This window comes from Hyla sarda, chromosome 8 (assembly GCF_029499605.1).
Source record: "Hyla sarda isolate aHylSar1 chromosome 8, aHylSar1.hap1, whole genome shotgun sequence".
NCBI classification, from domain to species: domain Eukaryota; kingdom Metazoa; phylum Chordata; class Amphibia; order Anura; family Hylidae; genus Hyla; species Hyla sarda.
The window spans coordinates 76,763,637-76,835,725 of record NC_079196.1 but is presented as its reverse complement, the minus strand read 5'-3'; positions in this window follow the sequence as shown (position 1 = coordinate 76,835,725).

The window sequence follows — 72,089 nt, the reverse complement described above, 5'->3', positions numbered from 1 at the left end:
CGCGGCACAAAGCTCTTTGAAATGTGTTCAATACTTTTTGCGCCAAAATTTTGGCGCAAAATTGATTTTTTTGTGCCGCAAAATTCTTTGAGAATCTACCCTCTGTGTACTTTATAAATATTTATAATTTTACTATTGTGCAGAGTTTTGTTCGGCGCACACTGCTGCTCCAGCACTTCTAGCTATGTGAGCAGTGCCGTGGAGGTAGAGAAGGCGTGCACGGTAGAGCCAGGGGGGGAGGGGTTATATATTTGCGCAAAATTTATCAAACGACGTGCACAACTTTTGTAAATTGTGTAAAGGGGCAGATCTGTGTCTACAACAGACCCTAATGAGAAATCTCCCCCAATGATTCTATAAACTGGCGGTCGATAATGAGTATATAGTTTATATACATTTTTTGTGTAGAGGTTTTTTGTAATATAATTTTTAATAGGAAAGAAATAAAAGACATTTTTGAAAAGGTTTCCAATCTCAGTTTTCGTTACTCAATAAAAAAGATTTACACCATTTTCTGAACAATATAATTTCAGTAGTATGTACCGTATATAAAGTATACAAAAAATAAGGTTGCAGCAGCAGCAGCTCTCTTTATCAAAAAATTAGAGGCTCTTAGCGCACTTTTTGATCAAAACGTGTCCCCATCCACCACACGGAGGTGGCCTCTTGTCGGATGAGACCCTAACATGCCTAATCCACTCACCTCTGCTGGGCATATGGCCTCTGACATGCAGGATCCTTTTATATTATGCATGTTTTGTGTATATCTATGTATCTATCTATCTATATATATATATGCATTGTACTATATGCACTATATCTCTGCACTTTTTATATCTTTTGTATATGTATGTATTGTATTGCATGCTCTATATATTCCTGCACTCTTCAGGCACTGCTCCTATCCATTTGGATTTAGTATACATCATTCCTGCACACTAATCAAGATTCATTTACCGTATTTTTCGCCGTATAAGACGCACTTTTTATTCTCCAAAACTGGGGGGGGGGGGGGGGGAAAGTTGGTGCGTCTTACACGGCGAATACACACACCTATCGCGGCGGTACCGGTGGCCATCAACGGCCGGGACCCACGGCTAATACAGGACATCACCGATCGCGTGATGATGACGGCGACGGAGAGCGTGGATCCCAGGGAAGAAGACGTCCGGAGCGTCGGGGATACCACGGGGACGCGGCGACAGCGAAGGAGCGACATCCAGGGCAGCGGTGACGGGTCCGGAGCGGCAGGGACACGTGAGTATTACCTCCTATCCAGTGGTCTTCAACCTGCGGACCTCCAGTTGTTGCAAAACTACAACTCCCAGCATGCCCGGACAGCCAACGGCTGTCCGGGCATGCTGGGAGTTGTTGTTTTGCAACATCTGGAGGTCCGCAGGTTGAAGATAACTGTTGGGTTCAGAATTTTTTTTTTCTAGATTTTGCGCCTTTAAAATTGGGTGCGTCTTATATACCGGTGCGTACTATAGGGCGAAAAATACGGTATACACTTCTACAAATATATTTTTTTACAAAAATATTTTTCTCATTTTTGTATATGTTGCATGCGCTATTTACGGTATTTGTTTTACCATTATGCATGTTATCACATCCTTGTAATTTTTTTTATGCTTTCATATGCCCCTGGATTATTATAATAATCATTATTGCTATTATCTCAAATGTATATGCATTATTTATAGCCATGTTATTGCCTTCACAGTCAGTTCTCCCACTATATATTTTCATTCTTTGTATTATTTAGCCCTGGGTCCGATGTTCAACTTATTTTGTATATCCCTCCATTAGCAGCGATCTGTCTTTCCCCCTAGAATTTTTTTGTGCACGCATGCGCAGTATGAGTGACTGTGGCCATGTTTTCGTTGCCGAACCCACTCTATAATGTGAATGCGCGTTGCGTGCTCCATCACACGAGTGCCGCGGTGTCCAACGTCACTTCCGACCCAGCGGCTTACTATTTGGACAGGTGTGTTATTCCTTTTCTATTGGGTCACTATTATATAAATTCCGAACCTGTAGCCATTATTTGCAGCCAAATGTTTTAACATATATTGATATATATTTATTTTATTTAGTCTATTATGTACATTTTTAGAATCATGTTCTTTTATTAATAAAAAAAATATACATTTTCATACATCGATTTGTACTTTATTTGGTGTCGGGGTTACGCTTTTGGCGTTTGTAGGTATATATGCAGAAGGAATAAGTTGCAATATATAGGGGAAAAAAAGAAACATGGTGGTTGGGGTGCTGGTGACTACTCCCAATGAAGCAGAGCTGTAGTGTTCTGATCAATTCGGGAGCTGTGTATTCTTCCCCCACCATCACTTTCCTCCTCCTCCTATTCTCAAAAATGAGGAATCCTCCTGCCAGACTACCCAAATCTGTAGATAACGTTGGACTTTTTGTCAGAATTTTATTAATATTTATATTTGTATATTATATTATATTTGTTTTGTCTATGTTATAAAGTGATGTTCGTTCCCACCCAAATACCCAGTCCTCCGTATAAAGTCACCGCCCCCCCCCCCCCAAAAAAAAACACCCTATACCCCGAGTTTTCTATACCTTTATTTAATAATAAAAAGCTTATTTCACCCTATAAAACAAATGGATGTAAATGTCCATGTTTACACCTGTCCTCAGAGCAGTGACATTCCGTATGACATCACACATGTGACTTCACAAATGGTGATAGCTGGAAAAAGAGGTGCAGAGCCCCAGAGGCCTTACTCTGAGGACTGCAATCTAGCGAGCACTAGTGTTTCTATATTGTTTCCTTGCGCTTTTTATTTTATTTTATCATGATTCGAGGGGACCACATCAGCAGGGATGAGGTCAATTTGGCCTGTAGCATGTGCTGGACAGTTACCATCCTCCTGGGTTCCCTCTTCACCACCGGCCCGAGTTTCTGGTTTGAAATCACCAGCAACCAACCGAGCCGGAATATCACCTCCAGCCACCTGCAAGGGCAGAACGATACCATCAGAGATCTGCCCAGCTTGAATACTACCAGCAGCGACATGAAGTGTCCCATCTGGACGAGGACCAGGATCAGAAAGATCACCCCTGTCCTGGTGAGTAATCAAACCTCTGCCAGCAGCGACATGAAGTGTCCCATCTGGACCAGGACCAGGATCAGAAAGATCACCCCTGTCCTGGGGAGTAATGACACCACTGCCAGCAACGACGCGATCAACTGGGATTCCATTACCAACAACCTGCAGAGCGGGGCGGCCATCATCAAAAACTATCTTGGCTGGATCAGCACTTATGGTGACATGATCATCTGCCTGCTATGCTATATTCCCATCGATAACAACCTGCTGGACCGGTTCATAGATGCTGTTGACGACCTGATCTCGTTTGCTACTATCATCAGTGACCTGCTGTCCTGGATAGACACCACCACTGATTTGATCTTCTGGATCCCCACCATCACCAGCAGCTCCCTGCTTGCCTGGATGAACCCAGTCAATGAGTTTGTGACCTGGATTACCACCAACAGCACTATAGAGCTTCTTTACGTGATCTGTAACCCCACCGCCATCAGCTGGATCGGCTTCTTCAGTGACAGGCTCACCTGGATCGCCATCACACTCCAGCTTCTGACGTGGGTTATGCCAAGGGGGATAGTGACCAGCATCACCGGACCGATGGACTATATTAACTCGGTCAGACAGTTCCTGGGACGGGTCACCGTTGCCATCCTAATTGTCAATATCCCTGAGATTAAAGGTGTCATTACCATCATCGCCAGTATACTATGGGTATTCACCACCAACCTGTATGTATGAACACTGGAAAAGATGAATAAACATTTTTATTAGACAAATATTCCAATAGTTGTAATTATTGTTATAATAGACAAAGTAGGGAATTTATTATAAATCAGTGTTTTATATGTCAGTGAGAAACAAAAATATCTCGGAGTAAGGTGCCCCAAATGTATGAAGAGCCGCAGTTGAATATGATTTCACATAACTACAACTCCCAGCATGCCCAGACAGCCAATAGCACTGCTCAGCCTCTGATTGGTGGAGCACTTTGTCGTACGGTAATAACTCAACTAACCCCTTCCCACAGAATGCCTTATATAAACGGCCGATTGGGCAGGTCCTTCGCGCATTCCGCCGTTTATAAAAGGCATTCAGTTAACCCGGCGATGCGCGGCATCGCATGGGTTAGCTGGCAGAAGTCCCGCTGTTACCAGCAGGAGACAACTTCTGCAAGCCTCCCCCAGGACCATCTGTGGATGGTCCTAGTCAGCAATCCCTGTGATTGGTCCCTGTGGACCAATCACAGTGTGTCAGCTGACTGGGGGGGGGGTGTTTTAGCTGACTGGGGGGGGGTTTAAAGTTCATTTCCCTCAGTCTGCCCGTTCCTAGAAGTCGGGCAGAGCGGGGGATGATGAGTGCTGTGGGGGGGGGGGGGGGGGGGGTGATGGGGTGGCCCACGGCACATACCTGGGACCGGCGGCAGGCACAAGTGGAGGAGGCAGCTGTGGCATCAGATGCAGCAGTGAAGATCGCTGTAATGTGATCTTCACTGTTGCTTCTAGGAGTTTTAAAACTACAACTCACAGCATGCCAAGCCTTTGGCTGTCTGGGCATGCTGGGAGTTGTAGTTTTGCAACATCTGGAGGGCCACAGTTTGGAGACCACTGTGCACTGGTCTCCAATCTGTGCTCTTCCAGATGTTACAGAACTACAACTTTCAGCATGCCTAGACTGTCTGGGCATGCTTGGAGTTGTAGTTTTGCAACAACTGGAGGCACACTAGTTGGGAAGCATTGTCTGTTTCCTAACTCAGTGTTTCCCAACCTGTTTGCCTCCAGCTGTTGCAAAACTATAACTCCCAGCATGCACTGACAGACCATGCATGCTGGGAGTTGTAGTTTAGCAACAGCTGGAGACACATGGGTTGCGAAACACTGAGTTAAGTAACAAACTGTGTTTTGCAACCAGTGTGCCTCCAGCTGTTGCATAACTACAACCCCCAGCATGATCGGACAGCCAAAGGGCATGCTGGGAGTTGTAGTTTTGCCCGTCCCCCATGTGAATGTACATTCACATGGGCAGGTGTTTACAGCAAGTTTCCTTGCTGTAAACCCCTGCCCTTGTTACATAAACCCCTGCCCTTATTATGTACCTTGAGGGGTGTAGTTTCCAAAATAGTATGCCATGTGGGGGCTTTTCAGCTGTTCTGGCACCATAGGGGCTTCCTAAATGTGACATGCCCCCCAAAAATCCTTTCAGAAAAACTCACTCTGCAAAAACCCATTGTCGCTCCTTCCCTTCTGAGCCCTCTACTGCGCCCTCCGAACACTTGACATACACATATGAGGTATTTCCTTACTCGAGAGAAATTGGGTTACACATTTGGGGGGATTTATCTCCTTTTACCCCTTGTTAAAATTCAAACACTGGGTCTACAAGAACAGGTTAGTGTAAAAAATTGAGATTTTGAATTTTCTCCTTCACTTTGCTGCTATTCCTGTGAAACACCTAAAGGGTAAACAAACATTCTGAATGTCATTTTGAATACTTAGAGGGGTGCAGTTTTTATAATGGGGTCATTTGTGGGGTATTTCTAATATGAAGACCCTTCATATCCACTTCAAAACTGACATGGTCTGTGAAAAATTCCGATTTAGAAAATTTTGTGAAAAACTGGAAAATTGATGCTGAACTCTGAAGCCCTCTCATGTCTTCCAAAGTAAAAACATGTCAACTTTATGATGAAAACATAATATATTGTATATAATATAATAATATAAAGATATCTCCCGTATGATGCAAACATAAAGTAGACATATTGTATATGTGAATCAATATATAATTTATTTGAGATGCCTATTTTCCTTACATGCAGAGAGCTTCAAAGTTAGAAAAATGCAAACTTTTCTAATTTTTCATAAAATTTTTGAATTTTTCACAAAGAAATGATGCAAGAATCGACAAAAATTTACAACTAGGATAAAGTTGAATTTGTCACGAAAAAACAATCTCTGAATCAAATTCATAAGTACAAGCATCCCAGAGTTATTAATGCTTAACCTCTTAAGGACTCAGGGCGTAGCCCGGTGTGAAAAACAGGGTCACACCGTGTCGGTCCCGGCTGCTAATCATAGCCGGGACCCTGGGCTAACAGCGCGCAGCATCGATCGTTGTGCCACGCGCTGTTAACCCTTCAGACGCGGCGATCAAAATTGAAGCCGCGTCTGAAAACGAAAGTAAACGCTTCCCGGCAGCACACTAGGGCTGATCGGGACATCGCGATAAAATTGCTATGTTCCGATCAGCTGGGACGCAGGCGGAGGTCTCCTTACCTCTCTCCGCGGCGTCCGATCGTCGATTGATTGCTCCAAGCCTGAGCTACAGGCTTGAGCAATCGAGCCCCTATCTGACTGATCCGTGCAAAGCTATGGCTTTGCAGGGATCTGCATAGGAGATCAGTGTGTGCAGTGTTATAGGTCCCTATGGGAGCTATAACACTGTAAAAAAAAAGTGAAAAAAAGAAGTTAACAAAGGTCATTTAAAAGGGGTACTCTGGTGAAAACCTTTTTTCTTTTAAATCAACTGGTGGCAGAAAGTTAAACATATTTGTAAATTACTTCTATTAAAAAAATCTTAATCCTTCCAGTACTTATTAGCTGCTGAATGCTACAGAGGAAATTCCTTTTTTTTGGAACACTGATGACATCATGAAGACAGTGCTCTCTGCTGACATCTGTGTCCGTTTTAGCAACCATGCTGCCTTGCAGTGCTGGAGACTTGGATTCAAATCCCACTAAGGACAACAATAAATAAAGTGTTATTATTATTATAATAACGTCAGCAGAGAGAACTGTGCTCGTGATGTCATCAGGAAGTACAGGAAGGATTAAAAAAAATTTAAAAGTAGTAATTTACAAATATGTTTAACTTTCTGCCACCAGTTGATTTAAAAGAAAAAAGGTTTTCACCAGAGAACCCCTTTAACTCCTTCCCTAATAAAAGTTTGACCCCTTTTCCCATAAAAAAAAACGAAATAAACATATGTGGTATCGCTGCGTGCGAAAATGTCCGAACTATAAAAATATATTGTTAATTAAATCGCTCGGTCAATGGCTTACACGCAAAAAATATTCCAAAGTCCAAAATAGTGTATTTTTGGTCACTTCTTATATCATGAAAAAATGAATAAAAAGCGATCAAAAAGTCCGATCAATACAAACATGGTGCCGATAAAAACTTCAGAACACGGCGCAAAAAATGAGTCCTCATACCGGCCTGTATGCAGAAAACTAAAAAAGTTATAGGGGTTAGAAGATGAGAATTTTTAACATATAAATTTTCCTGCATGATGTAGTTATGATTTTTTTCCGAAGTAATACAATATCCAACCTATATAAGTAGGGTATCATTTTAACCGTATGGACCTACAGAATAAAAATGATGTGTTCTTTTTACCAAAAAATGCACTGCGTAGAAACGGAAGCCCCCAAAATTTACAAAAGGAAATTTTTTCTTCAATTTTGTCGCACAATGATTTCGCCGTTTCGCCGTGGATTTTTTGGTAACATAACTAATGTCACTGCATAGTAGAATTGGTTGCGCAAAAAATAAGCCATCATATGGATTCTTAGGTGCAAAATTGAAAGCGTTATGATTTTTTAGAAGGTGATGAGGAAAAAATGAAAATGCAAAAACGGAAAAATGCTGAGTCCTTAAGGGGTTAAAGTGACAGTGGTCAGATCTGCAAAAAATGCTCTGGTCCTTAAGGCCAAAATCACCTCGGTCCTTAAGGGGTTAAAATTATGAAATATGGTCATAAAAATATTAATTATGAAAAATTATGAAAATGTATCATTAGGCAGGTAGTACCCCCAAATTAGACCCCCCCATTAGACAGGTAGTACCCCCAAATTACACCCCCCCCCCAGTAGACAGGTAGTACCCCCAAATTAGACCCCTCCCCCAGTAGACAGGTAGTACCCTCAGATTAGACCCCCCCCAGTAGACAGGTAGTACCCCCAGATTAACCCCCCCCCCCCCCTCTCCCGCAGTAGGCAGTGATTCCCAAATGGGGTGCCGCGGGATTTTGACGGCAAATATTTTATTTTTTTATTCACCGGCCTGGCCTGCGCGTCTGAAATTTATGGCGCCGCAGGGGGGAAGGGAAGTATGTGTGCGCTTTGCTGTGCGTGCACACATCGCAACCCCCTGCATTCCTCTCACCCTGCGGCTCAGTGAGTGAGTGCACTGGCGGTGCTCTGCCGGATTACCGTGCCGGTGTAGTGACCCGTGCCCCAGCATCCCCCTCCCCCCCCAGCGGCCCAGTGAGTGAGTTCACTGGCGGTGCTCTGCCGGATTACCGTGCCGGTGTAATGACCCGTGCCCCAGCGTCCCCCTCCCCCCAGCGTCCCAGTGAGTGAGTGCCCTGTCGGAGCCCTGAGTCGCTGCCCTGCCGGAGAGGGGAGGAAGGTGGAAGCTGCGCCTGATTACTGTGCCAGTGTAGTGAAGAAAAATGGCAAAAAGGTACTGTACCCTTTCCTACCCTCTGTTACCCCTTCTTAACCCCGTCCACCCCCCCTCACCCCTGTCATTCATGTCCACCCCCTGTCTATCCCTGTCACCCATGTCCACCCCTCCCTATCCACCCCCCTGTAACACATGTCTACCCCCCTATTCACCCCTCTATCCCTTTGTCACCCCTCTTTTATCCCCCTTGTCATCCTTGTCCACCCCCGTTATCCCTGTTCACCCCCATATCTCCCGTGTCCACCATCCTGTCATCCATGTCCACCTTGGCCACCTCTGTCCATTCCTCTGCAACACATGTTTCCCCCCCCATCCACCTCTCTGACCACCCCCCAGTCTACATCTGTCACCATTGTCCCTCCACCCTAATCACCCCTCTGTCCCTCCTGTCATCCATGTCCACCTTGGCCATCCCCCCTCTGTCACCCATGTACACTCCTCTACCCCCCATTCCATAGACTTGCATACGGGGGGCGGGGGGGTGACATCACACGGAGGCGGCGGGGGGTGGTCATGATACTCTGGCCCCGTGGTCGCCACCCGGCTGTTTGTGAGCTGGCACCGCTGTGTGCAGCTCAAACAGGTGGGTGGCGAATACAAGATTGCGGGGGTCCCCAGCGGCGGGACCCCCATGGGGAGACATCATATGCCCTATCCTTTGGATAGGGTATAAGATGTCTCAGGGCCGGAGTACCCCTTTAAGATGTTAGCCGAGCTTTCTTACAATCTTACTGAGGAACCTTCTGACAATATTTTACCATTTCTTCTCACACTGTATGGTCACTGCAATTCTCTGTAAAGACGAGGTTACTCATTCCATTAACCCCTTAAGGACCCGGGCTTTTTCCGTTTTTTCATTTTCAATTTTTCCTCCTTAACTTTAAAAAATCATAACTGTAAACTTTTCACCTAAAATTCTATATGATGGCTTATTTTTTGCGTCACCAATTCTTCTTTGTAATGACATTAGTCATTTTACCCAAACATCTACGGTGAAACGGGAAAAAAAATCAATGTGCGACAAAATTGATGAAAAAACTCTATTTTGTACGTTTTGGGAGCTTCCGTTTTTACGCAGTACATTTTTTGGCAAAAATTACACCTCATCTTTATTCTGTAGTTCCATATGGTTAAAATGATACCCTACTTGTATAGGTTTGATTTTGTATCACTTCAGAAAAAAATCATGAATACATGCAGGAACATTTATACGTTTAAAATGGTCATCTTCTGACCCCTATAACTTTTTAATTTTTCTGTGTTCCGGGCGCTATGAGAGCTCATTTTTTGCGCCATGATCTGAAGTTTTTAGGTGTATCATTTTTGTTCTGATCAGACTTATTGATCACTTTTTATTCACTTTTTTGTGGTATAAAAAGTGATCAAAAATGCGCTATTTTGGACTTTGGATTTTTTTTGCGCATACGCCATTGAACGTGTGGTTTAAAAAGCAGTATATTTTTATAATTCGGACATTTCTGCACGCGATGATACCACATATGTTTATTTTTATTTACACTGTGTTTTTTTTATTCTTGGAAATGCCGGGTGATTCAAACTTTTATTAGGGGAAGGGATAATTGAAAGGGTTAATGATTTTTTTTTTTTTTTTACATTTCTCTTATGCAATATTATAGCTCCTATAGGGGGCTATAACATTGCATTAACTGATCTTTACCACTGATTGATCCATCTCCATAGGAATGGATCAATCAGTGTTTTCGGCGATTGGATGCTCAAGTCTGGATCTCAGGCTTGAAGCATTCATTCGGCCATTGGACAGTGCAGGAGAAGGTAAGAAGACCTCCTCCTGTGCTACAGTTGTTCGGGATGCCGACATTATACCGCAATGATCCCGAACAGCTCCCTGAGCTAGTCGGGCACTTTTACTTTCGTTTTTAGCTGCGCGGCTCAGCTTTGAGCGCGCGGCTAAAGGGTTAATAGCGCGCGGCACTGCGATCAGTGCCGCGCGCTGTTAGATGCGGGTCCCGGCTTCACTATGATGCCGGGCCCGCCGCAATATGATGCGGGGTCCTTAAGAGGTTAAAGTGGTACTCCAGTGGAAAACTAGATTTATTTTTTAAATCAACTGGTACCAGAAAGTTTAACAGATTTTTAAATTACTTCTATTAAAAAATCTTAATCCTTCCAGTACTTATTAGTGGCTATATATTACAGAGAAAATTCTTTTCTTTTAGGATTTCATTTCTTTCATGACCACAGTGCTCTCTCCTGACACCTCTGTCCATTTTAGGAACTGTCCAGAGCAGCATATGTTTGCTATGGGGATTTTCTCCTGCTCTGGACAGTTCCTGACATGGACAGAGGTGTCAGCAGTGGGCACTGTGGTCATGACAGAAAAGAAATCCAAAAAGAAAAGAACCTCTGGAGAATACAGCCACTAATAAGTACTGGAAGGATTAAGATTTTTTTTCAATTGAATTAATTTACAAATCTTGGCACCAGTTGACTTAAAAAAAAAAAAAGGTTTTCCACCAGAATACCCCTTTAAAGTACTGTGCACAACGTATATGTGGTTTATTGCTGGGGTATGCGTGCTGTTTAACAAAACATGGTGGCCGGGAGCGACACATGGAGCGACATCAGCCACCATAGAGCCACATGGAGCGACATCAGCCACCATAGAGCCACATAGAGCGACATCAGCCACCATAGAGCCACATGGAGCGACATCAGCCACCATAGAGCCACATGGAGCGACATCAGCCACCATAGAGCGACATCAGCCACCATACAGCCACATGGAGCGACATCAGCCACCATAGAGCCACATGGAGCGACATCAGCCACCATAGAGCCACATAGAGCGACATCAGCCACCATAGAGCCACATAGAGCGACATCAGCCACCATAGAGCCACATAGAGCGACATCAGCCACCATAGAGCCACATGGAGCGACATCAGCCACCATAGAGCGACATCAGCCACCATAGAGCCACATGGAGCGACATCAGCCACCATAGAGCCACATGGAGCGACATCAGCCACCATAGAGCCACATAGAGTGACATCAGCCACCATAGAGCCACATGGAGCGACATCAGCCACCATAGAGCCACATGGAGCGACATCAGCCACCATAGAGCCACATAGAGCGACATCAGCCACCATAGGGCCACATAGAGCGACATCAGCCACCATAGAGCGACATCAGCCACCATAGAGCCACATAGAGTGACATCAGCCACCATAGAGCCACATGGAGCGACATCAGCCACCATAGAGCCACATGGAGCGACATCAGCCACCATAGAGCCACATGGAGCGACATCAGCCACCATAGAGCCACATAGAGCGACATCAGCCACCATAGAGCCACATAGAGCGACATCAGCCACCATAGAGCCACATGGAGCGACATCAGCCACCATAGAGCCACATGGAGCGACATCAGCCACCATAGAGCCACATGGAGCGACATCAGCCACCATAGAGCCACATAGAGCGACATCAGCCACCATAGAGCCACATGGAGCGACATCAGCCACCATAGAGCCACATGGAGCGACATCAGCCACCATAGAGCCACATAGAGCGACATCAGCCACCATAGAGCGACATCAGCCACCATAGAGCCACATAGAGCGACATCAGCCACCATAGAGCCACATGGAGCGACATCAGCCACCATAGAGCCACATGGAACGACATCAGCCACCAGGCCAGTATTTTACCGGCACAGCCTTTATTTTGTCGACCCTGACGGTTATTTTTATATAAAAAAATACTGGCAATTCAATGGCCGGTATTTATCCAACCAATCCGACTCCTGGAATGGATCCAACCAATCAGATTCCCGGAATGTTGCACCATATACTATACCAGTGTTTCCCAACCAGAGTGCATCCAGCTGTCGCAAAACTGCAACTCCCAGCATGCCCGGACAGCTGTTGGCTGTCCGGGCATGCTGGGAGTTGCAGTTTTGCGACAACTGGAGGCACCCTTGGTTGGGAAACACTGGTTTAGAGTGGGCAGCAGAAGAGACAGCTGGAGCCGGGGGACAGACAAGTACCATCCGTGACATGAAAAGCACCTAAATAAGAATTGCTGAAGCAGCACAGGGACTACAAAGTGTTAACCCTGAAGTAGGATCATCTGAGAGAGATTAAGAGGTTGTATTATAATAGTCTGCCCCTGCTACGAGGGCCTAGAACTAGTATTAAAGGGGTTCTCTGGTGCTTACACATCTTTTCCCCTAACCAAAGGATAGGGGATAAGATGCCTGATCGCGGGACTCCCGCCGCTGGGGACCCCAGGATCTTGAACGCGGCACCCCGTTTGTAATCAGTCCCCGGAGCTGTCACGCCCCTTCCCGTAGGCTTGCATTGAGGGGCGGAGCGTGACGTCACACAGGGTCGGAGGCGTGACGTCACACGCCGCCGGCCGTGTGGTCGCCGGTAATCAGACCCGGAGCGAACACGCTCCGGGGACTGATTACAAACGGGGTGCCGCGTTCAAGATCCTGGGGTCCCCAGCGGCGGGAGTCCCGCGATCAGGCATCTTATCCCCTATCCTTTGGATAGGGGAAAAGATGTGTAAACACCGGAGAACCCCTTTAATACTAGTTCTAGGCCCTCGTAGCAGGGGCAGACTATTATAATACAACCTCTTAATCTCTCTCAGATGATCCTACTTCAGGGTTAACACTTTTTAGTCCCTGTGCTGCTTCAGCAATTCTTATTTAGGTGCTTTTCATGTCACGGATGGTACTTGTCTGTCCCCCGGCTCCAGCTGTCTCTTCTGCTGCCCACTCTAAACCAGTGTTTCCCAACCAAGGGTGCCTCCAGCTGTCGCAAAACTGCAACTCCCAGCATGCCCGGACAGCCAACAGCTGTCCGGGCATGCTGGGAGTTGCAGTTTTGCGACAGCTGGATGCGCTCTGGTTGGGAAACACTGGTATAGTATATGGTGCAACATTCCGGGAATCTGATTGGTTGGATCCATTCCAGGAGTCGGATTGGTTGGATAAATACCGGCCATTGAATTGCCAGTATTTTTTATATAAAAATAACCGTCAGGGTCGGCAAAATAAAGGCTGTGCCGGTAAAATACTGGCCTGGTGGCTGATGTCGTTCCATGTGGCTCTATGTTGGCTGATGTCGTTCCATGTGGCTCTATGGTGGCTGATGTCGCTCTATGGTGGCTGATGTCGCTCTATGTCGCTCTATGGTGGCTGATGTCGCTCCATGTGGCTCTATGGTGGCTGATGTCGCTCTGTGGCTCTATGGTGGCTGATGTCGCTCTATGTGGCTCTATGGTGGCTGATGTCGCTCTATGTGGCTCTATGGTGGCTGATGTCGCTCCATGTGGCTCTATGGTGGCTGATGTCGCTCCATGTGGCTCTATGGTGGCTGATGTCGCTCTATGTGGCTCTATGGTGGCTGATGTCGCTCTATGTGGCTCTATGGTGGCTGATGTCGCTCTATGTGGCTCTATGGTGGCTGATGTCGCTCTATGTGGCTCTATGGTGGCTGATGTCGCTCCATGTGGCTCTATGGTGGCTGATGTCGCTCCATGTGGCTCTATGGTGGCTGATGTCACTCTATGTGGCTCTATGGTGGCTGATGTCGCTCCATGTGGCTCTATGGTGGCTGATGTCGCTCTCACATCTCTCCACCAGTGGTGTGACCTCACACAAGCCACGAATGCTGATGTCTCAACAAGTCACAGTTCACACCGGCAGTACACAGTCATCACTTTCCGCCTATTTTAAAATAAGCATATAGACCGGGGGTCTCAAACTGGTGGCCCTCCAGATGATTTAAAACGTCAACTCCCAGCATGCCTGGACATGCCCAGACAGCCATTTTCTGCAGCTAATGTCTGTCGGGAATGCTGGGAGTTGAAGTTTTGCAACATCTGGAGGGCCACCAGTTTGAGACATCTGATGTAGACCCAACAATGTAATGGTCATAGAATAAGTTCCTCATGCTATTGCCTGTTTACTACCAAATAGCCTCATGGTCAGACTTCCCGGCCACCATGTTTTGTTAAACAGCACGCATACCCCAGCAATAAACCACATATACGTTGTGCACAGTACTTTAAAGGGGTATTCTGGTGGAAAACTTTTTTTTTTTAAGTCAACTGGTGCCAGAAAGTTTAAAAGATTTGTAAATTAATTCAATTGAAAAAAAATCTTAATCCTTCCAGTACTTATTAGTGGCTGTATTCTCCAGAGGTTCTTTTCTTTTTGGATTTCTTTTCAGTCATGACCACAGTGCCCACTGCTGACGCTCTTTTTATTATAAATATATAAAAACTTAACAAAACAGAAAAACAGGCTTAACTAGCATTAACAAAACACAACACAACAAAACCTGCCTAACTGGCCAGCCCAACTTAACTAAACTAACTAAACACATAACATTATACCTACATATAAATTATCAAAAATACTATCACACACACATACCCACACATTCTTTACATAAATATAAAAATAGCTTTACTTAGCTTTAACTAAAAACAACCAGACTTGGTAAAACTCAACCACACATTACATTCACAACTAGGTCTAGTACCTAGGGCACATCAAATGAAAAACCTCTGCACAGGAGAGAAGCCCTGCTGGTACCAAGACTGCCATACTCCAAAGACCTGATCTTCCCGAGGTCACCGGTGATGTTCCTACAGACCTCCACCTCGGAGAGGACTTTCCGCTGTGTAGATACTAGACACCGTGCGTTCCACGTGTAGTACCTAACTACTAAGCTGATTACAAATAAAGTGCCCCGGTCTCGGCCACCCAGGTTCCTGAATGCCCCATAAGCCCACTCCGGATAGGTAAGGCCGGCAAGTTGACTCCAGCCAATGGAAGCACCCACCCGGTTGTAGACCCCTATATTAAAGGGACAATGAAGCAGGAAGTGGTCCATGCTTTCCAGCATGTCCTCGCACTCTTCTCTGGGACATCCCCGGTCATCAGAGCTCCTACACTTCAAATTGTCCCTCACATATAGCTTCCCCTGAAAGCAGCGCCAGGCCAAGTCCCAAAACTTCTGGGGGATCCTTTTCATGTTTAAAAGGTACAACCCCACCCTCAGATCCCGACCTGGGCAGTCCCTGAGCGCCAGAGGCTTCTGGAAGTGGGTCAACAGAACCCGTTTGTCAAGGAACTGCCTTGACTGGGTCCTGATCTCCCACACTCCCAGACCCCACCGACGTATCGCCTTCAGAGTTGGGGTAGCATAAGCCGGAAGATATCCGTGTGGCGTACGGAGGTCCTTCACTTGCCCTCCTGTCTCCCATTCCTAGAAGAAAGGCCGAAACCATTCCCTGCAGGAGATTACCCACGGAGGAGCCCTCTCTGACCAGAGGTTTGAGATGTTAGCTTTCAAGAAGGTGTTTGTTAAGAACACCACAGGATTTACCATAGATAAACCCCCTAGTCTCCTCGTGCGGTACGTAACCTCCCTCTTGACTAGGTTCATCCTGTTCCCCCATAACAGTTGGAAAAACAGGCTGTAGATCCTAGTGTAGTAAGCCTCTGGCAAGATACATACGCTGCCCAGATAGATAAACAAGGGGAGCAGGTACGATTTGATCAGGTGTACCCTTTCCCTGAGGGTCATAGACCAACCCTTCCATTGGTCCACCTTCTGAGCGGCATCCTGGAGCTTACCATCCCAGTTTTTGGTGGGATAATCATCCTGGCCGAAAGTGATGCCCAAAACTTTTGCTGACTCTTGGGGCCCTGGAAGGGTGTCCGGGAGATCAAACGTGGGATCTCCCCCTCCCAGCCAGAGACTCTCACACCTATCCCGGTTGATCTTAGACCCGGATGCCTCAGAGTAGCGGTCCACTTCCGACATCACCACATCGACCTCCTCTCTCGAGGACACGAAAATGGTGACATCATCAGCGTATGCCACCACTCTCTGGGCGACATCCAGCTCCGCCAGACTCATCCCGACTCCCGCCAACGGCCCACAATCTACCCTCCGGACGAAGGGATCGATCGCAAACACGTATAAAAGCGGGCTCAAAGGACAACCCTGACGGACTCCGGACCCCACCTCAAAAGAGCGGCCAGACCAACCGTTCACAAGCGGGAAACTCTCTGCCCCTGCATACAAGATCTTAAGCCAATTAACAAAAGTACTTGGTAAGCCATATAGGACGGACCAGAGGTAGTCATGGTTCACCCGATCAAATGCTTTGGCCTGATCCAAGGACAGCATGTACCCCTTCCAGAGACCCGCACTACTCCGCTCCACTGCCTCCCTGACACTGAGGACAGCACTTAAGGTGCCTCGGCCTGGAACAGAGCAGTGCTGGGCCCCCGAAAGGAGCCGGGGTGCAAACTTCACCCGCCGATTAAACAGTATCTTGGCCAGAAGCTTCCTGTCCGTATTGAGAAGAGCTATGGGCCTCCAATTCTCAATCCGGCTAGGATCTTTACCCTTTGACAGGAGAATAAGGGCGGACCTCCTCATTGACTTCGGCAGAGTGCCCGAGGAGAGACACTCATTGAATACCTCAGTCAAGAGGGGAGCTAAAGACTCCTTAAAGGTCCTGTACCACTCGGATGTTAAGCCATCCGGACCTGGCGACTTCTTAGGGGCAAGCCCCTCGATCGCCAGTCTCACTTCCTCTTCCCTGATTTCTTCTGCCAAAACATCAAGAGAGGGGTCTACCCCTGGCTCAGGAAAGGTTTCAGCCAGGAAAACCGACATCCTGTCTCGATCTAGATCCTTCCTTCCCAAGAGGTGCGAGTAGAAGGATCTGACGACCTCCAAGATCCCCGATCTGGACCGATTCAGAGATCCTGTACTATCGATCAGTCCTGAAATGACTTTACTACTCACTGACATCTTACAGTTTCTGTAAGGGTCGGGCGAGCGGTACTTCCCGAAATCCCTCTCAAAAACCAAAGATGCGTGCCTATCGTACTGACACCTCATCAGCAAGGATTTCACTCTGGAGATATCCTCTCGGCTACCTCCAGTCGAGACAAGAAGCTCGAGTTTCCTCCTCAGACCCTGATACAAGCGATACCTGTTCAGGGACCTGAGGCTCGAGAGCTGGCGGAAGAACCCCGCAACACGCTTCTTGAATATCTCCCACCACTCCAGCTTATTACTACAAAGATCCAGTAAAGGTACCTGACTCTGAAGAAAATCCTCAAAGGACTGTCTTACCTCCGCTTCCACCAGGAGGGACGAATTCAGCTTCCAATAACCTTTACCCATGCGGGGGGTCTCTGAAACATTCAGGGAAAACAAAATCATACAGTGATCGGAGAACTCCACCTCAACCACGGACACTGCGGAAGAGACGGCTTCCTCCTTTAAATAAAACCTATCTATTCTAGACCTGCAGCTACCTTGATGATAGGTGAAACCCGCGTGGCCCGAGGGGCTCCGGATGTGGGCGTCCTCTAGACGAGCTTCTCTAGTTATGCTAATTAGTGCCACACTATCGCAAGTCAGTGGACCATTGGAGCCTCTCCTATCCTGGGACCTCGTGACATTATAGAAGTCCCCTCCAAAGATCACCTGCCGACTCGTAAAAAGAAAGGGCTTAATCCTCATAAAGAGATCTTTACGGCCCCGCTTAGTTTGCGGGGCGTAGATGTTAATGAGCCGGAGCTCTTGTCCCTTCATGAAGACATCAATGATCAGGCACCTCCCCATTTCTAGCTCAATAACCCGTCTGCATTCAACAGGAGCGGAAAAAAAGACCGCCACCCCACTATACGGCTCAGCCGCAAGAGACCAGTGGGAGGGACCGCGCCTCCACTCTCTCCTGGCTTTTGCCAGAGAGGCAAGATCTGACAACCTGGTCTCTTGTAAAAAGAAAATGTTGGCTTCAACACGGCCGAGAAAATCAAAGGCTGCAAATCTAGCCGTATCCGACTTTATACTGGCACAGTTAATAGATGCCAGCGTCAGTGGGGTGAGTGCCGCCATCATGGGTGATTGAGTTAGATGGCCTCACCCCTTAAACCTTCTTCCTCTCCTTCCCTCCACCCCCATCGGAATCAGAGGAAGACCCTTTACTTCTTTTTAAACTCTGGGACATATCCATCCTAGGATCTTTACCTCCGGCACCTGGTGTTACCTCTCCCCCTGAGGAAACTACCCCAGAGGAAGGAGGCTCGGTACCTCCTGGAGGCCGCACTGCCTCCTGACCCTCGAGAAGAGGAGGGGAGATGGTATCCCCGAGGGCCTCATATCGATTCGAAAGGACGATCAGAGGGTCAGAGACTGAGTTGTTCCTTCTATGGTCTGAGGCTACAATTGAAGAGGAGGACAGCGCCACCTTACTCTTACACTTCTTCCTCCTCTTCTTTTTCTGGCCACCATTTACTGTCTGCCCCTCCTCCTCCTCCTCATCCACAGTTTCGGATTCAGAGGTATGACTGGAGGAAGGAGCATCTTGACCTTCTTCCCTACGCAGTCTCCCTATCTCCTCGTCCAGTTTGGCCTCACCCAAAGCCTCAGAGTTATTCTGACCTCCTTCTGAGCCAGTGTCTGGAGTGGGACCCCGAGCTACCCCTGGCACCTGGGCATTCTCAAGGGCCCTCTCCAACCTGCGCTTCTCCTCTCGCCTCCGCATAGAGGGGGTCTTATGTTTTTCCTTCACTGGCTTTGGTGCCCCCTCTCCTCCACTGGTCCCCTCCCCCGCCGGGGCAACTGTTAGGCTTTCCCCAGACGGGGCGGTCACAGCATTAGAGAACGAGCGTGGACACCGGCTGAACGGGTGACCTAAGTCACCACACAAGTTACACCGAATCTGCCCACAGGTGGCCGCCAGGTGACCCACCCCACAGCAGAGGGCGCATATCTGCTGAGTGCAGTTGGCACTAAAGTGGTTTGGGTCACCACACCTGTGACACAGCTTCGGCTGCCCCTGGTAGAAGATCTGAATCCTGTCGCGTCCCAGGAAGGTGGCCGAAGGAATGTGGGTGACCGTGTTCCCGGAACGCCTGAGACGGACGGAAAACGTCCAGGCCCCAGACCATATATTGTGCTCATCAAAGTTTTTCCGGGGGATGTCCATCACCTCCCCGTACCTGCCCAGCCAGGTCATAATGTCATAACAAGAAAGTGACTCGTTACGGGTCAAAACGGTCACTTTCTTTACCATACTCTGGCGAGATACCGCTTTTACAGCGAAATCTCGCCATCCGGGCTCGTTTTTCACCAGCTCATAATTAGACCAGAAGAGATCTAGTCCCTCCGGCCTAACAAAGCTGACGTCAAACTCAGAGGAGCCGAAAGGGTGGATCAGGGCAAAGATGTCCCTAGCCCTGAAACCCATCTGGAAGAGAAGCTCCACCACCTTGCCCCTTTGGGGGCACGCATCTTCGCCTTTCCAGACCAGACGGGCCACATTCCTGCGACCTACCTCCTGCCCGGGTGTCTGGAGGGACCATACAGTCTCCCCATTTCTCTGTCGGAATGCTCCCAGATCATGTCTCTCCACCCAGAAAGATAGGTCCATCTCCTTTCCCTCTACCTGGAGCGTCCTTTCTCCTCTCTTTAGTGCCTCCAGGAGGCGCCGTTGCAATTGACCGTCACCAGATACAGGAGGTAAAGATCCCACTGAACCCCCGGCCGCCACGCTGGCATAACTCCTGGCGACCGAGGGGGCAGCCGGACCAGACCCTGTCCCTACGGCCCCACCGAAACCCCCTGCACTGCCACAAACGTCACTATTATACACACCACTCCTCTCATTCACTCCACTATCACTCCTCCCATCTGCACCACTCCCATTCACTCCACTACCACCCCGCCCATCCGCACCACCACCACTCCTCCCATTCAATCCACCACCACCACTCACTCCACTACCACTCCTCCCATCTGCATCACTGCCACCCCGCCCATTCACTCCACTACCACTCCTCCCATCTGCACCACTACCACTCCTCCTATTCACTCCATTACCACTCCTCACATTCACTCCACCATCACTCCCACATACACTCCTTTCATCCACAGCACTACTACTCCCATCATTCACACACCTTGTAGTGACATTGCTTTTGGTTTTATTAGCAGTGTTTTTGGGATCAGCCGCTGCTTCACCCACTACCTCTGGGCTGGCCAGGACGTGCTTTAGCTGGATCTCTGTCGGCGATGCTGATTCCTCCTCCATGTGGGATGTCACCGCAGACATCACATGCCCCTCCAAGCGCACCTCTGCCCCTCCACCTGCCACTGACTTGCAGGGACCCTCCTCCCTCACAGGGGAAATCCCTACAGCGTCCATGCCACACACTGCGCCTGACTGCACGGGATCAGCAGCGGGTCCCGGTGCCTGGACACTCCCCCCCCCTCTCAGGGGAGTGCCCTACAGAGCTGATAACAATGCCAGGGACACCCACCATTAACCCATCCTGCTCTTCCCTACCAGCAGGATGCGTGACTGTAGCACCCACGGCCATGTTGGATGCAGCACTGTACCCCCGTGCTGGTCCCGTTCAACAGCAGAAACTGGATCTGGCAGGGTGGGGGGCCCAGCAGTCTGAACCAACTTCTCAGGTGGCCCAGACTGCTGGATAGGGGAGAAAACAAACATGACTTGCTCCTCAGCCTTTTTCTTCCTCCTGTTCTTTTTCTTCTTCTGGCTCTCCTCAGGGCCCAGGTCCTGGCCAAAACTGAAATTTTCCAGACGGGTGGGTGACTCCTGCATCACTATGGCCCGCAGGAGCCCCCCACCGACTGGGCCGCTGTCACCACCATCACTACTGTCGCTTTCCTCTGAGGTGGTTGGTAAGGCGACTTGGGCAGGGTTAATATATTCTGCAGTTGGGGTGACAGAGGTCTTAGGGGTACACGGGGTATCACACACATCCCCCTCACTCTCATCACCCTCACTGCCGCCATCTCCCTCACCACCTTCCTCCATCTTCTCCTCTATATCACACAGGTGTTCTTCCTCCCCCTGGCTATCCTCTTCCTCCTTCACAGGGGTCCGCATGATTTTATAGCGGTCCTCGTTTTTTAATTTTTCTTTAAACATACCCGCTCCCTCTATGATCTGCATTCGGGCTCTCACCACCTCCTGCTCCTCTGCCTTCAGCTCGCACACTCTAGCAGCAAACTTAGCCCTCATGGCCTTGGCAGAGTTATCTGTCTGGTAGCGGGCAAACTTCAGATCCTCCCTTAACACTTTCAGCTTCTTTCCCAGCTGTTCGTATTCCACCAGCTTTGCCTGCATGCGGGATCCAAACGTGGCAAGCGACTCCCTGGGTCCCTTCACCCCCCATTGCTGGAGTTCCGTAACATTAGAAACAGTCCCTGAAGACACAACAGTTATCTTCCTACCGTATGCCTTGCGGTTTCCAGCGATGGACGGGGGAGTGGTCTCCACATTACTGCGGAGCCTGCTGGATCTTCTGACCCCGTCCTTGGAATCGGCTGTAACTCTCTCACTCCCACCCCCCGCCGGCCTAGTACGGGAGGTGGAAGGCCGTGGGTCCATAGCAGGAGGCTCTTCCCAGGAGTCTGCCACCCTCCTGGGGAAAAGGTTGCTGGAAAAAACTCCTTCTCTCCTCTCTCTCTGGACAACTCTGGAAGTGAGACACACCCAACAGCTGCTGTGTTCCACAGGAAGTGATCTCTGCTGACACCTCTGTCCATGTCAGGAACTGTCCAGAGCAGGAGAAAATCCCCATAGCAAACATATGCTGCTCTGGACAGTTCCTAAAATGGACAGAGGTGTCAGCAGAGAGCACTGTGGTCATGAAAGAAATGAAATCCTAAAAGAAAATAATTTTCTCTGTAATATATAGCCACTAATAAGTACTGGAAGGATTAAGATTTTTTAATAGAAGTAATTTACAAATCTGTTTAACTTTCTGGCACCAGTTGATAAAAAAAAAAGTACCCCTTTAAATGTTTCGTATATAACAGTCTGCAATCTTTCCTGCAAAGACCCGAATGGTTAACACAAATGTAAGATTTCTTGGCATTGCAACAAATAAGCTTTTTGTATGGAGGGCACCTGTCAATTCAAGGGGTTCTTGCACATTTTGCTGACCCCCCTCCTCACATTTCTTCCTCTCTAATGTTCACTGTCTGCAGTGGTCTGTTGGTGATAGCTGGCCCTTGATTGTCCCTCACCCTGTCCTATCTGGTTACCAGTGCTCTCTCTGACGTGCCCACTGGCAGAAACCTTAACACTGACAGACAAACAGGCCTCCAGGTTCCACCACGTTGACTGCCCCATTGCTCAGTGCATTTTCCACCAACACAAACTGTACTCTTTTGGTTGGTAGTGTGGTAACCACGAGTGAAACCCGTGACCGCCACTATGCTGGGGTTAGCTACTTGGTTCTTGGGGGGGGTTATGAACCCAGGGTCGGATGGTATTAATCCTTAATGTCACGTGAAGCCACTGTAGTCTTGGTATCTCCCGGGGTACTACAGGTCCAGGGAACTCCGTCTCCCCACAGGCTAGCAAGGAAAGAATTGATTCCACACTAGGTTGCAGTTTAACGGAGGCTTTACTAACTTGAAGATAGGTGGTACAATCTCCACAGCGCTCAACCAAAGTCTCCCAAAGGTTTAACAGACAGTCTCTAGAGGACCACACAGCTTGCAGTGCCTGGACTTGATATTGCATATATGCTTGGCTCTTACGGCCGGACTAGGAGTTTTAGGTCTGCGCTATATTAGGTTTGAGATCAAAGTCACTTACTGAAGTGTCCGTAGATTTGTGGCTTTTCGCCGAAAGATAATGAATTGTCCTTTAGGAATTCTCTGATCAAGGCTGAAGTAAAGGCTTGATATTAGTTGGGGTTACTTCATGCTTTTCTTATCTCTCTCTCTCTCATCTTTGCTCTCACTCCTCTGCGGATTCTTCACTCTGTACTCTGAACTGAATGAATTGCTTTACTCCTCTCCTCCTCTACTCCTCTCACAGGAAATGCCACCCTTTATAAGGGAAGGCTGAACTAAAGCCCATTGGCCAGGCAGCTGTGGATCATAGAGTTGTCTGTATCCCCTTTAGGATTTACAATAAAGTTACATACAAGTGATAACATAATATAACACCTTACACAAAAGTTCATTCTAGCCCTCAGTCCTCCACTCTCACATACCCTAACTAAGCCTGAGGTTGCTAGGCAACATACTTAAAGCTACAGACACCTATTAACGGATTGCTAAATTATAACAGTGAAAATACAGATTAGAAATGGTTGAGTCCCTGCAGGGGAGCCCCCAGGACACTGGAGGTCTCAATCTGACAGGTCCTAAAATGCCTTGACACAATGTACCTTTACTGGGACACCACAGTAGCATGGTAGACATAAACATAAGGCATAACCTCCCATGGACACTCATAAGTAACTGTGCTTCTCCCATAAAGAACTTCACACCCCTAAAGGCGTATTCCACTGGAAATTAGTTCTATAAAAAAATCCTAATCCTTCCAGTACTTCTCAGCTGCTGTATACTACAGAGGAAGTTCTTTTCTTTTAGAATTTCCTTTCTGTCTGACCACAGTGCTCTCTGCTGACACCTCTGCCCATGTCAGGAACTGACTGGAGCAGAAGCATATTCCAATAGCAAACCTATCCTGCTCTGGACAGTTCCTGACATGGACAGAGGTGTCAGCAGAGAGCACTGTGGTCAGACAGAAAGGAAATTCTAAAAGAAAAGAGATACCTCTAGAGCATACAGCAGCTTATAAGTACTGGAAGGATTAAGATTTTTAAATGGAAGTAATTTACAAATCTGTTAAACTTTCTGGTACCAGTTGATTTAAAAAATAAATCTAGTTTTCCACTGGAGTACCACTTTAACCTCTTAAGGACCCCGCATCATATTGCGGCGGGCCCGGCATCATAGTGAAGCCGGGACCCGCATCTAACAGCGCGCGGCACTGATCGCAGTGCCGCGCGCTATTAACCCTTTAGCCGCGCGCTCAAAGCTGAGCCGCGCAGCTAAAAACGAAAGTAAAAGTGCCCGGCTAGCTCAGGGAGCTGTTCGGGATCATCGCGGTATAATGTCGGCATCCCGAACAGCTGTAGCACAGGAGGAGGTCTTCTTACCTTCTCCTGTGCTGTCCGATCGCCGAATGAATGCTTCAAGCCTGAGATCCAGGCTTGAGCATCCAATCGCCCAAAACACTGATTGATCCATTCCTATGGAGATGCATCAATCAGTGGTAAAGATCAGTTAATGCAATGTTATAGCCCGCCCTGTAGGAGCTATAATATTGCATAAGAAAAGTGTTAAAAAAAAAAAAATCATTAACCCTTTCAATTATCCCTTCCCCTAATAAAAGTTTGAATCGCCCGGCATTTCCAAGAATAAAAAAAACACAGTGTAAATAAAAATAAACATATGTGGTATCATCGCGTGCAGAAATGTCCGAATTATAAAAATATACTGCTTTTTAAAACGCACGTTCAATGGCGTATGCGCAAAAAAATTCCAAAGTCCAAAATAGCGTATTTTTGATCACTTTTTATACCACAAAAAAGTGAATAAAAAGTGATCAATAAGTCTGATCAGAACAAAAATGATACAGCTAAAAACTTCAGATCACGGCGCAAAAAATGAGCTCTCATAGCGCCCGGAACACAGAAAAATAAAAAAGTTATAGGGGTCAGAAGATGACCATTTTAAACGTATAAATGTTCCTGCATGTATTCATGATTTTTTTCTGAAGTGATACAAAATCAAACCTATACAAGTAGGGTATCATTTTAACCATATGGACCTACAGAATAAAGATAAGGTGTAATTTTTGCCAAAAAATGTACTGCGTAAAAACGGAAGCCCCCAAAACGTACAAAATAGAGTTTTTTCATCAATTTTGTCGCACATTGATTTTTTTTCCCGTTTCACCGTAGATTTTTGGGTAAAATGACTTATGTCATTACAAAGAAGTATTAGTGACGCAAAAAATAAGCCATCATATAGAATTTTAGGTGAAAAGTTTAAAGAGTTATGATTTTTTAAAGTTAAGGAGGAAAAATTGAAAATGAAAAAACGGAAAAAGCCGGGGTCCTTAAGGGGTTAATGGAATGAGTAACCTCGTCTTTACAGAGAATTGCAGTGACCATACAGTGTGAGAAGAAATGGTAAAATATTGTCAGAAGGTTCCTCAGTAAGATTGTAAGAAAGCTCGGCTAACATCTTAAAGGGGTACTCCGGCCCTGAGACATCTTATACCCTATCCAAAGGATAGGGGATATGATGTCTCCCCATGGGGGTCCCGCCGCTGGGGACCCCCGCAATCTTGTATTCGCCACCCACCTGTTTGAGCTGCACACAGCGGTGCCAGCTCACAAACAGCCGGGTGGCGACCACGGGGCCAGAGTATCATGACCACCCCCCCCCCCCCCCCCGCCTCCGTGTGATGTCACCCCCCCCGCCCCCCGTATGCAAGTCTATGGAATGGGGGGTAGAGGAGTGTACATGGGTGACAGAGGGGGGATGGCCAAGGTGGACATGGATGACAGGAGGGACAGAGGGGTGATTAGGGTGGAGGGACAATGGTGACAGATGTAGACTGGGGGGTAGTCAGAGGGGTGGATGGGGGGGGAAACATGTGTTGCAGAGGAATGGACAGAGGTGGCCAAGGTGGACATGGATGACAGGATGGTGGACACGGGAGATATGGGGGTGAACAGGGATAACGGGGGTGGACAAGGATGACAAGGGGGATAAAAGAGGGGTGACAAAGGGATAGAGGGGTGAATAGGGGGATAGACATGTGTTACAGGGGGGTGGACAGGGAGGGGTGGACATGGGTGACAGGGATAGACAGGGGGTGGACATGGATGACAGGGGTGAGGGGGGGGGGTGGACGGGGTTAAGAAGGGGTAACAGAGGGTATGAAAGGGTACAGTACCTTTTTGCCATATTTCTTCACTACACTGGCACAGTAATCAGGCGCAGCTTCCACCTTCCTCCCCTCTCCGGCAGGGCAGCGACTCAGGGCTCCGACAGGGCACTCACTCACTGGGACGCTGGGGGGGGGAGGGGGACGCTGGGGCACGGGTCATTACACCGGCACGGTAATCCGGCAGAGCACCGCCAGTGAACTCACTCACTGGGCCGCTGGGGGGGGAGGGGGATGCTGGGGCACGGGTCACTACACCGGCACGGTAATCCGGCAGAGCACCGCCAGTGCACTCACTCACTGAGCCGCAGGGTGAGAGGAATGCAGGGGGTTGCGATGTGTGCACGCACAGCAAAGCGCACACATACTTCCCTTCCCCCCGCGGCGCCATAAATTTCAGACGCGCAGGCCAGGCCGGTGAATAAAAAAATAAAATATTTGCCGTCAAAATCCCGCGGCACCCCAGTTGGGAATCACTGCCTACTGCGGGAGGGGGGGGGGGGTTAATCTGGGGGTACTACCTGTCTACTGGGGGGGGGTCTAATCTGAGGGTACTACCTGTCTACTGGGGGAGGGGTCTAATTTGGGGGTACTACCTGTCTACTGGGGGGGGTGTAATTTGGGGGTACTACCTGTCTAATGGGGGGGTCTAATTTGGGGGTACTACCTGCCCAATGATACATTTTCATAATTTTTCATAATTAATATTTTTATGACCATATTTCATAATTTTAACCCCTTAAGCACCGAGGTGATTTTGGCCTTAAGGACCAGAGCATTTTTTGCAGATCTGACCACTGTCACTTTAACCCCTTAAGGACTCAGCATTTTTCCGTTTTTGTATTTTCATTTTTTCCTCATCACCTTCTAAAAATCATAACGCTTTCAATTTTGCACCTATGAATCCATATGATGGCTTATTTTTTGCGCAACCAATTCTACTATGCAGTGACATTAGTTATGTTACCAAAAAATCCACGGCGAAACGGCGAAATCATTGTGCGACAAAATTGAAGAAAAAATTTCCTTTTGTAAATTTTGGGGGCTTCCGTTTCTACGCAGTGCATTTTTTGGTAAAAATAACACATCATTTTTATTCTGTAGGTCCATACGGTTAAAATGATACCCTACTTATATAGATTGGATATTGTATTACTTCGGAAAAAAATCATAACTACATCATGCAGGAAAATTTATATGTTAAAAATTCTCATCTTCTAACCCCTATAACTTTTTTAGTTTTCTGCATACAGGCCGGTATGAGGACTCATTTTTTGCGCCGTGTTCTGAAGTTTTTAACAGTCAAACCAAGAATCTTTTATTGAAAAGAATAATGATAGCAGTACAAAAGGCAAAAGATAAATAGTAAAATGCCTTTACAGGCATAAAATCACATAATAACAGATAAAACAGAGAACATCGAGGTTACATCATCTCGTTGGTTCGCACATAAACAAAGAACATTTGCATGGAAAACAGTACAAATACAGGGTAATGGCAGGATCGGTCGTCCCAAACAGTCGCCTCAAGCACATATAATACCTAGGAAAATTCCCCGCCCCCCAGTTCAATATAGAGAAAGGCAATTCTGCATAGGTGGGCAATAAGAGGAGGTCTGCCATTCTTCCCATAATTTATCAAAATATTCCACCCTGTTCTCACGAATGGCAGACAATTTTTCACAAAGCATAATAAAGTTAACTCTATCGATAACCTTCTGAAATGACAATAACGGGGATTTCCATTGGGCCGCTATATGAATCCTGGTAGCCATAAGAATGAATTGAGCCATTCGAAAGGTGCGGAATGGCATCCTACTGGGTCTGTTGCTTAAAAGACAAAAAGATGGGGAACTGGGCATGCGGTCACCAAATAAATCTACCAGGACAGCATGAACCCTTCTCCACAATTGCGCTACCGTAGGGCAGCTCCACCAAATATGATGCATAGAACCAGTAGTCTGACATCCCCTGAAGCAAAGAAGAGACACCGATGGGTATAGTGTGTGCAATCTAGAAGGGACCATATAGACTCTATGTAGGATTTTAATAGATGTCTCCATCAAGGAGACCTGCCAACTACCCTTACTAATAGCCGTGCAACAAGCATGCCATTGGGGCAAAGATAGGGTCACACGGAGGTCACGTTCCCAGGCTACCATGAAGCGCAGTTTAGTATCAGTAGGGGGAGCATTTAGATGAGCATAAATGCGAGAAAGCATGCCTGGCAACGTAGGACCATAAAGCAAGGCTGCTTCATAGAATGTAGTATGTACCTGAAAGCCTTTAGGTCCCAACGAGGAGTAATATGATAGGATTTGAAGGGCCCGGAAATATTCCCCAGGCGGGAGTGTATGTATAGAGCAGAGTTGTGTTATGGTGATCAATTGTTTACCCACCAGCAGGTCAGATAATTTAGTTAGTTTAGCAGAGCGCCACCAAGAATATAAAGCGGTGGAAATGCCAGGTTGAAAAGAGGGATTAGAAAGAAAGGGGAGGAGGGGAGGTATAGGAGACTGCAGACGGAATTTGAAGCGAACCAGACGCCAAAGAGACAAGGAAAACAGAGTGATTTGCGCCAAAGAGGAGAGAAGAGCTGAGACAGGACAAGAGGACCACATCAAGGCGGAAAAAGAGTAGGGAGAGATAAGGGATGCCTCCAACCCCACCCATCTAGGGGCATTTTGCGTGGCGTGTGTGAGGGCTAATTGGGCCAGGCGAGCAGCATAGTAATATTTCAGCAAGTTGGGGACCGATAGGCCACCCACCCTTTTATGATAATGCATAACAGTCTTATTAATGCGGGGTCGTCTCCTGTTCCAGATGTAATGGGAAATGGTGTGTTGAAGAGAGCATATGTCTTTTTTCACTACCGGGATGGGAAGGGAACGGAACAAATACAGGATTCGTGGAAGAATAACCATTTTGCATACATTTATGCGACCTATCCACGAGATATGGGGTACCGTCCACTTAGTGAGATCCGCTCTAATAGAGCGAAATAGTGGAGGATAGTTTGCCGCATATAAAGTTTTAAGGGATGAAGTAAGAGTAACACCTAGATAGGACAGGCCTTGGGAGGAATCATGAAACCCAAAATTTAATGAAATCAATTGACGTGTCAAAGGTGGGACATTGCAATACATAACCTCGGATTTGGCCACATTCACCTTCAACCCCGACAGCCCAGCAAACCTGTCCAAGAGAGTGAGTAAATTAGGTAAAGTAACTAAAGGATTCGTTAACGTCAGGAAAAGGTCATCTGCAAATAGACTAGTTTTATATTCCAGCGAACCCACCACAAGGCCCTTAATGTCAACATTGTCTCTAATAGCAACCGCCAAGGGCTCCATCACGAGCGCAAAAAGCGCCGGTGAGAGGGGGCATCCCTGGCGTGTTCCCCTCCCTATAGATATAGATGAGGGTGAAGTGGAGGGCAGCTTCAAGTAGGCCGTTGGGGCCGAGTAAATGCCACGCAACATGCTAACAAAGGGACCCGAAATGCCAAATTTCGACAGTACCTGAAACAGGTAGGGCCACAAGACCGTATCAAAGGCCTTTTCTATATCTAGCGCTAGGGCGACCATGGGAGTTTTAGTTACATCTGAATAGTTGATAAGGTTTAAGATCTTCCTAATATTATCTGGGGCTTGTCGGCCTGGGATAAATCCCACCTGATCTTGGTGGATAAGAGAGGGCAAATAGGAATTAAGTCTAGAAGCCAGAATAGAGGTAAGTAGTTTAGAATCGACATTAAGAAGAGAGATAGGACGATAGTTAGAGGGTAGAGTGTGATCCTTAGAGGGTTTAGGCAAGACAGTGATCAAAGCATCAAGAAATTCAGAGGGAGGTTTGGCGCCAGAAAAAAGGGAGTTGAAAAAGGAAACAAGATGAGGTATTAGCAAAGAGGAAAAGGTTTTAAAGTAGGAGGCAGAAAATCCGTCCGGGCCGGGAGACTTGCCCAATTTAAGACGGTCATTGGCCCATTCTACCTCCTCCACCGTGATGGGTCCATTCAAGGCCTCCCGGTCCAAAGCAGATAAAGATGGGTGAGACAATTGAGAGAAAAAGGCATTGAAAGAAGCAGAATAATTAGGGGGAGAAGGAGGAGCCGAGTAGAGGTGAGAATAGAAGGAAGAAAAAGCCTCATAAATACGATCAGGGTGGGATGTGCGGAGGCCCGGTCTCAACTGAACACTATGTACCCGGTTAAATGAGGAAGTTTTCTTAAGCATAGCCGCGAGCAACCTGTCAGGTTTATTAGCCAACCTATAATAGGTTGCACCCGTCCACCTCAAAGCTTTCTCAACCTTAGTAGAAAGCAGGGCATCCAACTGCAACCTAGTATCCGCAATAGACTTATAAAGATAGGGGGTAGGATCCTGCTGATGGGCAAAAACCAATCTAGACAATCTGGCCTCCAAGGCCGCCTGGACTCTAGACCTATCACGCTTAATACCCGAGGCCGTAGAGATCAGGCGTCCGCGGATGTAAGCCTTATGGGCCAACCATGTCCAATGCGGAGACGATTGTGGGGAGCTATTTAAAGAGAAGTAGGAAGTAATATCACTCTCCAATTGGGTTTTAATTCTAGGCATAGTCAAATGGCAATATGAGAGTGGACATAAAATTAAAGACTGACAACACCAGATCATGGTCCGACCATGACACGGGTACATGACGAGCATAGACCAGCTGAGACACCGTCGCAGCGTTGACCAAGATCCAGTCTATCCTCGTGTAGTGGCGTTGGACCGTGGAATAATAGGTATAACCTCTACTGGCACCGTTATGTTCCCTCCATGTGTCCACAAGAGAGTGCATAGCAAACAGACTGGATAATAGGCGTTGTTGAGTCCCCGACCTACGAAACTGAACCGTATTAGAACGGTCCAACTTGCCATTATAAACAAAATTAAAATCACCAGCCCACAACAATGTCTCATAAGTCAGGGAGTCAAGAATGGAACACATATCTCTAAAGAATAAAATAGGGTTGTCGGTGGGGGCGTAAGTATTCACAAGACAGATAGATTTCCCATACAGAGTACCTAAAATAATTAGATAACGACCTTCAGGATCACATTTCGCCTCCGTCACCTCAAGTGGAAGGGAGTTGTGCAAGAAAATAGCAACTCCTCTACACTTAGTGGTAAAGGATGCCCTGTACATTCTCACAAAAGATTTATGAAGAAAACTAGGGTAACAAGTCACAGTAAAATGCGATTCTTGTATACAGACTATGTCAGGTTTGAGGCGGACATATGTATGGAAAGCCATTTTCCGTTTGTTAGGGGAGTTAAAGCCCCTAACGTTATGTGATATTATCCTACACATATTGGGTAAAATTAAAAAAGCAAAATATCAAAGGAGAAGGCAAACCATCACCCACATATACTTTACAATAGGCGACGACCGATCCTGTTACACTGCCTCCATCACAAAGGAAAGGTGTAGCTGGTAAACCTCCTGAAACAAAAGAAAAAACAAGAACAAACCAAATAGAACAAATCAAAACAACACAATACTCAGGAAAGGCGGTCCAGGATATCATCTGAACCATCGTACTTCCTGTGCCCCAACCGGGACAGGTGAGGCGCAACAGTCCACATTGCGTCTAGCCAGCTAAATAGGTGACCCAAGTAAAGGCACCAGGTCAGCCCAGAGAGGAGCTAGAAAGGTAAGGACAAGGGAAGAGACGAAAAGCAGGATGAGGAAAAGAGAGAAGCAGGAGCAGTCTAAAGAGGAGAACAGGGAAACTTAGAGGGAAAAAGGTGGGGGAAAGAAAAGAAAATTAACGTAGAGAATCAGAGTGTAGGTAAAAGGCAACAGAGACTAAGTCTCAAGTACACAAGTCCCGGGCAGCTTGGCGAAAAGTAGGTGCGGATCCAACAGGTGTTCTGAAGTTTTTATCGGTACCATGTTTGTATTGATCGGACTTTTTGATCGCTTTTTATTCATTTTTTCATGATATAAGAAGTGACCAAAAATACACTATTTTGGACTTTGGAATATTTTTTGCGTGTAAGCCATTGACCGAGCGATTTAATTAACAATATATTTTTATAGTTCGGACATTTTCGCACGCAGCGATACCACATATGTTTAGTTTAGTTTTTTTTTTTTTATGGGAAAAGGGGTCAAACTTTTATTAGGGAAGGAGTTAAAGGGGTACTCTGGTGAAAACCTTTTTTCTTTTAAATCAACTGGTGGCAGAAAGTTAAACATATTTGTAAATTACTTCTTTTAAAATTTTTTTAATCCTTCCTGTACTTCCTGATGACATCACGAGCACAGTTCTCTCTGCTGATGTTATTATAATAATAATAACACTTTATTTATTGTTGTCCTTAGTGGGATTTGAATCCAAGTCTCCAGCACTGCAAGGCAGCAGTGCTAACCACTGAGCCACCATGCTGCCCTTAGCATACATCTGCTATGCATGGTTGCTAAAACGGACACAGATGTCAGCAGAGAGCACTGTGTTCATGATGTCATCAGTGTTCCAAAAAAAAGGAATTTCCTCTGTAGCATTCAGCAGCTAATAAGTACTGGAAGGATTAAGATTTTTTTAATAGAAGTAATTTACAAATCTGTTTAACTTTCTGCCACCAGTTGATTTAAAAGAAAAAAGGTTTTCTCCGGAGTACCCCTTTTAAATGACCTTTGTTAACTTCTTTTTTTCACTTTTTTTTTACAGTGTTATAGCTCCCATAGGGACCTATAACACTGCACACACTGATCTCCTATGCAGATCCCTGCAAAGCCATAGCTTTGCACGGATCAGTCAGATAGGGGCTCGATTGCTCAAGCCTGTAGCTCAGGCTTGGAGCAATCAATCGACGATCGGACGCCGCGGAGAGAGGTAAGGAGACCTCCGCCTGCGTCCCAGCTGATCGGAACATCGCAATTTTATCGCGATGTCCCGATCAGCCCGAGTGTGCTGCCGGGAAGCGTTTACTTTCATTTTCAGACGCGGCTTCAATTTTGATCGCCGCGTCTGAAGGGTTAACAGCGCGTGGCACAACGATCGATGCTGCGCGCTGTTAGCCCAGGGTCCCGGCTATTATTAGCAGCCGGGACCGACACGGTGTGACCCCGTTTTTCACACCGGGCTACGCCCTGAGTCCTTAAGAGGTTAAGCATTAATAACTCTGGGATGCTTGTACTTATGAATTTGATTCAGAGATTGTTTTTTCGTGACAAAATCAACTTTATCCTAGTGGTAAATTTTTGTCGATTCTTGCATCATTTCTTTGTGAAAAATTCCAAAATTTTATGAAAAATTTGAAAAGTTTGCATTTTTCTAACTTTGAAGCTCTCTGCTTGTAAGGAAAATAGGCATCTCAAATAAATTATATATTGATTCACATATACAATATGTCTACTTTATGTTTGCATCATGCGGGAGATATCTTTATATTATTATATTATATACAATATATTATGTTTTCATCATAAAGTTGACATGTTTTTACTTTTGGAAGACATGAGAGGGCTTCAGAGTTCAGCATCAATTTTCCAGTTTTTCACAAAATTTTCAAAATCGGAATTTTTCACAGACCATGTCAGTTTTGAAGTGGATATAAAGGGTCTTCATATTAGAAATACCCCACAAATGACCCCATTATAAAAACTGCACCCCTCAAAGTATTCAAAATGACATTCATAATGTTTGTTTACCCTTTAGGTGTTTCACAGGAATAGCAGCAAAGTGAAGGAGAAAATTCAAAATCTCAATTTTTTACACTAACCTGTTCTTGTAGACCCAGTGTTTGAATTTTAACAAGGGGTAAAAGGAGATAAATCCCCCCAAATGTGTAACCCAATTTCTCTCGAGTAAGGAAATACCACATATGTGTATGTCAAGTGTTCGGAGGGCGCAGTAGAGGGCTCAGAAGGGAAGGAGCGACAATGGGTTTTTGGAGAGTGAGTTTTTCTGAAATGATTTTTGGGGGGCATGTCACATTTAGGAAGCCCCTATGGTGCCAGAACAGCTGAAAAGCCCCCACATGGCATACTATTTTGGAAACTACACCCCTCAAGGTACATAATAAGGGCAGGGGTTTATGTAACAAGGGCAGGGGTTTACAGCAAGGAAACTTGCTGTAAACCCCTGCCCATGTGAATGTACATTCACATGGGAGGCGGGCAAAACTACAACTCCCAGCATGCCCTTTGGCTGTCCGATCATGCTGGGGGTTGTAGTTATGCAACAGCTGGAGGCACACTGGTTGCAAAACACAGAGTTTGTTACTTAACTCAGTGTTTCGCAACCCATGAGCCTCCAGCTGTTGCTAAACTACAACTCCCAGCATGCATGGTCTGTCAGTGCATGCTGGGAGTTATAGTTTTGCAACAGCTGGAGGCAAACAGGTTGGGAAACACTGAGTTAGGAAACAGACAATGCTTCCCAACTAGTGTGCCTCCAGTTGTTGCAAAACTACAACTCCAAGCATGCCCAGACAGTCTAGGCATGCTGAAAGTTGTAGTTCTGTAACATCTGGAAGAGCACAGATTGGAGACCAGTGCACAGTGGTCTCCAAACTGTGGCCCTCCAGATGTTGCAAAACTACAACTCCCAGCATGCCCAGACAGCCAAAGGCTGGGCATGCTGTGAGTTGTAGTTTTAAAACTCCTAGAAGCAACAGTGAAGATCACATTACAGCGATCTTCACTGCTGCATCTGATGCCACAGCTGCCTCCTCCACTTGTGCCTGCCGCCGGCCCCAGGTATGTGCCGTGGGCCACCCCATCACCCCCCCCCCCCCCCCCCACAGCACTCATCATCCCCCGCTCTGCCCGACTTCTAGGAACGGGCAGACTGAGGGAAATGAACTTTAAACCCCCCCCCCCAGTCAGCTGAGACACCCCCCCCAGTCAGCTGACACACTGTGATTGGTCCACAGGGACCAATCACAGGGATTGCTGACTAGGACCATCCACAGATGGTCCTGGGGGAGGCTTGCAGAAGTTGTCTCCTGCTGGTAACAGCGGGACTTCTGCCAGCTAACCCATGCGATGCCGCGCATCGCCGGGTTAACTGAATGCCTTTTATAAACGGCGGAATGCGCGAAGGACCTGCCCAATCGGACGTTTATATAAGGCATTCTGTGGGAAGGGGTTAGTTGAGTTATTACCGTACGACAAAGTGCTCCACCAATCAGAGGCTGAGCAGTGCTATTGGCTGTCTGGGCATGCTGGGAGTTGTAGTTATGTGAAACCATATTCAACTGCGGCTCTTCATACATTTGGGGCACCTTACTCCGAGATATTTTTGTTTCTCACTGACATATAAAACACTGATTTATAATAAATTCCCTACTTTGTCTATTATAACAATAATTACAACTATTGGAATATTTGTCTAATAAAAATGTTTATTCATCTTTTCCAGTGTTCATACATACAGGTTGGTGGTGAATACCCATAGTATACTGGCGATGATGGTAATGACACCTTTAATCTCGGGGATATTGACAATTAGGATGGCAACGGTGACCCGTCCCAGGAACTGTCTGACCGAGTTAATATAGTCCATCGGTCCGGTGATGCTGGTCACTATCCCCCTTGGCATAACCCACGTCAGAAGCTGGAGTGTGATGGCGATCCAGGTGAGCCTGTCACTGAAGAAGCCGATCCAGCTGATGGCGGTGGGGTTACAGATCACGTAAAGAAGCTCTATAGTGCTGTTGGTGGTAATCCAGGTCACAAACTCATTGACTGGGTTCATCCAGGCAAGCAGGGAGCTGCTGGTGATGGTGGGGATCCAGAAGATCAAGTCAGTGGTGGTGTCTATCCAGGACAGCAGGTCACTGATGATAGTAGCAAACGAGATCAGGTCGTCAACAGCATCTATGAACCGGTCCAGCAGGTTGTTATCGATGGGAATATAGCATAGCAGGCAGATGATCATGTCACCATAAGTGCTGATCCAGCCAAGATAGTTTTTGATGATGGCCGCCCCGCTCTGCAGGTTGTTGGTAATGGAATCCCAGTTGATCGCGTCGTTGCTGGCAGTGGTGTCATTACTCCCCAGGACAGGGGTGATCTTTCTGGTCCAGATGGGACACTTCATGTCGCTGCTGGCAGAGGTTTGATTACTCACCAGGACAGGGGTGATCTTTCTGATCCTGGTCCTCGTCCAGATGGGACACTTCATGTCGCTGCTGGTAGTATTCAAGCTGGGCAGATCTCTGATGGTATCGTTCTGCCCTTGCAGGTGGCTGGAGGTGATATTCCGGCTCGGTTGGTTGCTGGTGATTTCAAACCAGAAACTCGGGCCGGTGGTGAAGAGGGAACCCAGGAGGATGGTAACTGTCCAGCACATGCTACAGGCCAAATTGACCTCATCCCTGCTGATGTGGTCCCCTCGAATCATGATAAAATAAAATAAAAAGCGCAAGGAAACAATATAGAAACACTAGTGCTCGCTAGATTGCAGTCCTCAGAGTAAGGCCTCTGGGGCTCTGCACCTCTTTTTCCAGCTATCACCATTTGTGAAGTCACATGTGTGATGTCATACGTAATGTCACTGCTCTGAGGACAGGTGTAAACATGGACATTTACATCCATTTGTTTTATAGGGTGAAATAAGCTTTTTATTATTAAATAAAGGTATAGAAAACTCGGGGTATAGGGTGTTTTTTTTTGGGGGGGGGGGGGGGGGGGGCGGTGACTTTATACCGAGGACTGGGTATTTGGGTGGGCACGAACATCACTTTATAACATAGACAAACAAATATAATATAATATACAAATATAAATACAAATATTAATAAAATTCTGACAAAAAGTCCAACGTTATCTACAGATTTGGGTAGTCTGGCAGGAGGATTCCTCATTTTTGAGAATAGGAGGAGGAGGAAAGTGATGGTGGGGGAAGAATACACAGCTCCCGAATTGATCAGAACACTACAGCTCTGCTTCATTGGGAGTAGTCACCAGCACCCCAACCACCATGTTTCTTTTTTTCCCCTATATATTGCAACTTATTCCTTCTGCATATATACCTACAAACGCCAAAAGCGTAACCCCGACACCAAATAAAGTACAAATCGATGTATGAAAATGTATATTTTTTTTATTAATAAAAGAACATGATTCTAAAAATGTACATAATAGACTAAATAAAATAAATATATATCAATATATGTTAAAACATTTGGCTGCAAATAATGGCTACAGGTTCGGAATTTATATAATAGTGACCCAATAGAAAAGGAATAACACACCTGTCCAAATAGTAAGCCGCTGGGTCGGAAGTGACGTTGGACACCGCGGCACTCGTGTGATGGAGCACGCAACGCGCATTCACATTATAGAGTGGGTTCGGCAACGAAAACATGGCCACAGTCACTCATACTGCGCATGCGTGCACAAAAAAATTCTAGGGGGAAAGACAGATCGCTGCTAATGGAGGGATATACAAAATAAGTTGAACATCGGACCCAGGGCTAAATAATACAAAGAATGAAAATATATAGTGGGAGAACTGACTGTGAAGGCAATAACATGGCTATAAATAATGCATATACATTTGAGATAATAGCAATAATGATTATTATAATAATCCAGGGGCATATGAAAGCATAAAAAAATGACAAGGATGTGATAACATGCATAATGGTAAAACAAATACAGTAAATAGCGCATGCAACATAAACAAAAATGAGAAAAATATTTTTGTAAAAAAATATATTTGTAGAAGTGTATACCGTATTTTTCGCCCTATAGGATGCATCGGTATATAAGACACACCCAATTTTAAAGGCGCAAAATCTAGAAAAAAAAATTCTGAACCCAACAGTTATCTTCAACCTGCGGACCTCCAAGATGTTGCAAAACAACAACTCCCAGCATGCCCGGACAGCCGTTGGCTGTCCGGGCATGCTGGGAGTTGTAGTTTTGCAACAACTGGAGGTCCGCAGGTTGAAGACCACTGGATAGGAGGTAATACTCACGTGTCCCTGCCGCTCCGGACCCGTCACCGCTGCCCTGGATGTCGCTCCTTCGCTGTCGCCGCATCCCCGTGGTATCCCCGACGCTCCGGACGTCTTCTTCCCTGGGATCCACGCTCTCCGTCGCCGTCATCATCACGCGATCGGTGATGTCCTGTATTAGCCGCGGGTCCCGGCCGTTGATGGCCACCGGTACCGCCGCGATAGGTGTGTGTATTCGCCGTGTAAGACGCACCAACTTTCCCCCCCCCCCCCCCCCAGTTTTGGAGAATAAAAAGTGCGTCTTATACGGCGAAAAAAACGGTAAATGAATCTTGATTAGTGTGCAGGAATGATGTATACTAAATCCAAATGGATAGGAGCAGTGCCTGAAGAGTGCAGGAATATATAGAGCATGCAATACAATACATACATATACAAAAGATATAAAAAGTGCAGAGATATAGTGCATATAGTACAATGCATATATATATATATATATATATATATATAGATAGATACATAGATATACACAAAACATGCATAATATAAAAGGATCCTGCATGTCAGAGGCCATATGCCCAGCAGAGGTGAGTGGATTAGGCATGTTAGGGTCTCATCCGACAAGAGGCCACCTCCGTGTGGTGGATGGGGACACGTTTTGATCAAAAAGTGCGCTAAGAGCCTCGATTTTTTTGACAAAGAGAGCTGCTGCTGCAACCTTATTTTTTGTATACTTTATATACGGTACATACTACTGAAATTATATTGTTCAGAAAATGGTGTAAATCTTTTTTATTGAGTAACGAAAACTGAGATTGGAAACCTTTTCAAAAATGTCTTTTATTTCTTTCCTATTAAAAATTATATTAAAAAAAAAAAACCTCTACACAAAAAATGTATATAAACTATATACTCATTATCGACCGCCAGTTTATAGAATCATTGGGGGAGATTTCTCATTAGGGTCTGTTGTAGACACAGATCTGCCCCTTTACACAATTTACAAAAGTTGTGCACGTCGTTTGATAAATTTTGCGCAAATATATAACCCCCTCCCCCCCTGGCTCTACCGTGCACGCCTTCTCTACCTCCACGGCACTGCTCACATAGCTAGAAGTGCTGGAGCAGCAGTGTGCGCCGAACAAAACTCTGCACAATAGTAAAATTATAAATATTTATAAAGTACACAGAGGGTAGATTCTCAAAGAATTTTGCGGCACAAAAAAATCAATTTTGCGCCAAAATTTTGGCGCAAAAAATATTGAACACATTTCAAAGAGCTTTGTGCCGCGGTTTACACCGTTCACGTCAGTTTTGTAAAAGTGGGCGTGTCCACGTATATTTTTTGCTTTACATGATGGGCACTAGGTCTTCTCCAGGAAACTATAGACCGGTAAGTCTAACGTGCATTGTGGGTAAATTGTTTGAAGGATTTATACGGGATTACATACAGGAATACATAGGGGATAATTGTATTATAAGTGATAGCCAGCATGGGTTTACTAAGGATAGAAGTTGTCAAACCAATCTAATTTGCTTTTATGAAGAGGTGAGTAGAAGCCTTGACAGAGGAATGGCTGTGGATATAGTGTTTCTGGATTTTGCTAAAGCGTTTGATACTGTCCCTCACAGACGTCTGACAGGTAAGTTAAGGTCTTTGGGTTTGGAAATTTTAGTTTGTAACTGGATTGAACACTGGCTCATGGATCGTACCCAGAGAGTGGTGGTCAATGATTCGTACTCTGATTGGTCCCCGGTAATTAGTGGTGTACCCCAAGGTTCTGTACTGGGACCGCTGTTGTTTAATTTATTTATCAATGATATAGAGGATGGTATTAACAGCTCTTTTTCTATCTTTGCAGATGACACAAAGCTTTGTAGCACGGTACAGTCTATAGAGGATGTGCATAAGTTACAAGATGACTTGGATAGACTAAGTGTCTGGGCCTCCACTTGGCAAATGAGGTTCAATGTGGGATAAATGTAAAGTTATGCATCTGGGTACTAATAACCTGCATGCGTCATATGTCTTAGGGGGGATTAAACTGTCAGAGTCACTGGTAGTGAAGGATCTGGGTGTACTTGTAGATCACAGACTACAGAATAGCATGCAATGTCAGGCTGCTGCTTCCAAAGCCAGCAGGATATTGTCATGTATCAAAAGAGGCATGGACTCAAGGGACAGGGACATAATACTCCCCCTTTATAAAGCATTGGTACGGCCTCACCTGGAATATGCTGTTCAGTTTTGGTCACCTGTCCATAAAAGGGACACTGTGGAGCTGGAAAGGGTGCAGAGACGCGCGACTAAACTAATATGGGGCATGGAACATCTTAGCTATGAGGAGCGATTAAAGGAGTTACAATTGTTTAGTCTTGAGAAGAGACGTTTAAGGGGGGATATGATAAACGTATATAAGTATATTAATGGCCCATACAAAAAATATGGAGAAAAACTGTTCCAGGTTAAACCCCCCCCCCCCCCAAAGGACTAGGGGGCACTCCCTCCGTCTGGAGAAGAAAAGGTTTAGTCTCAAGGGGCGACACGCCTTCTTTACCATAAGAACTGTGAACTTATGGAACAGTCTACCTCAGGAACTGGTCACAGCAGGAAAAATTAACAGCTTTAAAACAGGATTAGATACATTCCTGGAACAAAATAACATTAATGCTTATGAAGAAATATTAAATCCCATCCCTTCCCCAATATCGCGCCACACCCCTACCCTTCAATTCCCTGGTTGAACTTGATGGACATATGTCTTTTTTCGACCGTACTAACTATGTAACTATGATATTTTCAAAGGGGTGAGAGTCCAGTTTACATAAAAAATTTCATACCGGAAATCACAGGAAATTGTGTTGCAGTTTTACTGTTTTTGGGGTTTTTTTTTCTTTGTTTTTGTGGGAAAAGATGTTATTTAAGTAATTATAAAAAAAAAAAACTATTATTGAAAATGGCATTAAAAAAAATAAATTAAATATATATATATAATTATTATTATTTTTTTTTTTTTATTGGTCACTGCACCTGCACTCACATTTAAGCTCAGAAATGTTTTATTTATACAGTTATCACTGGGCACTAGTAACCATGGAATATTTTGTGAGATGTTTCCGCCAGAATTTTCTGTGATGTAAAATTTGGCGCAAAAAAAAAATCCAATGTGGCTGCAAAAAAAAAATTGGGGGTGCGAAAATGAATTTTCACATATTTTCAAAGCAGCACAAGAGATCTTTGAAAATGTGAGGAGAACATGTGTGCGACATGTGTATGGAGCAGAGCTGAATGTGTGATTATGTATAAGCATGACCACGCACACACTCAACTTGGCTACATACACCTCTTTTTGAAAATCACTCACTCAGCTCTGCTGCATTTACAAAATCACACACTCAGCTCTACTACATATACACAATTACACACTTGGCTCTGCTACATAGACACAATCACACATATACATTGGGGGAAATTTATCATTGTTGTAGGTACATGTTTTTTGTAGATTGTTTTGGTTGGTCTAAATTTGGTGCAATTGCAAGGCACATGATAAATTTTGTGCAAAGTTCTAAATCTCCACACAGAGTACACCTGAGCTGCACCTCACAGGAAAAGTGGACATAGGGATTTTGTTCTATTGCTTTGAGGCTTGGATTCCATTGAGGTTTTTTGTTCACCAGCAAAAACGCCAGAAGAACGGTCACAGCTTTTTCCTGCATTTTTTCAGTTTTTCTTGTGTTCTTTTTCTTGCGTTTTTGCTGGTGTGTGGTAACAATAATTTTTGGATCATGTGGCAATTTTTTTTACTGCCTTCAGGTACCACTCCATGGGTCAGATGCAGAGGGCCCAGTCCAGAGTGTAAGGAGGTGAGGAGTGATATATAGCATATACAGGGTGCAGAGCATCACTACTTACCTACGCCAGCTGTATAGCATACTGGGGTACATAGTGTACCCATCAGGGATGTGGAAATCCTATTGCCCGACGCCCGGGACAAGTAGTTTTGGGCGCCGGGCAGGTGAATTGTTCATAGATTTAGCCCTGTATCGGGCGAGCAGGGACAGACAGACTTCCCCCTTATTTTTCTTTAATGTCGGTGTAAGGCGCAGGAGCCGATGGCCGTCTCACACCGGCACTCAGAGTGTATGGAGGGGGCGGTGGCCTCCAGCTGACATAGAGTCCACTTATCTCCCCTCCTGGAGGATGGACGGAGCTCAGAAGACACAGCAGGGTGAGAGAAAGGATGTAGACAGCTCCGTGCACAGCTCTATCCCTCCCCCTCCCCCTGATCTGTCTCCCCAGGACCTAATCCACCACGGGGAGGTTGCTAGTTTGCACAGGGAAAACACAGAGCAGGGGGGAGGGGGAGGACGGAAATCTCACCTCACACCGGCGGTGACTACAGCTCTGATGTCCACTCATGGCCGGATCAGGTGAGGAGGCCGAGAATGCAGGCGGCGGCAGGAAGGGTGGTTGTATATGTATGGTGTGAGTGTATGTGTGATGTGTGTATGTAATGTATAATGTGTGTATGGTGTGAGTGTATGTGTGATGTGTGTATGATGTCTGTCTGTGTGTGATGTGTATGTAATGTATAATGTGTGTATGGTGTATATGTATGGTGTGAGTGTATGTGTGATGTGTGTATGATGTCTGTCTGTGTGTAATGTGTATGTAATGTATAATGTGTGTATGGTGTATATGTATGATGTGAGTGTATGTGTGATGTGTGTATGATGTCTGTCTGTGATGTATGTGTGATGTGTGTATGATGTCTGTCTGTGTGTGATGTGTATGTAATGTATAATGTGTGTATGATGTCTGTTTGTGATGTGTATGTAATGTGTGATGTGTGTATGTAATGTAATGTATGATATGTGGGGGGGGGGGGGGCAGCAGCAGCAGGCCTATGTATGATGTGTGCATATGTATGGTGTATATGTATGGTGTGAGTGTATATGTGTATGATGTCTATGTGTGATGTGTGTATGATGTCTGTCTATGTGTGATGTGTATGTAATGTGTGATGTGTGTATGGTGTATATGTATGGTGTGAGTGTATGTGTGATGTGTGTATGATGTCTGTCTGTGTGTGATGTGTATGTAATGTATAATGTGTGTATGGTGTATATGTATGGTGTGAGTGTATGTGTGATGTGTGTATGATGTCTGTCTGTGTGTGATGTGTATGTAATGTGTGATGTGTGTATGATGTCTGTCTGTGATGTATGTGTGATGTGTGTATGATGTCTGTCTGTGTGTGATGTGTATGTAATGTATAATGTGTGTATGATGTCTGTTTGTGATGTGTATGTAATGTGTGATGTGTGTATGATGTCTGTCTGTGTGTGATGTGTATGTAATGTATAATGTGTGTATGATGTCTGTTTGTGATGTGTATGTAATGTGTGTATGATGTCTGTCTGTGTGATGTGTATGTAATGTAATGTATGATATGTGGGGGGGCAGCAGCAGCAGGCCTATGTATGATGTGTGCATATGTATGGTGTATATATATGGTGTGAGTGTATGTGTATGTAATGTATGATGTGGGGGGGGCAGTGGCGGGGGTTGTGTATGGGGATATGGGGGCAGTGGCTGGTGTATGTATGATATGTGTATGCATGAATGTTTTGTATAGGAGCGGACTGTCACGTCGGGCATTAGGGCAGTTGTGCCATATAATTTTATTTATTTTCAGTGGCACCCGCACTATATTGCACCCCCAGAATCCCGCCCCCTTCATACTCACCCGTCAACCAAGAGCCCCACGGATGCACACAAACACGCCCGAACCAAAACTACAACTCCCAGCATGTTACACCATAACCTAAACTGTAGAACTATAAAGTGTAACATGCTGGGAGTTGTAGTTTTGGTTCGGGTCAGCTGCAGAGCCATAGGCTGCATCAGGGCATGCTGGGTGTTGTAGTTACTAACTGCAATTCCCATTATTCCTTGACACAGCCTATGGCTCTGCAGCTGACACAAACCAAAACTACAACTCCCAGCATGTCCTACAATAACCTTAACTGTCCTACTATACAGTGGAACATGCTGCAACACCCACACAACCATAGGCTGTATCAGGGCATGCTGGGAGTTGTAGTTATCTAGTAATTAAATGCAACTTCCAGCATTTTCTGACACAAAATGCACCACATAAACTGGAGAAGCAGAACACCCCCCCCCCCCCAGTAACACATAAGTCCCTATTGAGACTGAAAAATAGTGATTAAAATATTTTAAAAGTGCGTATATATGTGAATAAGCCCCTTTCCTAATAAGTTTCCAATTTTCTTTAAATAAAAATAATGTAGAAAAATAAACATAAGTGATATCGCTGCATGTGGAAATGTCCAGACTATTAAAATATAATGTTAATTAAACCGTATGGTGAACGGTGTAAATGTAAAGAATAGTCCAGAATTGCTCATTTTTGGTCACTTCATGTGAGAAATTTTTTATAAGGTGATCAAAAAGTTACATCTAGACTTATCTGGTCTTGTCTCGGGTGTAAGAGGCGCTACAGCTCTCCCGCCACTAATAGTCTGACATACTGCGATCGCCTATTAACCCATTAGATCACCGCTGTCAGCAGCGTCTAAAGGATCTTATATCCATCCCTGGTGGTCTAGTGGGGGTTGGAGATCAGACTATTTTGGTTGAAATTATTTCATCAATCAGGACAAGTGGATTTTCTTGAGGGACAAGTAGATTGTGTTCCGCTTTAGTCCCTTGGACAAGTAGTTTTTTTTTTTAATTTCCACACCCCTGACCCATGCAGTGGCGGATCCAGGGGGGGGGGGGGGGGGTACAACGGGGCAATTATCCCCCCCCCCCCCCCCCGAGATTGCTGCCCCCTAGAATGGTGGGGTGGTGGGGTGACACCCTGTCCCAGCGCTCATCCCTGTCACAAGCTATATTTGTATACTCAGTCTGCAGTGCAGAGGGAGCGTGCACACAGCGTGTCTGTGGAGTTATCGGCACTTACTCGGCTTCTCTTCCCCCTGATTGGCAGCTTTCTACTGCTCTGCTTGGGTCATGTGACACCAAAACATCACATGACCCCAGCAAGCAGGAAGTGTCTGGAGGATACAGGAGCCCAGCAGTGTTCTAAGGCAGGTAAGATAAACTACCCCCCACCATCCATGCCCACCCTTTTCCAGCATCATCCCTCCCCCCTTCCCAGCACAATCCCTGCTCACCCCCCCCCCCTTTCTCACCAGGGGTGCCCCCAGCTGTTGCAATACTACAACTCCTAGCATGCTGGGAGTTGTAGTTTTGCAACAGCTGGAGGGTTGGGAAACACTGACATAAATAAGTGTTTCCCAACCAAGGTGTCTCCAAAGCAAAGCTACAATGCTGTCCAGGCATGCTGGGAGTTGTAGTTTTGTAACAGCTGGAGTCCCCCTGGTTAGGAAACATTGATCTATGTCCTATATCAGGGGTACTGAACTGGCAGACCACGGTCCAGATCCGGACTGCGTCCCCCAGTCATTCGGACCATCCGCTGGATCTCCCCTTATTCATTTGTAGCTGTGTCTTTAAGACGCCAATACAAATGAATAGCCGCGGCCCGGAGCGAGGGAGCGATGTGTCCCTGCCCTGCGCTTCTCCTATGATGCAGGTAGCACCATTAGCTGCCTGCATCATCTGCTCTGGCCAGGCCTGACTAGAAGAGGCCAGAGCAGCGGAGCAGTGCGGGACCTGGGACGGCGATTCTAAGCTCTCAGGTAAAAATTTGTGTTCCCCCATCTGTGACTCTCCAGTTATTGTAGAACTACAGCTACCATCATGACCTTTTGTCTGTGCATGATGGGAGTTGTAGTTTTACAACAGATGGAGAGTTACAGTGGCAAAGTTCATATGGGGGCACAGTGGCATCATTAATTCTGTGGGTACAGTGGCATCATTCATTCTGTGGTCACAGTGGCATGATTAATTCTGTGGGTACAGTGGCATCATCAATTCTGTGATCACAGTGGCATCATTAATTCTGTGGTCACAGTGGCATCATTAATTCTGTGGGTACAGTGGCATCATTAATTCTGTGGGTACAGTGGCATCATTAATTCTGTGGGTACAGTGGCATCATTAATTCTATGGGTACTGTGGCATCATTAATTCTGTGGGTACAGTGGCATCATTAATTCTGTGGGTACAGTGGCATCATTAATTCTGTGGGTACAGTGGCATCATTAATTCTGTGGGTACAGTGGCATCATTAATTCTGTGGGTACAGTGGCATCATTAATTCTGTGACCACAGAATTAATGATGCCACTGTACCCACAGAATTAATGATGCCACTGTACCCACAGAATTAATGATGCCACTGTGCCTACATAATTAATGATGCCACTGTGCCTCCAAAAGTAATGATGCCACTGTGCCCCACAGAATTAATGATGCCACTGTGCCCCACAGAATTAATGATGCCACTGTGCCCCACAGAATTAATGATGCCACTGTGCCCCACAGAATTAATGATGCCACTGTGCCCCACAGAATTAATGATGCCACTGTGCCCCACAGAATTAATGATGCCACAGTACCCACAGAATTAATCATGCCACTGTACCCACAGAATTAATCATGCCACTGTACCCACAGAATTAATCATGCCACTGTGACCACAGAATTAATCATGCCACTGTGACCACAGAATTAATGATGCCACTGTACCCACAGAATTAATGATGCCACTGTACCCACAGAATTAATGATGCCACTGTGACCACAGAATTAATGATGCCACTGTACCCACATAATTAATCATACCACTGTACCCACAGAATTAATCATGCCACTGTACCTACAGAATTAATGATGCCACTGTGACCACAGAATTAATGATGCCACTGTACCCACAGTGGCATGATTAATTCTGTGGGTACTGTGGCATCATTAATTCTGTGGGTACAGTGGCATTATTAATTCTGTGGGTACAGTGGCATCATTAATTCTGTGGTCACAGTGGCTTGATTAATTCTGTGGGTACAGTGGCATCATTAATTCTGTGGTCACAGTGGCATGATTAATTATGTGGGTGCAGTGGCATCATTAATTCTGTGATCACAGTGGCATCATTAATTCTGTGGGTACAGTGGCATCATGAATTCTATGGGTACTGTGGCATCATTAATTCTGTGGGTACTGTGGCATCATTAATTCTGTGGGTACAGTGGCATCATTAATTCTGTGGGTACAGTGGCATTATTAATTCTGTGGGTACAGTGGCATCATTAATTCTGTGGTCACAGTGGCATGATTAATTCTGTGGGTACAGTGGCATGATTAATTCTGTGGTCACAGTGGCATCATCAATTCTGTGATCACAGTGGCATCATTAATTCTGTGGGTACAGTGGCATCATGAATTCTATGGGTACTGTGGCATCATTAATTCTGTGGGTACTGTGGCATCATTAATTCTGTGGGTACAGTGGCATCATTAATTCTGTGGGTACAGTGGCATCATTAATTCTGTGGGTACAGTGGCATCATTAATTCTGTGGGTACAGTGGCATCATTAATTCTGTGGGTACTGTGGCATCATTAATTCTGTGGGTACTGTGGCATCATTAATTATGTGGGTACTGTGGCATCATTAATTCTGTGGGTACAGTGGCATCATTAATTCTGTGGGTACAGTGGCATGATTAATTCTGTGGGTACAGTGGCATGATTAATTCTGTGGGTACAGTGGCATGATTAATTCTGTGGGTACAGTGGCATGATTAATTATGTGGGTACAGTGGCATGATTAATTCTGGGGTCACAGTGGCATCATTAATTCTGGGGTCACAGTGGCATCATTCATTTTATAGGCACAGTGGCATCATTCATTCTGTGGGCACAGTGGCATCATTAATTCTGGGGTCACAGTGGCATCATTCATTCTGGGGTCACAGTGGCATCATTCATTCTGGGGTCACAGTGGCATCATTGATTCTATAGGCACAGTGGCATCATTAATTCTGTGGGCACAGTGGCATAATTAATTCTGGGGTCACAGTGGCGTCATTCATTCTATAGGCACAGTGGCATCATTCATTCTGTGGGCACAGTGGCATCATTAATTCTGGGGTCACAGTGGCATCATTAATTCTGTAGGCACAGTGGCCACTGTACCCACAGAATTAATCATGCCACTGTACCCACAGAATTAATCATGCCACTGTGACCACAGAATTAATGATGCCACTGTTACCACAGAATTGATGATGCCACTGTGACCACAGAATTAATCATGCCACTGTACCCACAGATTTAATGATGCCACTGTGACCACAGAATTAATGATGCCACTGTGACCACAGAATTAATCATGCCACTGTACCCACAGAATTAATGATGCCACTGTGACCACAGAATTAATGATGCCACTGTACCCACAGTGGCATCATTAATTCTGTGGGTACAGTGGCATGATTAATTCTGTGGGTACAGTGGCATCATTAATTCTGTGGTCACAGTGGCATCATTAATTCTGTGGTCACAGTGGCATCATTAATTCTGTGGTCACAGTGGCATCATTAAATCTGTGGGTACAGTGGCATGATTAATTCTGTGGTCACAGTGGCATCATCAATTCTGTGGTCACAGTAGCATCATTAATTCTGTGGTCACAGTGGCATGATTAATTCTGTGGGTACAGTGGCATCATTAATTCTGGGGTCACAGTGGCGTCATTCATTCTATAGGCACAGTGGCATCATTAATTCTGTGGTCACTGGCATCATTCATTCTGGGGTCACAGTGGCGTCATTCATTCTATAGGCACAGTGGCTTCATTTCATTGTTTTAGTCAGCCTTAGAGCATAGCATCTGCAAGTAATGTTGCAGGGGAATAGTGTGTGGCAGTAATATAACAGGGGCCCAGTGTGTGGCAGAATTATTTTCAGGGGCACAGTGGGTAGCAGTAATATACCAGGGGCACAGTGGGTGGCAGGTTTATATTCAGGGCAAAGTATGTGGTAGTATTATATTCAGGGATACAGTGTGTGGCAGTAGTATATTCAGGGGTACAGTGTGTGCCAGTATTATATTCGGGGGGTACAGTGTGTGGCAGTATTATATTCAGGGGCCCTGTGTGTGGCAGTATTATATTCAGGGGCCCAGTGTGTGGTAGTATTATATTCAGAGAGTGCAGTGTGTAGTAGTAGTATTAATTTTAGAGGGCACAGTGTGGTAGTATTATATTCAGGGGCACAGTGTGTGGTAGTATTATATTTAGAGGGTGCAGTGTATGATAGTATTATATTCAGAGGGTACGGTGTGTGGCGGTATTATATTCAGAGGGTACAGTGTGTTGTATATTCAGGGGGTACAGTGTGTCAGAATTATATTCAGAGGGTGTGTGCCAGTATTATATTCGAAGAATACAGTGTCTGGCAGGTTTATAATAATTATTGTTTTCATATAGAGGATCAGAATCATAGTGAGGAGACGTCTGGGCGTCTGCAGAGAGAAGATTTAGCTGGAACAAGTCCCGTGGTAAGTACATCTGAATTAGATAAGGAAAGACTATAGAGAAGACGTCACCTGTAGTCACTCATATCATTCTGTATCCTCCTCACTATGTCCTATCAGAGCTGGAGTCACTGCAGTTATGATGGGTGAAACAACAACTCCCAGCATCCCCTCACAACTGCTTAGGTCATACTGGGAGCTGTAGTTTTAAATGGTAAAAACCTCTTTAGCACTTTCCCATTCTGTGGCAATTGGTATATTTGATTATTATTCTGACATGTGAACATGGCCTAAGAGTCTTAAAGAAGGGTAGGACTGTATGATACATTTAATAATATTGTAAGTTCCGTAAGCAACACCTTGTTTTCTGTCCGCCAACACAAAATACTCTAATAGTGCCCCTCCCGAGACTCGACTCTGGATCCGCCCCTGGACCCATGTATACCATTCAGGAGCCAAGCAAGGAAAGAGTTAACTCACGCTGCTGCTGAGCAGCAGAACTACGTTTCTAGGTCAGGAAACCGGAGAAATGAATGGAAAAAGAGTTCCTCTCAATGACGGCGCTGGTCCAGGATTGAATGAAATTGTTTTATTATATACAGTGCAACGCATTTCGATCCCGAACAGGGATCTTCATCAGGCATAGTGTACATACTGGAAAATACTTGCTTTTATAAGACAACAATTGAAGAAAAAAAAAAAGGGGGGGGGGGGGGGCGATGACAACTTCCGGAGTGCCGTAGAAGCTGTGTGCAAAAAACATACACATTAATAAAACTAAAATAGCATAAAACAATTGAATAAATAAGTAAAATAATTGTAATGAAAGGCCTGATATATTGTCTAAATAAAAACCAATATAATACATTTATTTAATTAACCCCTTAAGGACGCAGGACGTACTCAAACGACCCCTTTTCCGAGTCCTTAAGGACTCAGGACGTTTGAGTACGTCCTGTCATATCCCGGCCCCCCGCCGCTAGCCGGAGGGGCGCCGGAGCCGGATGCCTGCTGAAATCGTTCAGCAGGCATCCCGGCATATCGCCTAGGGGGGTCATGATGACCCCCCATGTCGGCGATCGCAGCGCATCGCTCGCCAATTCAGACGAGCGATGCGCTGCGATTCCGTTCCCCGCCGCTCGCCGGGTGGGGATCGGAGCCGGATGTCTGCTGATTTCTATCAGCAGACATCCCGGCAGTGTGCCGGAGGAGGTCCGGAGGACCTCCTATACCGGCGATCGCTGCAGGACGCCGGTAACTACTAACCGGCGTTCTGCAGCGGTTCCAGGTCATCAGGGTCACGTGTGACCCTGTGACCTGGATATAGATGGTGACTGGTGGTGTAGTATACACCACCAATCACCATCCATGCTGTACTGGGGGCTGGCATTGTGGCCACCCCCCTCAGTACAGCTGTGATTGGGTGGCCAAAGTGGCCAAACCAATCACAATGTAATGGGAGGGGATCTGGTGGGCTAGGAGCATGTTGCTCCGTTCTGCCCGCCATTTCAGAGAGATCTGGTGTGCAGGACGGAGCCCCGTGCTGCCCACCATCCCCTCAGTAAAAAAAAAGTGCCCCTTGCCCCCTTTCTGTGGCCCCTTGGCACAGAAATCCCCAGGGATAGCTTTAGATTAGGTAGGGACAGGTTAGGGTTAAAAAAAAAAGTCTTTTTTTTTTTTCCAGCGTACCTCAGTGGGTGTCCGTGGGTTCGTAGCACCTTTAGCTGCGTGACCCCGGCCCTGCTGGGTCGCTGCGGTCTGCCGCCAGCGTTTTTTTTTGGGCGCAGATCTTTTTTTCTTTTTATTTTTTCCTAAGCGTGTGTGCGGACCCTCTTAGTTATAAAAGAGCGGTCCGCCACCGTTTGTTAAAGCCCACCCGCCACTGATCAGTCCCGTAGTACTGATCAGCGTTTTTTTTTGTGGTGCCGCCGTTTTTTTTCGGGTTTTCTAGCGTGTTTTTGCACCCATAGGCGGTCCGTGCCCCCAGTAGCAGGCGTGTACTGTGTGGCCGGACCTTACCTGTGTGTGCGGCGTGCCTCACCGCTGTCAGTGATTTATCACTGATCAGCGTTTTTTTTGGTGGTAAAGGCACTTTTTTCGGTTACCGCTTTCTTTTTTTGCACCCATAGGTGTTCCGTGCCACCAGTAGCAGGCGTGTACCGGACCGTACCTGTGTGTGCAGCCTGTCCCACCGCTGTCGGTGATTTATCACTGATCAGCGTTTTTTTGGGGTTCAGGCGGGTGCATTTTTTCGGGATTAAGCGTTTTTTTTTATTTTATTTTTCGGTTTTTTTTGTGTGGGGGTCTGTGTACAAGCCACCAGCCACTGTTCTGGGCTGAGTGGCCGGACCCCCCACTGACTTCTGCGCCCCCTGCCGCCACAAGCGCTAATCAGTGCGCACACCATTGATTAGATAAACGCTTTTTTTGGGCGCAGGTCTTTTTTTGCGTTAGAAGTCCCCTTTCTAAAAAAAAATAAAAAAATAAAAGTCCCCTTTTTTATATTTTTTTTCTTTCTGTTAGGGCGGTTAGTTTAGTTAGGTTAGGCTAGGGAGGGTTAGGGAGGTAATATCGCACCACACCACACGCAGCACATACACCAATAAAGTTTTTCCCCACACACACACACACACACACACACACCCCCCGTATCCACATTAGAGTAGGGAAATGGCCCGCAGAGTGTTCTCGGCAGAGGAGGCATATGACCTAATTGCCTCCGATACCGAGAGCGGCTCAGAGGACGATGAAGACCCCACCTTCCTTATTTCATCGTCCTCCTCATCATCTAGTTCAGATGATGAGCCAAGGCGGCGGAGACGCCGCCGTGCGGTGCCGCAAACCTCCTCTGCCCTTGACCCTGTGCCCCATGCTAGTATGAGTCCCCCTGGCGCTCATACTAGTGAAGCCCCCCTGCCAAGGTCACTGGTACCTCGTACCGGAGAACTTGACTGGGCTGAGGCAGCGGACCACGAGCCCGTGATTCCTGAGTTTGTTGGCGACTCAGGAATCAAAATTAACATTGTCGGGTTCACTGAAAAGGACTTTTTCGGTCATTTTTTCAGTGACGACTTTGTTAATTTGATGGTTACACAGACGAATCTGTATGCCCAACAGTTCGTCGCCGCTAACCCGGGCTCATTTTTAGCTAGACCCGGCGGCTGGACTCCAGTCAGCAGCCGAAATGAGGACCTTTTGGGGCCTCGCGCTGCACATGGATATAGTTAAAAAACCCTGTGTCAGGCAATATTGGAGTGGGGACGTCTTTTACCAGACACCCCTCTACAGTATGGCCATGACACGTCCCCGGTTCGAGGCCATTCGGAGATGTTTGCATTATGCTGATAATGCGGCATGTCCCCCCCGAACAGATCCTGCGTATGACCGCCTGTATAAAATCAGGCCGGTCATCAATCACTTCGGGGCCAGATTTTGGGAGGCCTATGTCCCGGGGCGGGAGGTTTCTATTGATGAGTCGCTCATCAGCTTCAAGGGGAGACTCAGCTTCCGGCAATACATCCCAACCAAGCAAGCGCGGTATGGCGTGAAGATGTATAAACTTTGCGAGAGTACCTCCGGGTACACTTGCAAGTTTATAGTGTATGAGGGACGAGATTCCCGTTTTGAACCCCCAGAATGTCCCCCCACTCTGGGTGTTAGCGGGAAAATCGTTTGGGGCCTTTTGCACCCATTGCTAGATAAAGGTTACCACCTTTATGTGGATAACTTTTATACTAGTATCCCTCTCTTCACATCCCTCGCCGCCAGATCCACGGTCGCTTGTGGGACAGTCCGTAAGAATCAAAGAGGCCTTCCGCCCCATCCCCTACATGCTCCTATCCCCCGGGGTGAGTCCCGTGCCTTTTCCCATGAGAACCTGTTGTTGGTCCGGTATAAGGACAACCTTATGCTCACCACAATTCATGGGAATGGCAGCACCCCTGTCCCTGTGCGAGGTACCGCGGGACCGGTCCTCAAGCCTGATTGTATTCTGGACTACTATATCAGTATATGGGGGGAGTTGATCTTTCTGATCAAGTCCTCAAGCCATATAATGCCATGCGGTAAACACGTGTATGGTATAAAAAAGGTTGCGGTCTACATGGTACAGGTTGCCATGTACAACTCTTTTATACTGTACCAGAACGCTGGCAACACAGGGACATACCTGGAGTTCCAAGAGGTAGTTCTAAAGGCCCTCATCTTTGGTGACCGCCAAGGAGTGGGTCAGAGCACCTCTGGAACTTTAGGTCCCCGGATCGTCCCGGGCCAACACTTTCCTGGTGTGATCCCCAACACTAGAAGGTCGGGACGAACCCAGAAGAAATGCAGAGTGTGTTACAGGAAGGGGAGACGGAGGGACACCACCATTCAGTGTGACACTTGCCCAGATAATCCGGGCCTCTGCATAGACTGCTTCAGGGAGTATCACACTTCCATGGAGTACTAAATTTTCCATCCTTTGCCCTAATTTTCATTCCCCAGAATTCGGCTCCAATGTACCAGTCCAGGGTACATTGACTTCCAAATTTTGTACCAAAATACCCTATCCCCCCCGCCCAAAAAAAAAAAAAACCTTTTTCCCAATACTCCAATATTTTTTTTTTTCTTCCCCCTAAAAAATGGGTCATGGGTCACAGAGTCAACAGCATTGGAGGTTTGCAGTTGCCTCAAATGCGCAACGCTCTCTCTCTCCACCTGAGCGGGTTGCGCATTTGAGGTAACAGAATAGGGACGGCCCCACACATCCCCTTCCCAGAATGATGATTCAGAGTATAGGGTTTGGGGCGGGCATCATTTTTACTTTTGGCTGTACTCTGGGTCATCATTCTGGGAAAATAATTGGCATATCAGTACTAAAATTGCAATTTTCTTCCCCCCATAGTACACTTCATCCATTCCTGGAAAATAAATTAAGGGAACACCCGTCTGTTCCAAATCTCCACTTCACCCTATACACCTTCCCTAGGGGGGGGTGTACTGTTAATAGTATTCTCACATGTGGGTGTTCCTTTCTTGTATTTTCCTCTGAATGTATGTAACTGTTAGGTCCGTAACAAACATCTGCCTCAAATGCGAAGAGTTCTTGCTGAGCTCTGTCGTATTTCCAGGCGACAATTCGGAGTCACATGTTAGTTGTTCCCAGAAAGATGAAGCAGAGTATAGGTTGAAAATTGCAATTTTCAAAAGCTACCCTTCATCCATTCCTGGAAAATAAATTTAGGAAACACCTGTGCATTAAAAATGTCCTCTTTACCCCTATACCCATTCCTCAGGGTGGGTACTTTCTGTACTGGTGTCACATTTGGGTGTTTCATTTTTGTATTTTCCTCGGAATGTATGTAACCGTCAGCTACTGATATGCCATAGGTCACAAATACAAAGTGACCTCTATGACTTCTGAGCCTTGTTGTGCGCCCGTCCAGCACGTTACCCCATATGTGGATGTATTTTCATAGTCAGGGGAAAAAGCCCTCCAAAATTTGTAACCCAATTCCTCATATTACCCCATGTGAAAATGTTAAAAATTGGGTAACCCCAGCATTTTAGTGTAAAAACATCTTATTTTTCAATTTATGGCCCATTTTTCAAAAAACCTGTGAGGTGTTATTTTCCACTGTACCCCTTGTTACGTTCATTGAGGGGTGTAGTTTCTAAAATTGTGTCACATGTGTTTTTTTTTTTTTTCTGTTGGGGGCTTTATAAATGCACTTGACCCCCGACTTCGATTTCAACAAAATTTCCCTCCTTCTATTCTGAGCATTGTAGTGCGTCCACAGAGCAATTTACATCCACATATGGGGTATTTTTTTTTCTCAGACAAAGTTGTTCTACAAATTTTGGGGGCCTTTTGCCCTATTACCCAATGTGAAAATGACATATTTGGGCTAACACTATCAATATAGTGCAAAAAAATAAAATTTTTCACTTTTACGGCCCATTGTTCAAAAAAAACTGTGAGGTGTAAGTACTCACTGTAACACTGTTACGTTCCCCAAGGGGTCTAGTTTCCAAAATGGTATGCCATGTTTTTTTTTTTTTTTTTTGCTGTTCTGGCACCATAGGGGCTTCCTAAATGCGGCATGCCCCCAGAGCAAAATTTTCTTCCAAAAAGCCAATTGTGACTACTTCTCTTCTGAGACCTGTAGTGTGCCAGTAGAGCTTTTTTCACCCCCATATGGGGTGTTTTCTGAATCGGGAGAAATTGGGCTTCAAATTTTGGGGGGTATTTTCTGCTTTAACCCTTTGTAAAAATTTAAAAATTTGGGGAAACCAAGCATTTTAGGTAAAATTATATATTTTTTTAACATATGCAAAAGTCGTGAAACCCCTGTGGGGTATTAAGGTTCACTTTACCCCTTGTTACATTCCCCAAGGGGTCTAGTTTCCAAAATGGTATGCCATGTGTTTTTTTTTTTGCTGTCCTGGCACCATAGGGGCTTCCTAAATGCGGCATGCCCCCAGAGCAAAATTTGCTTCCAAAAAGCCAAATGTGACTACTCCTCTTCTGAGACCTGTAGTGTGCCAGCAGAGCACTTTTCACCCCCATATGGGGTGTTTTCTGAATCAGGAGAAATTGGGCTTCAAATTTTGGGGGTATTTTCTGCTTTAACCCTTTGTAAAAATGAAAACATTTGGGGAAACCAAGCATTTTAGGTAAACATTTTTTTTTTTTTACATATGCAAAAGTCGTGAAACCCCTGTGGGGTATTAAATTTCACTTTACCCCTTGTTACATTCCCCAAGGGGTCTAGTTTCCAAAATGGTATGCCATGTGTTTTTTTTTTTTGCTGTCCTGGCACCATAGGGGCTTCCTAAATGCGGCATGCCGCCAGAGCAAAATTTGCTTCCAAAAAGCCAAATGTGACTACTCCTCTTCTGAGACCTGTAGTGCGCCAGCAGAGCACTTTTCACCCCCATATGGGGTGTTTTCTGAATCGGGAGAAATTGGGCTTCAAATTTTGGGGGATATTTTCTGCTTTAACCCTTTGTAAAAATGTAAAAATTTGGGGAAACCAAACATTTTAGGTAAAATTGTTTTTGTTTTTTTTACATATGCAAAAGTCGTGAAACCCCTGTGGGGTATTAAGGTTCACTTTACCCCTTGTTACATTCCCCAAGGGGTCTAGTTTCCAAAATGGTATGCCATGTGTTTTTTTTTTTTTGCTGTTTTGACACCCTAGGGGCTTCCTAAAGGTGACATGCCCCCCAAAAACCATTTCAGAAAAATGTTCTCTCCAAAATCCCCTTGTCGCTCCTTCCCTTCTGAGCCCTCTACTGCGCCCGCCGAACACTTTACATAGACATATGAGGTATGTGCTTACTCGAGAAAAATTGGGCTACAAATACAAGTAAAAATTTTCTCCTTTTACAACATGCAAAAATTCTAAAATTGGGTCTACAAGAACATGCGAGTGTAAAAAATGAAGATTTTGAATTTTCTCCTTCACTTTGCTGCTATTCCTGTGAAACACCTAAAGGGTTAAAACACTGACTGAATGTAATTTTGAATACTTTGGGGGGTGCAGTTTTTATAATGGGGTCATTTGTGGGGTATTTCTAATATGAAGACCCTTCAAATCCTCTTCAAATCTGAACTGGTCCCTGAAAAATATCGAGTTTGAAAATTTTGTGAAAAATTTGAAAATTGCTGCAGAACTTTGAAGCCCTCTGGTGTCTTCCAAAAGTAAAAATTCATAAATTTTATGATGTCAATATAAAGTAGACATATTGTATATGTGAATCAAAAATTTTTTTATTTTGAATATCCATTTTCCTTACAAGCAGAGAGCTTCAAATTAGAAAAATGCAAAATTTTCAATTTTTTCATCAAATTTGGGGATTTTTCACCAAGAAAGGATGCAAGTTACCATAAAATGTTACCACTAAGTTAAAGTAGAATATGTCACAAAAAAACAATCTCGGAATCAGAATGATAAGTAAAAGCATTCCAGAGTTATTAATGTTTAAAGTGAGAGTGGTCAGAATTGCAAAAAACGGCTGAGTCCTTAAGGTGAAAAAGGGCACAGTCCTTAAGGGGTTAAATAAAAAAGTGCTGAGTGCTATGATGAAAATCCACCAGTAGATGGCAGTGTGTAACAGCCGAAGTAGAGACATTTACCATGTTTATGTACATTATTAGGCTAGTACAGGGGAGAGCGAGCGGGGATATAACGATCGCTGCTAACGGCTTTAGAACAAGCGCATATCCCGGGATGTACTCAGGAAATAAGGTAAGGAAAATAGGTAAACTGTCAGTTGAAAGAGTTAAATGGCTGCGAGTGGCATTAAATGAAGCATATAAGTATGAATATATCTTGATTAGTTGAAAGTGTATTTATTGTGTTTGTTTCCAAGGAATGAATGGGATAATTTTACAGTATCACTTCTGAGAGTTCATTAAGTCCATCCCGAACTAAAGTACCCATTCGATATATCCAATACATTTCTTTTCTTTTCTACTGTTCAAAACGATTTGAGATATGTGTTGGAATTGCCTCTATGGGTGTGATGGTTATAGGATGCTGTACATCAGGATGAGATTGTGCGCAATGCCTGGAGACTCCATGTAATAAAAATGTATTACGGATATTATAACGATGTTTATTTAATCGATTATGGAGGGGCTGTGTGGTGCGTCCTACATATTGTAGCGAACAGATACATTGTATAACATACATAACATGGTCTGATTGGCATGTTAATCTAGTTTTAATGTTAAATGTATCTCCCGTTTTTTTAGAGGTCAGGAAACCGCATACGGGTCAAAAATGAGCCGACCGGAGTCAGCGTTTGACTCCGGTCGGCTCATTAAACTAAATGGAGTTCAGTGCTGGTCCGGCTGGGATACGGGAGAGCCCGGTTTGCCCCTCCCCCAGCCGTATCTGGCACTCGTAATGTAAAAACAAAGTGTGAATGCAGTCTAAGACAGATCAAATGTTCTCATAGCCGAGGGCTCAGTATCTTAAAGGGGTTCTCCGGTGCTTAGACATCTTATCCCCTATCCAAAGGATAGGGGATAAGATGCCTGATCGCGGGAGTCCCGCCGCTGGGGACCCCCGTGATCTTGCACACAGCACCCCGTTTGTAATCAGTCCCCGGAGCGTGTTCTTTCCGGGTCTGATTACCGGCGACCACACGGCCGGCGGCGTGTGACGTCACGCCTCCGCCCCTGTGTGACGTCACGCTCCGCCCCTCAATGCAAGCCTACGGGAGGGGGCGTGACAGCTCCGGGGACTGATTACAAACGGGGTGCCGCGTTCAAGATCCTGGGGTCCCCAGCGGCGGGAGTCCCGCGATCAGGCATCTTATCCCCTATCCTTTGGAGCATAAGAGAAGTGTTAAAAAAAAAAAAAATCATTAACCCTTTCAATTATCCCTTCCCCTAATAAAAGTTTGAATCACCCGGCATTTCCAAGAATAAAAAAAACACAGTGTAAATAAAAATAAACATATGTGGTATCATCGCGTGCAGAAATGTCCGAATTATAAAAATATACTGCTTTTTAAACCACACGTTCAATGGCGTATGCGCAAAAAAATTCCAAAGTCCAAAATAGCGCATTTTTGATCACTTTTTATACCACAAAAAAGTGAATAAAAAGTGATCAATAAGTCTGATCAGAACAAAAATGATACAGCTAAAAACTTCAGATCATGGCGCAAAAAATGAGCTCTCATAGCGCCCGGAACACAGAAAAATAAAAAAGTTATAGGGGTCAGAAGATGACCATTTTAAACGTATAAATGTTCCTGCATGTATTCATGATTTTTTTCTGAAGTGATACAAAATCAAACCTATACAAGTAGGGTATCATTTTAACCGTATGGACCTACAGAATAAAGATAAGGTGTAATGTTTGCCAAAAAATGTACTGCGTAAAAACGGAAGCCCCCAAAACTTACAAAATAGAGTTTTTTCATCAATTTTATCGCACATTGATTTTTTTTCCCGTTTCACCGTAGATGTTTGGGTAAAATGACTAATGTCATTACAAAGAAGAATTGGTGACGCAAAAAATAAGCCATCATATAGAATTTTAGGTAAAAAGTTTAAAGAGTTATGATTTTTTAAAGTTAAGGAGGAAAAATTGAAAATGAAAAAACGGAAAAAGCCCGGGTCCTTAAGGGGTTAATGGAATGAGTAACCTCGTCTTTACAGAGAATTGCAGTGACCATACAGTGTGAGAAGAAATGGTAAAATATTGTCAGAAGGTTCCTCAGTAAGATTGTAAGAAAGCTCGGCTAACATCTTAAAGGGGTACTCCGGCCCTGAGACATCTTATACCCTATCCAAAGGATAGGGGATATGATGTCTCCCCATGGGGGTCCCGCCGCTGGGGACCCCCGCAATCTTGTATTCGCCACCCACCTGTTTGAGCTGCACACAGCGGTGCCAGCTCACAAACAGCCGGGTGGCGACCACGGGGCCAGAGTATCATGACCACCCCCCCCGCCTCCGTGTGATGTCACCCCCCCCGCCCCCCGTATGCAAGTCTATGGAATGGGGGGTAGAGGAGTGTACATGGGTGACAGAGGGGGGATGGCCAAGGTGGACATGGATGACAGGAGGGACAGAGGGGTGATTAGGGTGGAGGGACAATGGTGACAGATGTAGACTGGGGGGTAGTCAGAGGGGTGGATGGGGGGGGAAACATGTGTTGCAGAGGAATGGACAGAGGTGGCCAAGGTGGACATGGATGACAGGATGTGGACACGGGAGATATGGGGGTGAACAGGGATAACGGGGGTGGACAAGGATGACAAGGGGGATAAAAGAGGGGTGACAAAGGGATAGAGGGGTGAATAGGGGGGTAGACATGTGTTACAGGGGGGTGGACAGGGAGGGGTGGACATGGGTGACAGGGATAGACAGGGGGTGGACATGGATGACAGGGGTGAGGGGGGGGGTGGACGGGGTTAAGAAGGGGTAACAGAGGGTACGAAAGGGTACAGTACCTTTTTGCCATATTTCTTCACTACACTGGCACAGTAATCAGGCGCAGCTTCCACCTTCCTCCCCTCTCCGGCAGGGCAGCGACTCAGGGCTCCGACAGGGCACTCACTCACTGGGACGCTGGGGGGGGAGGGGGACGCTGGGGCACGGGTCATTACACCGGCACGGTAATCCGGCAGAGCACCGCCAGTGAACTCACTCACTGGGCCGCTGGGGGGGGAGGGGGATGCTGGGGCACGGGTCACTACACCGGCACGGTAATCCGGCAGAGCACCGCCAGTGCACTCACTCACTGAGCCGCAGGGTGAGAGGAATGCAGGGGGTTGCGATGTGTGCACGCACAGCAAAGCGCACACATACTTCCCTTCCCCCCGCGGCGCCATAAATTTCAGACGCGCAGGCCAGGCCGGTGAATAAAAAAATAAAATATTTGCCGTCAAAATCCCGCGGCACCCCAGTTGGGAATCACTGCCTACTGCGGGAGGGGGGGGGGGGTTAATCTGGGGGTACTACCTGTCTACTGGGGGGGGGGTCTAATCTGAGGGTACTACCTGTCTACTGGGGGAGGGGTCTAATTTGGGGGTACTACCTGTCTACTGGGGGGGGTGTAATTTGGGGGTACTACCTGTCTAATGGGGGGGTCTAATTTGGGGGTACTACCTGCCCAATGATACATTTTCATAATTTTTCATAATTAATATTTTTATGACCATATTTCCTAATTTTAGCCCCTTAAGCACCGAGGTGATTTTGGCCTTAAGGACCAGAGCATTTTTTGCAGATCTGACCACTGTCACTTTAACCCCTTAAGGACTCAGCATTTTTCCGTTTTTGTATTTTCATCTTTTCCTCATCACCTTCTAAAAATCATAACGCTTTCAATTTTGCACCTAAGAATCCATATGATGGCTTATTTTTTGCGCAACCAATTCTACTATGCAGTGACATTAGTTATGTTACCAAAAAATCCACGGCGAAACGGCGAAATCATTGTGCGACAAAATTGAAGAAAAAATTTCCTTTTGTAAATTTTGGGGGCTTCCGTTTCTACGCAGTGCATTTTTTGGTAAAAATAACACATCATTTTTATTCTGTAGGTCCATACGGTTAAAATGATACCCTACTTATATAGATTGGATATTGTATTACTTCGGAAAAAAATCATAACTACATCATGCAGGAAAATTTATATGTTAAAAATTCTCATCTTCTAACCCCTATAACTTTTTTAGTTTTCTGCATACAGGCCGGTATGAGGACTCATTTTTTGCGCCGTGTTCTGAAGTTTTTAACAGTCAAACCAAGAATCTTTTATTGAAAAGAATAATGATAGCAGTACAAAAGGCAAAAGATAAATAGTAAAATGCCTTTACAGGCATAAAATCACATAATAACAGATAAAACAGAGAACATCGAGGTTACATCATCTCGTTGGTTCGCACATAAACAAAGAACATTTGCATGGAAAACAGTACAAATACAGGGTAATGGCAGGATCGGTCGTCCCAAACAGTCGCCTCAAGCACATATAATACCTAGGAAAATTCCCCGCCCCCCAGTTCAATATAGAGAAAGGCAATTCTGCATAGGTGGGCAATAAGAGGAGGTCTGCCATTCTTCCCATAATTTATCAAAATATTCCACCCTGTTCTCACGAATGGCAGACAATTTTTCACAAAGCATAATAAAGTTAACTCTATCGATAACCTTCTGAAATGACAATAACGGGGATTTCCATTGGGCCGCTATATGAATCCTGGTAGCCATAAGAATGAATTGAGCCATTCGAAAGGTGCGGAATGGCATCCTACTGGGTCTGTTGCTTAAAAGACAAAAAGATGGGGAACTGGGCATGCGGTCACCAAATAAATCTACCAGGACAGCATGAACCCTTCTCCACAATTGCGCTACCGTAGGGCAGCTCCACCAAATATGATGCATAGAACCAGTAGTCTGACATCCCCTGAAGCAAAGAGGAGACACCGATGGGTATAGTGTGTGCAATCTAGAAGGGACCATATAGACTCTATGTAGGATTTTAATAGATGTCTTCATCAAGGAGACCTGCCAACTACCCTTACTAATAGCCGTGCAACAAGCATGCCATTGGGGCAAAGATAGGGTCACACAGAGGTCACGTTCCCAGGCTACCATGAAGCGCAGTTTAGTATCAGTAGGGGGAGCATTTAGATGAGCATAAATGCGAGAAAGCATGCCTGGCAACGTAGGACCATAAAGCAAGGCTGCTTCATAGAATGTAGTATGTACCTGAAAGCCTTTAGGTCCCAACGAGGAGTAATATGATAGGATTTGAAGGGCCCGGAAATATTCCCCAGGCGGGAGTGTATGTATAGAGCAGAGTTGTGTTATGGTGATCAATTGTTTACCCACCAGCAGGTCAGATAATTTAGTTAGTTTAGCAGAGCGCCACCAAGAATATAAAGCGGTGGAAATGCCAGGTTGAAAAGAGGGATTAGAAAGAAAGGGGAGGAGGGGAGGTATAGGAGACTGCAGACGGAATTTGAAGCGAACCAGACGCCAAAGAGACAAGGAAAACAGAGTGATTTGCGCCAAAGAGGAGAGAAGAGCTGAGACAGGACAAGAGGACCACATCAAGGCGGAAAAAGAGTAGGGAGAGATAAGGGATGCCTCCAACCCCACCCATCTAGGGGCATTTTGCGTGGCGTGTGTGAGGGCTAATTGGGCCAGGCGAGCAGCATAGTAATATTTCAGCAAGTTGGGGACCGATAGGCCACCCACCCTTTTATGATAATGCATAACAGTCTTATTAATGCGGGGTCGTCTCCTGTTCCAGATGTAATGGGAAATGGTGTGTTGAAGAGAGCATATGTCTTTTTTCACTACCGGGATGGGAAGGGAACGGAACAAATACAGGATTCGTGGAAGAATAACCATTTTGCATACATTTATGCGACCTATCCACGAGATATGGGGTACCGTCCACTTAGTGAGATCCGCTCTAATAGAGCGAAATAGTGGAGGATAGTTTGCCGCATATAAAGTTTTAAGGGATGAAGTAAGAGTAACACCTAGATAGGACAGGCCTTGGGAGGAATCATGAAACCCAAAATTTAATGAAATCAATTGACGTGTCAAAGGTGGGACATTGCAATACATAACCTCGGATTTGGCCACATTCACCTTCAACCCCGACAGCCCAGCAAACCTGTCCAAGAGAGTGAGTAAATTAGGTAAAGTAACTAAAGGATTCGTTAACGTCAGGAAAAGGTCATCTGCAAATAGACTAGTTTTATATTCCAGCGAACCCACCACAAGGCCCTTAATGTCAACATTGTCTCTAATAGCAACCGCCAAGGGCTCCATCACGAGCGCAAAAAGCGCCGGTGAGAGGGGGCATCCCTGGCGTGTTCCCCTCCCTATAGATATAGATGAGGGTGAAGTGGAGGGCAGCTTCAAGTAGGCCGTTGGGGCCGAGTAAATGCCACGCAACATGCTAACAAAGGGACCCGAAATGCCAAATTTCGACAGTACCTGAAACAGGTAGGGCCACAAGACCGTATCAAAGGCCTTTTCTATATCTAGCGCTAGGGCGACCATGGGAGTTTTAGTTACATCTGAATAGTTGATAAGGTTTAAGATCTTCCTAATATTATCTGGGGCTTGTCGGCCTGGGATAAATCCCACCTGATCTTGGTGGATAAGAGAGGGCAAATAGGAATTAAGTCTAGAAGCCAGAATAGAGGTAAGTAGTTTAGAATCGACATTAAGAAGAGAGATAGGACGATAGTTAGAGGGTAGAGTGTGGTCCTTAGAGGGTTTAGGCAAGACAGTGATCAAAGCATCAAGAAATTCAGAGGGAGGTTTGGCGCCAGAAAAAAGGGAGTTGAAAAAGGAAACAAGATGAGGTATTAGCAAAGAGGAAAAGGTTTTAAAGTAGGAGGCAGAAAATCCGTCCGGGCCGGGAGACTTGCCCAATTTAAGACGGTCATTGGCCCATTCTACCTCCTCCACCGTGATGGGTCCATTCAAGGCCTCCCAGTCCAAAGCAGATAAAGATGGGTGAGACAATTGAGAGAAAAAGGCATTGAAAGAAGCAGAATAATTAGGGGGAGAAGGAGGAGCCGAGTAGAGGTGAGAATAGAAGGAAGAAAAAGCCTCATAAATACGATCAGGGTGGGATGTGCGGAGGCCCGGTCTCAACTGAACACTATGTACCCGGTTAAATGAGGAAGTTTTCTTAAGCATAGCCGCGAGCAACCTGTCAGGTTTATTAGCCAACCTATAATAGGTTGCACCCGTCCACCTCAAAGCTTTCTCAACCTTAGTAGAAAGCAGGGCATCCAACTGCAACCTAGTATCCGCAATAGACTTATAAAGATAGGGGGTAGGATCCTGCTGATGGGCAAAAACCAATCTAGACAATCTGGCCTCCAAGGCCGCCTGGACTCTAGACCTATCACGCTTAATACCCGAGGCCATAGAGATCAGGCGTCCGCGGATGTAAGCCTTATGGGCCAACCATGTCCAATGCGGAGACGATTGTGGGGAGCTATTTAAAGAGAAGTAGGAAGTAATATCACTCTCCAATTGGGTTTTAATTCTAGGCATAGTCAATAGAGACTCATTAAGTCTCCACCTAAATGGCAATATGAGAGTGGACATAAAATTAAAGACTGACAACACCAGATCATGGTCCGACCATGACACGGGTACATGACGAGCATAGACCAGCTGAGACACCGTCGCAGCGTTGACCAAGATCCAGTCTATCCTCGTGTAGTGGCGTTGGACCGGGGAATAATAGGTATAACCTCTACTGGCACCGTTATGTTCCCTCCATGTGTCCACAAGAGAGTGCATAGCAAACAGACTGGATAATAGGCGTTGTTGAGTCCCCGACCTACGAAACTGAACCGTATTAGAACGGTCCAACTTGCCATTATAAACAAAATTAAAATCACCAGCCCACATCAATGTCTCAAAAGTCAGGGAGTCAAGAATGGAACACATATCTCTAAAGAATAAAATAGGGTTGTCGGTGGGGGCGTAAGTATTCACAAGACAGATAGATTTCCCATACAGAGTACCTAAAATAATTAGATAACGACCTTCAGGATCACATTTCGCCTCCGTCACCTCAAGTGGAAGGGAGTTGTGCAAGAAAATAGCAACTCCTCTACACTTAGTGGTAAAGGATGCCCTGTACATTCTCACAAAAGATTTATGAAGAAAACTAGGGTAACAAGTCACAGTAAAATGCGATTCTTGTATACAGACTATGTCAGGTTTGAGGCGGACATATGTATGGAAAGCCATTTTCCGTTTGTTAGGGGAGTTAAAGCCCCTAACGTTATGTGATATTATCCTACACATATTGGGTAAAATTAAAAAAGCAAAATATCAAAGGAGAAGGCAAACCATCACCCACATATACTTTACAATAGGCGACGACCGATCCTGTTACACTGCCTCCATCACAAAGGAAAGGTGTAGCTGGTAAACCTCCTGAAACAAAAGAAAAAACAAGAACAAACCAAATAGAACAAATCAAAACAACACAATACTCAGGAAAGGCGGTCCAGGATATCATCTGAACCATCGTACTTCCTGTGCCCCAACCGGGACAGGTGAGGCGCAACAGTCCACATTGCGTCTAGCCAGCTAAATAGGTGACCCAAGTAAAGGCACCAGGTCAGCCCAGAGAGGAGCTAGAAAGGTAAGGACAAGGGAAGAGACGAAAAGCAGGATGAGGAAAAGAGAGAAGCAGGAGCAGTCTAAAGAGGAGAACAGGGAAACTTAGAGGGAAAAAGGTGGGGGAAAGAAAAGAAAATTAACGTAGAGAATCAGAGTGTAGGTAAAAGGCAACAGAGACTAAGTCTCAAGTACACAAGTCCCGGGCAGCTTGGCGAAAAGTAGGTGCGGATCCAACAGGTGTTCTGAAGTTTTTATCGGTACCATGTTTGTATTGATCGGACTTTTTGATCGCTTTTTATTCATTTTTTCATGATATAAGAAGTGACCAAAAATACACTATTTTGGACTTTGGAATATTTTTTGCGTGTAAGCCATTGACCGAGCGATTTAATTAACAATATATTTTTATAGTTCGGACATTTTCGCACGCAGCGATACCACATATATTTAGTTTAGTTTTTTTTTTTTATGGGAAAAGGGGTCAAACTTTTATTAGGGAAGGAGTTAAAGGGGTACTCTGGTGAAAACCTTTTTTCTTTTAAATCAACTGGTGGCAGAAAGTTAAACATATTTGTAAATTACTTCTTTTAAAAAATTTTTAATCCTTCCTGTACTTCCTGATGACATCACAAGCACAGTTCTCTCTGCTGATGTTATTATAATAATAATAACACTTTATTTATTGTTGTCCTTAGTGGGATTTGAATCCAAGTCTCCAGCACTGCAAGGCAGCAGTGCTAACCACTGAGCCACCATGCTGCCCTTAGCATACATCTGCTATGCATGGTTGCTAAAACGGACACAGATGTCAGCAGAGAGCACTGTGTTCATGATGTCATCAGTGTTCCAAAAAAAAGGAATTTCCTCTGTAGCATTCAGCAGCTAATAAGTACTGGAAGGATTAAGATTTTTTTAATAGAAGTAATTTACAAATCTGTTTAACTTTCTGCCACCAGTTGATTTAAAAGAAAAAAGGTTTTCTCCGGAGTACCCCTTTTAAATGACCTTTGTTAACTTCTTTTTTTCACTTTTTTTTTACAGTGTTATAGCTCCCATAGGGACCTATAACACTGCACACACTGATCTCCTATGCAGATCCCTGCAAAGCCCTAGCTTTGCACGGATCAGTCAGATAGGGGCTCGATTGCTCAAGCCTGTAGCTCAGGCTTGGAACAATCAATCGACGATCGGACGCCGCGGAGAGAGGTAAGGAGACCTCCGCCTGCGTCCCAGCTGATCGGAACATCGCAATTTTATCGCGATGTCCCAATCAGCCCGAGTGTGCTGCCGGGAAGCGTTTACTTTCATTTTCAGACGCGGCTTCAATTTTGATCGCCGCGTCTGAAGGGTTAACAGCGCGTGGCACAACGATCGATGCTGCGCGCTGTTAGCCCAGGGTCCCGGCTATTATTAGCAGCCGGGACCGACACGGTGTGACCCCGTTTTTCACACCGGGCTACGCCCTGAGTCCTTAAGAGGTTAAGCATTAATAACTCTGGGATGCTTGTACTTATGAATTTGATTCAGAGATTGTTTTTTCGTGACAAAATCAACTTTATCCTAGTGGTAAATTTTTGTCGATTCTTGCATCATTTCTTTGTGAAAAATTCCAAAATTTTATGAAAAATTTGAAAAGTTTGCATTTTTCTAACTTTGAAGCTCTCTGCTTGTAAGGAAAATAGGCATCTCAAATAAATTATATATTGATTCACATATACAATATGTCTACTTTATGTTTGCATCATACGGGAGATATCTTTATATTATTATATTATATACAATATATTATGTTTTCATCATAAAGTTGACATGTTTTTACTTTTGGAAGACATGAGAGGGCTTCAGAGTTCAGCATCAATTTTCCAGTTTTTCACAAAATTTTCAAAATCGGAATTTTTCACAGACCATGTCAGTTTTGAAGTGGATATAAAGGGTCTTCATATTAGAAATACCCCACAAATGACCCCATTATAAAAACTGCACCCCTCAAAGTATTCAAAATGACATTCATAATGTTTGTTTACCCTTTAGGTGTTTCACAGGAATAGCAGCAAAGTGAAGGAGAAAATTCAAAATCTCAATTTTTTACACTAACCTGTTCTTGTAGACCCAGTGTTTGAATTTTAACAAGGGGTAAAAGGAGATAAATCCCCCCAAATGTGTAACCCAATTTCTCTCGAGTAAGGAAATACCACATATGTGTATGTCAAGTGTTCGGAGGGCGCAGTAGAGGGCTCAGAAGGGAAGGAGCGACAATGGGTTTTTGGAGAGTGAGTTTTTCTGAAATGATTTTTTGGGGGCATGTCACATTTAGGAAGCCCCTATGGTGCCAGAACAGCTGAAAAGCCCCCACATGGCATACTATTTTGGAAACTACACCCCTCAAGGTACATAATAAGGGCAGGGGTTTATGTAACAAGGGCAGGGGTTTACAGCAAGGAAACTTGCTGTAAACCCCTGCCCATGTGAATGTACATTCACATGGGGGGCGGGCAAAACTACAACTCCCAGCATGCCCTTTGGCTGTCCGATCATGCTGGGGGTTGTAGTTATGCAACAGCTGGAGGCACACTGGTTGCAAAACACAGAGTTTGTTACTTAACTCAGTGTTTCGCAACCCATGAGCCTCCAGCTGTTGCTAAACTACAACTCCCAGCATGCATGGTCTGTCAGTGCATGCTGGGAGTTATAGTTTTGCAACAGCTGGAGGCAAACAGGTTGGGAAACACTGAGTTAGGAAACAGACAATGCTTCCCAACTAGTGTGCCTCCAGTTGTTGCAAAACTACAACTCCAAGCATGCCCAGACAGTCTAGGCATGCTGAAAGTTGTAGTTCTGTAACATCTGGAAGAGCACAGATTGGAGACCAGTGCACAGTGGTCTCCAAACTGTGGCCCTCCAGATGTTGCAAAACTACAACTCCCAGCATGCCCAGACAGCCAAAGGCTGGGCATGCTGTGAGTTGTAGTTTTAAAACTCCTAGAAGCAACAGTGAAGATCACATTACAGCGATCTTCACTGCTGCATCTGATGCCACAGCTGCCTCCTCCACTTGTGCCTGCCGCCGGCCCCAGGTATGTGCCGTGGGCCACCCCATCACCCCCCCCCCCCCCCACAGCACTCATCATCCCCCGCTCTGCCCGACTTCTAGGAACGGGCAGACTGAGGGAAATGAACTTTAAACCCCCCCCCCCCAGTCAGCTGAGACACCCCCCCCCCAGTCAGCTGACACACTGTGATTGGTCCACAGGGACCAATCACAGGGATTGCTGACTAGGACCATCCACAGATGGTCCTGGGGGAGGCTTGCAGAAGTTGTCTCCTGCTGGTAACAGCGGGACTTCTGCCAGCTAACCCATGCGATGCCGCGCATCGCCGGGTTAACTGAATGCCTTTTATAAACGGCGGAATGCGCGAAGGACCTGCCCAATCGGCCGTTTATATAAGGCATTCTGTGGGAAGGGGTTAGTTGAGTTATTACCGTACGACAAAGTGCTCCACCAATCAGAGGCTGAGCAGTGCTATTGGCTGTCTGGGCATGCTGGGAGTTGTAGTTATGTGAAACCATATTCAACTGCGGCTCTTCATACATTTGGGGCACCTTACTCCGAGATATTTTTGTTTCTCACTGACATATAAAACACTGATTTATAATAAATTCCCTACTTTGTCTATTATAACAATAATTACAACTATTGGAATATTTGTCTAATAAAAATGTTTATTCATCTTTTCCAGTGTTCATACATACAGGTTGGTGGTGAATACCCATAGTATACTGGCGATGATGGTAATGACACCTTTAATCTCGGGGATATTGACAATTAGGATGGCAACGGTGACCCGTCCCAGGAACTGTCTGACCGAGTTAATATAGTCCATCGGTCCGGTGATGCTGGTCACTATCCCCCTTGGCATAACCCACGTCAGAAGCTGGAGTGTGATGGCGATCCAGGTGAGCCTGTCACTGAAGAAGCCGATCCAGCTGATGGCGGTGGGGTTACAGATCACGTAAAGAAGCTCTATAGTGCTGTTGGTGGTAATCCAGGTCACAAACTCATTGACTGGGTTCATCCAGGCAAGCAGGGAGCTGCTGGTGATGGTGGGGATCCAGAAGATCAAGTCAGTGGTGGTGTCTATCCAGGACAGCAGGTCACTGATGATAGTAGCAAACGAGATCAGGTCGTCAACAGCATCTATGAACCGGTCCAGCAGGTTGTTATCGATGGGAATATAGCATAGCAGGCAGATGATCATGTCACCATAAGTGCTGATCCAGCCAAGATAGTTTTTGATGATGGCCGCCCCGCTCTGCAGGTTGTTGGTAATGGAATCCCAGTTGATCGCGTCGTTGCTGGCAGTGGTGTCATTACTCCCCAGGACAGGGGTGATCTTTCTGATCCTGGTCCTGGTCCAGATGGGACACTTCATGTCGCTGCTGGCAGAGGTTTGATTACTCACCAGGACAGGGGTGATCTTTCTGATCCTGGTCCTCGTCCAGGTGGGACACTTCATGTCGCTGCTGGTAGTATTCAAGCTGGGCAGATCTCTGATGGTATCGTTCTGCCCTTGCAGGTGGCTGGAGGTGATATTCCGGCTCGGTTGGTTGCTGGTGATTTCAAACCAGAAACTCGGGCCGGTGGTGAAGAGGGAACCCAGGAGGATGGTAACTGTCCAGCACATGCTACAGGCCAAATTGACCTCATCCCTGCTGATGTGGTCCCCTCGAATCATGATAAAATAAAATAAAAAGCGCAAGGAAACAATATAGAAACACTAGTGCTCGCTAGATTGCAGTCCTCAGAGTAAGGCCTCTGGGGCTCTGCACCTCTTTTTCCAGCTATCACCATTTGTGAAGTCACATGTGTGATGTCATACGGAATGTCACTGCTCTGAGGACAGGTGTAAACATGGACATTTACATCCATTTGTTTTATAGGGTGAAATAAGCTTTTTATTATTAAATAAAGGTATAGAAAACTCGGGGTATAGGGTGTTTTTTTTTGGGGGGGGGGCGGTGACTTTATACGGAGGACTGGGTATTTGGGTGGGAACGAACATCACTTTATAACATAGACAAACAAATATAATATACAAATATAAATACAAATATTAATAAAATTCTGACAAAAAGTCCAACGTTATCTACAGATTTGGGTAGTCTGGCAGGAGGATTCCTCATTTTTGAGAATAGGAGGAGGAGGAAAGTGATGGTGGGGGAAGAATACACAGCTCCCGAATTGATCAGAACACTACAGCTCTGCTTCATTGGGAGTAGTCACCAGCACCCCAACCACCATGTTTCTTTTTTTCCCCTATATATTGCAACTTATTCCTTCTGCATATATACCTACAAACGCCAAAAGCGTAACCCCGACACCAAATAAAGTACAAATCGATGAATGAAAATGTATATATTTTTTTATTAATAAAAGAACATGATTCTAAAAATGTACATAATAGACTAAATAAAATAAATATATATCAATATATGTTAAAACATTTGGCTGCAAATAATGGCTATAGGTTCGGAATTTATATAATAGTGACCCAATAGAAAAGGAATAACACACCTGTCCAAATAGTAAGCCGCTGGGTCGGAAGTGACGTTGGACACCGCGGCACTCGTGTGATGGAGCACGCAACGCG